Genomic DNA, 59,669 nt, shown 5'->3' with positions numbered 1-59,669 from the left:
ACTACAGTAAGTGGTAAGGTTTCCTCCTTCGGCAGGGGGTTAGACTAGAGGATCTCCAAGGTCCCTTTCAACTCTGTTCTTCTGTTTTAGGCATGCAGTATATTTAGCAAAGTGTTAACAGGGATATAGATTTGAGGGCAGAGGTGGGGAGTTAGGTTTTAGCACGTAATTCGGGGAATGGGGCACTACAAGATGAAAATATTTGTCTTTTCCAGCATTTTTTGTGTGCTTTACTGAAGAAATGTGGGTTTTGGGGGGAGTGGGGGGGGGAGGTCAAAGCCAGAGAAAGGTTTCAGGAAGCTTATCTGAAGCTGTCCCATCGTCATGCAGGGTCTGGTTTCCCAGGCCTAGCAAGAGCCAGGAGAGTTTTGCAGTCTCGCAACAGCCTGAGGATCAGGGTGGAAAGCTTCAAAAGCAGCCGCCATTTCTACAAGGAGTCGTCGGAGTATTGAAAATGGTGTCCACTTCCAGCAGGGCTGAGGATCAGGCCCAAGCACTGCAGGGTCCCGTTGGGGCAGGACCGAAGGGGAAGAGGCTTCCAGCCAGAGGGAAAGATGTTACCCAGCCACATCTGGAAGGCCGCAGGACCCCCAAGACTTAAAGTGGGGCTTGGTGGGGGCACAAGGGAGTCAAAGGAGTGGCTGAAGAAAGAGCTCACATTTGGGGAAAGCAGATGGAAAAAGGGGCTCTTTTGGGGAGGGTGACCCCAGTGGGCAGAAACCCGGCTCCATTGGCATTCAGCACTTATTTTCCCCAGGGTGGCACACTTTGATGTGAAGGACGACTGACAGCCCTGATCTTGAGTGGGGAGGGAAGTCCAACGTCTGAAATCTTCCAGTGACGCTTTTTGCCTAAAGACAAGTTCTCCCCCATGAAAGATTTCTATTTTGGGCCTCCCGGGTCAGAGAGAGAAGCAGAGAACTGCAGCTGACTCCATTTGTCTCTGCCCAAAGTCTCCCCTGGAGGATTCGGCCAAAGAGCAGAGCTGAAACTTTGAGGATAATAACAATAATAATTCACCCTCTCACCAGAGATCCTCAGCTAATTCAACTAGTTTGTTGGGCCGTTCTCTGGAGAGAAATGAAAGGGGAATAATCCCCATAGGATTCAAAATGATAGGGCAGAGCTAGAATTCAATCGGTCAGCAAGAATGGAGAGGTTGGAAAGCTCCATGCTTGAAATTGGCCCCAGAGGGAAGACACGGCACCTGTGGCTGAAGAAAAAGAAATCTGACATTTGTTGGCACAGTAGTTAAAAACCCCAGGGACGACTTAATGCCTGAACATGTCACTGAACTGGAATAGCTTCCTACTGAGTTAAAACGAAAGTTTACTTTATTTTGAAAGTTAATGTTGAAAGGCACCAATATAACTTTACCTGGACTGAGAATATTAGTTGGGATTTTAATTGTATTTTAACTGGGGTTTTATTTCAAGGTCAATATAATCTTTTTAATTGATTTTAAGTTTTGTAATTTGTTGTATTGTTTTTAAAAACCTTGTGAACCACCCTGAGTCCTATGGGAGAAGGGCGGTATATAAATCAAATAAATAAATAAATAAATAAATAAATAAATAAATAAATAAATAAATAAATAAATAAATAAATAAATAAATAAAAAGACTGATGACCAGGATAAAATAAAAAAAATAATCTGCTAGCTAAAAAATACCGGTAGTCATCAGGACTTGACATAGTTTTTTTTTTAAAAAAATCACACCTCTGTACATAGAATGAGAGAGAGAGAGAGAGAAATGAGAGAAATAAAGGATGCCTCTCACCCCATGTAAGGAAGAAAGGGAGGGAGCAGTGGGCTAATGCCTCCTTAAGTAACACCAGCTGCCTGCAATTAGTGCAGGTTCGAGTCCCACCAGGCTCAAGGTTGACTCAGCCTTCCATCCTTCCGAGGTAGATAAAATGAGGACCCAGACTGTTGGGGGCAATAAGCTGACTTTGTAATAATGCCGCTTGGGGGGTGTTTGAAAGCCCTAATAAGCAGGCATATACATAGAATGAAGGCTACTGCTAAGCACATTTGATTTGTGCTTTAAATTGTAAGCCGCCCTGAGTCTTCCGAGAAGGGCGGGATGTAAATGGGATTAAAATAAAATAAAAAAATAAAATGTTCCACTGTAGCTCCCTTCCACTCATGGGGCACTGACGGGGGAAAAGCAAAGCCCAGACTTGTCACGTTGCCCATAGAAAAGGCTCAAGAAGGAGGAGAGGAAGTGGGGGAACCCTTCGCACACCCCATTCTGGGAAGAGACTAATGTGGATTATGGACTTTGGAGTTGCATTTCAGGGGGAAATGCAGCAAACTGGGGGGGGGGGGTTGTGAAGCTCCGGTTCCTCTTCCTGTGTTTCCAGGAAAGGCTCCTGGTGGGGAGAAGCCACACCGGGCCTTTGTCTCCAAAGGGGGGATCCAGAATTGCTGGGGAGGGAAAGGTGAGGGGGGGGTCTCCCTGGAGGGATCCTCTGGGGCTCTGAGGAAGGGGCATCCTTGTGGCCCCCAAAGTCCCTCTGGCCGGCCTCTCCTGGGCAGCCACTCCCCCCCACTTGCCCAAGCCCCCCCGGAACAGAAGCTCTTCATTCCAGCCATTTCTGGGTGGGGGAGGGGGAAAGGCCCTTCCAGGACGTCCGCATCACCTCCCTCTTCATTTCTGGTAGGTTTTTCCTCTTTCTCATCAGATGAAAAACTTTCTGATTTTCTGTCCTTATTGGATATTTTCCTGCCCCCCCCCCCGCCAACTTTTGTCTTTGCTCACTCAACCTCTTCTCCTCAAGTCTGATTGGTGGCTGAGCTACCAGGCAACCATTGTCTCTTCCCTCCTGCTTGATGGCCTGCTGCTGGGTTGCCACGATGACAGGGGCAGGCCAGGACTAGAGGCAGCTGCCACTAGGCCAGGGGTAGGCAATCTCGGCTCTTTTATGACTCATGGACTTCAACTCCCAGAATTCCTGAGCCAGCTTGGCTGGCTCAGGAATTCTGGGAGTTGAAGTCCATGAGTCATAAAAGAGCCGAGGTTGCCTACCCCTGCACTAGGCGATGCAGAACACGTAGGCAAAAAAACTTTCTGAAGATAGCAATGCAAACTGATCTCCCTTGCTGTTCCAAGCTGTTTCTTAAGCCAATTTCCAAAATCCTGGCTCCAGATTGCAGTGAGGCTGGTACCCAATGTAGACTGGGGCCATGCAAAACCCAACCGATTGTTCCATACTTCTTGCTCTTTTTCATCCCTGCCGGGAACCCTAACCTGGCTGACTGGTTGCTGTGGTCCATGAGTGCTTTTCTCTTTTAGGGCCTGGCAGGGCTTTTTTTCTCATAAAACGCCCAGAACGGAGTTCCGGCACCTTTTTTGGATAGAACCTTGTAGGGTAGGCAAGGCAGGTTGTATGACATGTGTGAGTTCCGGCACCTTTTTCTTTTACAAAAAAAGCACTGGGGCCTGGTCTCTCCTCCGTGGTCCCTGTATATAAATAATAAACCTTTATTGTCAAAGTACAACATGTGTACATTGAGATTAGCTGAGCCTCTCCCCCCCTCTCTCCCCCCAACACACAATGACAACAAACCCTCCATCCTACCACACCATGTGTATCTTTCCCTCCCAGGTGTTTGCACACCTACATGGCTTCAGAGACACACACCCTCCCCCATTTTCTCCTCTGAAACTAATACAGGCCTTTTATCTTTTTACCCTCCTGTGGTATCATTATACTCCAGTGCTGCAATAAACAAATATGGCCAGGAGGCAATTCTTGTTCGCTCTTTTTGCAGGCTCTGGAAAACCCGGAAAAGGCATCCCCGATCCCTTCAGCTTAATAATAATAAAAAAGCAGCTGGCACTTTAAAAATGTTAACAAGGATAAATAAAAGAAGTTTGGAAGGATGTCCAATATTTATTTAGGGCGCCACCAGTTACAGGAAACAGCAAGGTTTCCAAGAAATGGAAAGCGAAACTTAGAAGAAATGCCTGTCTCTCGACACCAGAGGGCGCTGCCTCTGCCTCTGAAGCCCAAGCGGAGACGGAGTTTGATGTGTTATTGCAGCTCCTACAAGAGTGAATTCTAATTCTTCTTGATGCCCTCTGAGCTTGCTAATTTTCTTGTTGATGTTTCATGATCCAAATTAGGGAACATAATAAGTGCTGGCAAGGAAAGGAATGTGCTGTCAGTTTGTATTCTGGTGGCTTTCCCTGTCTGCGTTGGTGGGGGTGGCCTTCGAAATTCTTCGGTGGGGCTGTTTACTCTTGGTTTCTTTGGCAGTTTCGCGATTGGGTTGTGGTCGGAGACGGGGACGGAGACGGGGCCTAGAGAGCGGTTGGAGGTCCAGCCGATCTGAATCCGACCGATTGCGACTAAGAACCCATATTAGGTCTTATCTCACAGCGATGAGGCTCGCGAGGTCTAACTACTTCGCTGCCCTCATCGCGTCCGCAGATAATCGCCCGGCCGCCCTGTTTAGGGTGACCCGCTCCCTCCTTAATCAGGAGGTGAGTGAGGAACCCTTGCAGGGGCGTGCCAAGGAGTTTAGTCAACATCTGTCGGACAAAATCGCTCGGATTCGGACCGGTCTGGACTCCGACTGGGCAGAGTCAGACGATCAGGACACGGGTGGTCTTGTCAATGTTACCTGGGAGGAGTTCGATCCTCTAACTCTGGAGGAAGTGGACAGGATTATGGGGAGGCTGAGCTCCACCACATGTTTATTGGACCCGTGCCCTTCCTGGCTGGTTTATGCAGCCCGGGAGGGGACACGAGGCTGGTTCCAGGCGGTTATATCTGCCTCTTTGAGTGAGGGTAGTTTCCCCGCCGCCTTGAAAGAGGCGGTGGTGAGAACTCTCCTCAAGAAGCCTGCCTTGGACCCAGCTGTGTTAAATAACTTTCGTCCGGTCTCCAACCTTCGCTTTCTTGCGAAGGTTGTTGAGAGTGTGGTGGCGCATCAGCTCCCTCTGGTCCTGGATGAAGCGGATTATCTAGACCCGTACCAATCGGGCTTCAGGCCCAGGTACAGCACGGAGACGGCATTGGTCGCGCTGGTGAATGATCTCTGGAGGGCTCGGGACAGGGGATATTCCTCTGTCCTAGTCCTATTAGACCTCTCAGCGGCTTTCGATACCATCGACCATGGTATCCTGCTGCGGCGCCTAAGGGGATTGGGAGTAGGAGGCACGGTTCTTCAGTGGTTCTCCTCCTATCTCCTGGGACGCTCGCAGTCGGTGTTGGCAGGGGGGCAGAGGTCGACCACGAGGCCTCTCGTTTGTGGAGTTCCTCAGGGATCGGTCCTCTCGCCTCTCCTGTTCAACATCTACATGAAACCGCTGGGTGAGATCATTCGTGGCTTTGGAATTGGGTATCATCAGTATGCTGATGATACCCAGCTTTTCATTTCGACCCCAAACCACCCCAGTGATACCCTTGACATGATGTCCCGTTGCCTGGAGGCGGTCTGGGTCTGGATGGGGAGGAACAGGCTTCGACTCAACCCTGACAAGACTGAGTGGCTGTGCGTACCGGCATCTCGGGATATTCAGGATATCCCACCCCTCTCTATGGGGGGTGAGTTATTACCCCCTGTAGATAGGGCTCGCAACTTGGGAGTCCTCCTAGATTCACAGCTTTCACTAGAAGACCATATAGTAGCTGTGACTAGGGGGGCCTTCGCCCAGGTCCGCCTGGTGCGCCAGTTGCGGCCCTATCTAGACCGGGATGCCTTATGTCACTCATGCGCTCGTGACCTCTCGTCTTGACTACTGCAACGCTCTCTACATGGGGCTACCCTTGAAGACCACTCGGAGGCTCCAACTGGTACAGAATGCAGCCGCGAGAGTTGTATTGGGAGTTTCCCGATACTCCCATGTCACACCTTTGCTCCGCGAGCTGCATTGGCTACCAGTTGTCTTCCGGGTGAAGTTCAAGGTGTTAGTAATGATCTACAAAGTCCTTCATGGCATGGGTCCGGAATACCTTGGGGAGCACCTGCAGCCGGCGTCAACTTCCCTCCGCCCAGTACGCTCCCACAGAGAGGGCCTCCTCAGGGTGCCACCGGTCAAAGAATGCCGACTGGTGGCCCCCAGGGGGAGGGCGTTCTCTGTGGGTGCGCCAGATTTATGGAACCATCTTCCGGTCGAGCTCCGGATGGCGCCTGATCTTCGCTCCTTCCGGCGCGATCTTAAAACCCACCTTTTTGAACAAGCTGGCCTGGCCTGATGGGATGGGGTTGGGTTTTATAAATTGGTCTCAACTTTTAATCTGTACTAATTTATTACGGGCATTGCTGTTTAATTACTTTTTAATAATTTTTAATTTTTGTATCTTGTTTTTATTATGTATTGCCCTGTTCACTGCCCTGAGTCCTTCGGGAGAAGGGCGGTATACAAATTAAATTAATAATAATAATAATAATAATAATAATAATAATAATAATAATAATAATAATAATAATAATTCCTTCTCTGGGAAGCTGACTTCCCACACTTCAATAGGAACATACTAAGATGATGATTTGAAAGTGTGTGGGGGGGTTTGATACAGCATTGCTTCAGTGAGGACCTGTGAGGGCTACGCTTTGCAGCAGTGCAAGCAATTATGACCGGATGGGAAAAATGCAAACTTTCTGAAGAGAGTAATGCAAACTGATCTCCCTTGCTGTTCCAAGCTGTTTCTTAAGCCAATTTCCAAAATCCTGGCTCCAGATTGCAGTGAGGCTGGTGCCCAATGTAGACTGGGGCCATGCAAAGCCTAACCGATTGTTCCATACTTCTTGTTCTTTTTCATCCCTGCCGGGAACCCTAACCTGGCTGACTGGTTGCTGTGGTCCATGAGTGCTTTTCTCTTTTAGGGCCTGGCAGGGCTTTTTTTTACCTTTTTTGGATGGAACCTTGTAGGGTAGGCAAGGCAGGTTTTATGACATGTGTGAGTTCCGGCACCTTTTTCTTTTACAAAAAAAGCACTGGGGCCTGGTCTCTCCTCCGTGGTCCCTGTATATAAATAATAAACCTTTATTGTCAAAGTACAACATGTGTACATTGAGATTAGCTGAGCCTCTCCCCCCCTCTCTCCCCCCAACACACAATGACAACAAACCCTCCATCCTACCACACCATGTGTATCTTTCCCTCCCAGGTGTTTGCACACCTACATGGCTTCAGAGACGCACACCCTCCCCCATTTTCTCCTCTGAAACTAATACAGGCCTTTTTCTTTTATCTTTTTACCCTCCTGTGGTATCATTATACTCCAGTGCTGCAATAAACAAATATGGCCAGGAGGCAATTCTTGTTCGCTCTTTTTGCAGGCTCTGGAAAACCCGGAAAAGGCATCCCCGATCCCTTCAGCTTAATAATAATAAAAAAGCAGCTGGCACTTTAAAAATGTTAACAAGGATAAATAAAAGAAGTTTGGAAGGATGTCCAATATTTATTTAGGGCGCCACCAGTTACAGGAAACAGCAAGGTTTCCAAGAAATGGAAAGCGAAACTTAGAAGAAATGCCTGTCTCTCGACACCAGAGGGCGCTGCCTCTGCCTCTGAAGCCCAAGCGGAGACAGAGTTTGATGTGTTATTGCAGCTCCTACAAGAGTGAATTCTAATTCTTCTTGATGCCCTCTGAGCTTGCTAATTTTCTTGTTGATTTTTCATGATCCAAATTAGGGAACATAATAAGTGCTGGCAAGGAAAGGAATGTGCTGTCAGTTTGTATTCTGGTGGCTTGCCCTGTCTGCGTTGGTGGGGGTGGCCTTCGAAATTCTTCGGTGGGGCTGTTTACTCTTGCTTTCTTTGGCAGTTTCGCAATTGGGTTGTGGTTTATTTCTTGATCGTTGGACTGGTGTTCATCTTGGAGTTAATCTATGCTGATCTGGGTGCTGATTGCTCTTGGAGAGACGCTTGGGCCGTTTCCAACTCTGCCAATCCCTTCACTACACACAGGAGGAGTGATGGGACATCTGCCCCTCCACAGCCCCAAATCCCAACATTTCTAATTATGAACTGATAATCCGGTTTACATTTATTTTCTTGCTTTCAGCACCAAGGACAGAACAATGATACTAAACCAGGGGTAGGCAACCTTGGCTCTTTTATGACTCGTGGACTTCAACTCCCAAAATTCCTGAGCCACCCATGCTGGCTCAGGAATTCTGGGAGTTGAAGTCCATGAGTCATAAAAGAGCCAAGGTGGCCTACCCCTGCTAAACAATAGATCCATCAGAAATAGACCTTGGAGGTCTTCTAGTCCAACCCCCTGCTCAAGCAGGAGAGCCTATACCAGACATGTCAAACACAAGGCCCGGGGGCCAGAACCGGCCCGCGAAGTGGTTTCATGTGGCCCACAAAGCCATCCTGGAAACAGTGAGGGAATGGCCCCCACTGCCTTGGCCCTGGCCCAGAGACCCTCCTTCTGCCAGAGACCCTCAGATCTGTCCCACTCCTGCCCAGGCCCCCATAGGCACCCTTGATGGGAATGATGTAGAGCTGGCCACGTCCACCCAGTAGGCCATATGCACTCTAGCCATGCCCACCCAGTAGGCCACGCCCACCCAGGCCACACCCACCCGGCCCCCTGAGGGCAACCACAATGCTGATGCGGCCCTCAAAGAAATTGAGTTTGACACCCCTGTCCTATACCATTTCAGACAAGTGACTTATCCAGTTTCTCCTTAAAAACTTCCAGTGATGGAGCGCCTACGATTTCTGCAGCCAAGCTGTTCCACTGGTTAATTGTCCTCACTGTTAGGAAGTTTCTCCTTAATCCCAGATTGTTTGTCTCTTTAATCAGTTTCCATCCATTGTTTCTCACCCTGCCTTCCAGTGCTTTGAAAAATAAGCACCACATAGAATTCCAGTATAATTACAGAACAGGAGCTCTTTAACCCAGTGAGAGTGTCGTTTTTCTCCAGGCCTGGCAGCTGTTGACGTATTTTATATGATACATCAGTAGAATGTTTTATTTGAGCATTTACAGGTAGTCCTCAGTATATGAACTACAAATGAGCCCAGAATTTACATCACTAAGTGAGAAATTTGTGAACTGAGTTTTACGACTTCTCTTGCCACATTTGTTAAGCGAATCACTGCAGTTTTTAAATTAGTAAGACGGTTGTTAAGTGAATCTGGCTTCCCTCATGGGTTTTGCAGGTGGGGACTGTAGTCAAGAAATTAAAAGATGCTTGCTCCTCGGGAGGAAAGCCATGGCAAATCTAGACAACACACTAAAAAGCAGAGACATCACTCTGTCAACAAAAGTGCGTATAGTCAAGGCTATGGTCTTCCCAATTGCAATGTATGGCAGTGAAAGCTGGACCATAAGAAAGGCTGAGCGCCAAAGAATTGAGGCCTTTGAACTGTGGTGCTGGAGAAGACTCCTGCGAGTCCCTTGGACTGCAAGGCGATCAAACCGGTCAGTCCTAGAGGAGATCAACCCTGACTGCTCTTTAGAAGGCCAGATCCTGAAGCTAAAACTCAAATACTTTGGCCACCTAATGAGAAGGAAGGACTCACTGGAGAAGAGCCTAATGCTGGGAAAGGTTGAGGGCAATAGAAGAAGAGGACGACAGAGAATGAGGTGGCTGGATGGAGTCACTGAAGCAGTAGGCGTGAGTTAAATGGACTCCAGAAGATGGTAGAGGACAGGAAGGCCTGGAGGAACATTGTCCATAGGGTCGCGATGGGTCAGACACGACTTCGCAACTAGCAACAAAAAAATGGATAATATGTTATTTATAAGCTATATGCTATTTTACAATAGTGCGCGCGATTCTAAAAATTTGCTCTAAGTCAGTGGATATCGTTCCTCTCTATTCCGCCAGCTTACATCTCCTTTCCTAAAAATACCTTAGCTAAGTGCTTCTATATGACTATTTCTTTAGCAGAAATGAAAAATTACAACGTGTACATTTCTTGTGTACCTCACACTTCGCACGATCACTAAACAAATTGTAAGTTGAGAAGTTCCTTTATTTGTAATGCTCTAAGACAGTGGCCCCCAAACTTTTGGGCAGCAGTAACTGGTTCCGTGAAGAAAGATTTTTTTCGCGGACCAGAGGGGGCATGGTTTTGCATGCTGCCTGCATCCTGCAAATGGGGCTTTGCTTGTTTGTGTGGCCCAGTTGCTGACATGCCACGGACCCCGGGCTTTTTTTCTCATAGAACACTCAGAACGGAGTTCCGGCACCTTTTTTAGATGGAAACTTGTAGGGTAGGCAAGGTGGGTTGTATGACATGTGTGAGTTCCGACACCTTTTTCTTTTACAAAAAAAGCACTGCACGGACCGGTGCCGGTCCACAGATCGGGGGTTAGGGACCCCTGCTCTAAGCAACTACCATATGGAGCTCCAGTATAATTACACAACCGGAGCTGCTTAACTCAGTGGGGTGTCGTTTTTCTCCAGGCGTGGCAACTGTTGGGAGTATTTTATATAATACAAATAGTAGAATGTTTCATTTGAGCATTTTCACTTTTATTATGGCTCAGACACCATTGTCTCCATTTGTCTTCTTTAAAATTAGTTGGCCTTCTTACGCCCTACTAGTCACAGGGATTGAAAGCTGCTCATATAGGAAGTGAGATAAGGCCTATATTCCAAGGATAGTTTCTCCTTATAAGTACTGTATTTCTCAGAAAAATTAGAGGCCCTGGCAAGGAAGGAAGTTCCTTATATGGAATGATATTGAGGAAGGAATTGGGTAAATTGGGAAAGTGGGGGGGAATGTAAAGACCTACCTCACCTGTTGTAATGGGGGTTTCCCGATACTCCCATGTAACACCTCTACTCCGCGAGCTGCATTGGCTTCCGGTTGCCCTCCGGGTGAAATTCAAGGTGCTGGTTATCACCTATAAAGCCCTACATGGCCTGGGTCCGGGATATTTGAGGGAACACTTGCTGCCGGCATCAAACGCCCTTCGCCCAGTGCGCTCTCACAGGGAGGGTCTGCTCAGGGTTCCGCCGGTGAGAGATTGCCGGCGGGTGACACCCAGGGATAGGGCCTTCTCAGTGGGAGCGCCTGCCCTCTGGAACCAGCTGCCGGTGGAGCTGAGGACTGCCCCCGACCTCCGATCATTCCGCCGGGGCCTGAAGACCTGGCTTTTTCAGCTCTCGGGCCCAGACTGAGGAAGAATTTTTAATTTGGGGTTTTTTAACTGACTACAGGGTTAATTTAATACTTTTTAATTTGTTCTTAATTTTTGTATTTTGGATTTTAAATTCCCTGTAAACCGCCCTGAGTCCTCAGGGAATAGGGCGGTATATAAATATAACTAAATAAATAAATAAATAAACCTCAGCCTCCTAAGAAAGCAGAACTCTTGAAACAAGCATTGTCTGAAGAAGGATGTTTTATTAGGGGCTAGTGCAGGGGTAGGCAACCTTGGCTCTTTTGTGACTCATGGACTTCAACTCCCAGAATTCCGGAGCCGGCCATGCTGAAGTCCACGAGTCATAAAAGAGCCAAGGTTGCCTACCCCTGGGCTAGTGACAGCAGAGAAAACAAGCCGAGATCTGAGGAAAAACCCCTGCAAGAAGTATGTTAAAAGCAACATTCAATACTTCCCCCCACTCCACAGATGGCATGTTTTGATAACTGGCTTCTTAGGCAAGCCCTTTCATGGTCTCTCTCACTTTCGTTTCTCTTTGGCTCCAAAGGCAAACCATCTGCTAGATAAGGGTGATACATTTCTTCTCCTGGGGGAAGGGCATAGTGGGAAGACAGTGCAAAGCATCCCCAAGGTATCCCCCCTCCCAACAGAATGGCAGGCCCCAAGGAATAGGCATAGGGAAAACAATGTGTGTGTGTGTCCCCAACCCATCGCGACCCCATGGACAACTTTCCTCCAGGCCTTCCTGTCCTCTACCATCTTCTGGAGTCCATTTAAGCTCACACCTACTGCTTCAGTGACTCCATCCAGCCACCTCATTCTCTGTCGTCCCTTTCTTCTATTGCCCTTAATCTTTCCCAGCATTAGACTCTTCTCCAGTGAGTCCTCCCTTCTCATAAGCTCATTAGGTGGCCAAAGTATTTGAGTTTATTTATACACACACAGACACATACAGAGAGAGAGAGAGAGAGAGAGGGAGAGGGAGAGAGAGAAAGAGAGAGAGAGAGAGAATTAAAATACTGTAACAGCTCTCCAAAGAAACCAGCATGGCTGCATAAAGAACTCTCTGATAAACTGAAAGATAAAAAGGACAAGTGTAAGAAGTGGAAAGAGGGGCACATAACTCAGGCAGAATATCAGCAAACAGCCCATGCCTGCAGAGATGAAGTGAGGGAAGCTAAGGCTCAAAATGAACTAAGGCTTGCAACCAAAGTCAAAAATAACAAAAAAAAAGCTTCTTTCAACATATAAGGAACAAGAAAAAAGTGAAGGAAATGATTGGTCCATTAGTGGGGGAAAGTGGCAAGAAGGTGACAAGCAACAGGGAGAAAGCAGAACTATTTAATTTGTATTTTGGATCTGTCTTTACACAAACGGAAAAAACAGTCCAACCTACCAATGACGACACAGCAGTTTCTCCCCTCCCGCTTGTGGTTAAATCTAGCCTCAAGTAATCTGTTTTTTGGCTGTATGATACTAAGCACGATCACTTAAATGAGCTTCTAAAAACCTGTAGGTGGAAAATTTAGGAAGTTAATGAGAAAAAGTGCATAGAGTCATAGAATCACAAGGCTGGACCTCAGAGGTTCTCTAGTCCAACCCCTGATCAAGGTAGCAGACCTTATGCCATCTGAGTCAAATGGTTGTCCAGTCTATTTTGGAAACCCTCCAGTGATGGGGCCCCGACAACTCTGGGAGGCAAACTATTCCATTTATTAATTGTTCTCACTGTCAGAAAAATTCTCCTTGCGTCTAGGTTGGCGCTCTCTTTAACCAGCTCCCCCACCCAATGGCTTCTTATCATACTTTCTGGTGCCCTAGCAATAGATCCATCAGAATAAAGCTGGAAGGGACCTTGGAGGTCTTCTAGTCCAGCCCCCTGCTCAAGCAGGAGAGCCTATACCATTTCAGACAAGTGACGTATCCAGTCTCTTCTTAAAAACCTCCAGTGATGGAGCACCCATGATTTCTGGAGGCAAGCTGTTCCACTGGTTAATTGTCCTCACTTTTAGGAAGTTTCTCCTTAATCCCCGATTGTTTGTCTCATTTTCCATCCATCAGTTTCCATCCATCGTTTCTTCCATCCATGCTGGCTCAGGAATTCTGGGAGTTGAAGTCCACGAGTCATAAAAGATCCAAGGTTACCTACCCCTGGCCTGGAGAATAACAGAGATTCCACCTGGGTTGCATTTCTTCTGGTCAGAAACCTCAGCTGAGAAACGAAACCCAAGTCAATACAGATGTAATAACGTGAGTCATTCTGGGAAGCAGAATGCGAAACTCAAAACTGCCCTCACACTTTCTGAAGTGACTTCCTAAGTGTCTCTTCTGCCCAGTAATTTTATTGTTTTTCATGGATTTATTGCTGTCTTTTTTTTTTAATTAAATGGTGTATACTACCCAGAGTCTCCTTTATGTGAGATGAGTGGCTATACAAATACGATTAGATAAATTTAGAAAATGTTTTCTACATAAGTAAATATTTACTTAGAAAAAGAAGAGATTGGACCGCCATTTTGTATAAGGCAGGGGTAGGCACCTTGGCTCTTTTATGACTCGCAGACTTCAACTCCCAGAATTCCTGAGCCAGCATGACTCAGCTTGGAAACCTCTCCCTTTCCACTCAGCATGGCTGGCTCAGGAATTCTGGGAGTTGAAGTCCACAAGTCATACAAGAGCCAAGGTTGCCTACCCCTGGTATAAGGTTTCCTGCTAGAAAAGGGGGTCAGACTAGAAGACCCCCAAGGTACTCACCAGTCAGAAATTTGACAGAGTCATTAAGTGAAGCAGCAAATGTCATGGTTCCGACAGACAGATGAATAAAGCAGGAATCCAAGGCTTGAAAATTTCCCAAAGAATATGTTCATGAGTTACAAAGTATTGGCATGATCAAAAGTGAAACCAAGTCTCAAAATTCCACTAAAATTTCCCAGTTACAAAGTATGATGTCCCACCCACAAAATTATGTCATTGCCACGTTCCCCAATATGCAGCTGCCAAAAACGCCAACGTAGTTCTAGGTTGCATTAACAGAGGGATAGAATCAAGGTCACGAGAAATGTTAATACCACTTTACAATGCATTGGTAAGGCCACACTTGGAATACTGCATCCAGTTTTGGTCACCACAATGTAAAAAAGATGTTGAGACTCTAGAAAGAGTACAGAGAAGAGCAACAAAGATGATCAGGGGTCTGGAGGCTAAAACATAAGGAATGGTTGCTGGAATTGGGCATGTCTAGTTTAATGAAGAGAAGGATGAGGTGGGACATGACAGCAGCCTTCCAATATCTCAGGGGTTGCCCCAAAGAAGAGGGAGTCAAGCTATTCTCCAAAGCACCTGAAGGCAGGACAAGAAGCAACGAACAGAAACTAACCAAAGAGAGAAGTAAGGAGGTGTGTGTGTGTGTGTGTGTGTGTGTGTGTGTGTATGACTGTTTTATGTGTTTCCCTCTTTGTCTGTGTTAAATGGTTTCACAACCGACTGCCTGTGAGGGCTCCTAGATTGGAGTTGAAAGGCAAAAGCAGAAGCAGTAGACTCGTCCCGTATTATTTGGGTATTCCAGTATTTCAAGGGCTGCCCCAAAGCAGAGGGAGTCAAGCTATTGTCTAAAACACCTGAGGGCAGCACAAGAAGCAGCGGATGGAAACTAACCAAAGAGAGAAGTAAGGAGAAATTTCCTGGCATTTCGAACAATTAACCAGTGGAACACCTACCTCCAGAAGCTGTGAATGCTCCAACAATAGAAGTTTTTAAGAAAAAAACTGGGCAGCCTTTGTCTGAAATAATATAGGGTTTCCTGCCTGAGCAGGGGGTTGGACTAGATGACCTCCAAGGTCCCTTCCAACTTTATTATTATTATTAATCATAATCATAATATTCATTTGTCAGGCTTTCTAATACAATGCCCAGTCCCTGATTGTGGGAGCAGCAGATGACCTTGGTTCCCATGGGACAGAAGGTTATTATGACTAGTGAAGCATCTGGGCAAGCCCCACCCTCCCTCCATCCAGTGTGGCAACCTAGAATGCAGCCAGGCTCATGGTAGAGTTGACAGCAAGCAGTTTATTGAAAAATATGTTCTTGCAAGAGTGGCTGGCAAGCAAGTTGGCACCGCCAAAAAATGATTTCAGCATGATTTTATTCACTAGGCCTGAAGCCGAAGTCCCTCCCTTGCAACACCATTTGACAAGGACCACAAGGTTTACACCCTAGCCAAAACGCCTAACTCCCCCATGTGAATCCCCCACCCGTGTTTACCTTCCTCCCCACCCTTTGCCTAGTTCCCCATTTGGTTTGGCCCTTTCTACGTTTCTCTGTTAGCTGTGGGTGAAGGTTTGCCTGGCTCACAGCTTCCGTTTTGTTGAAACGTACCTGCGTAGGCATAGGCAGTTAATGTCGTTATTATGTGCAAGGACTTGTGGTTAAAAACAGTCAGCTAGTTTTTAAATCCTCATTTCTGAACCTCCCACAGGGGATCCTTTAGACTGATTCCTTGCAAGGGAGAATGCAATTCCCAACCCCTTTTGGTGTCCCCCCCCCCAAAAAAAAACTTTTAGAGAGTGCTAAAAATGAACAGCGCCACTTCCAATCGTTATGAAAAGAAAAGCATTCAAACAAAAATTAGCTGTGCAATAGTCAAAAAACATGCGTCAAAATCATTGTCGTGCAATTTTGGAAGAATTAAACCCACCCTTCTGGGTAGCACTCAGCGGTGATATGTTCTTTGTCAATAGGGTTTTATCCCTTTTTTTACAAAAAGGACCGGGCTACGTAGCATCACATAGATTGTCTTGGTCCATCTCAAAGAGATAAGCAGGGGTGTCATGACAGGAGAAACTGGCCTGCCAACTAGACTGAGTCATATTTGGAAATTTATCATAAGGCGGAAGTGGAAATTCCTTTCTGTCTGCTGATAAGTCTCCTTGAATTATCAGAAAATTGAATCAGAAAGATTCAGAGGAAATGCTTATGATTCATGACCTTTTAAGTTTCTTTTTCAATTCTTATTCACCTTTTCTCTTGTTCTCTTTCTCTCTTCCTCTCTCCCTGTCCCTCCCTCTCAAATATAATATTAATAGTAGTACTAATAATCATAATAATAAAGATGGAAGGAACCTTGGAGGGCATCTAGTCCAACCCCCTGCTCAGGCAGGAAACCCTATACCATTTCAGACAAATGGCTGTCCAGTCTCTTCTTAAAAAACTTCCAGTGTTGGAGCATTCACCGCTTCTGAAGGCAGGTTGTTCCACTGATGATGATGATGATGATGATGATAATAATAATAATAATAATAATAATAATAATAATAATAATAATAAGAAGAAGAAGAAGAAGAAGAAGAAGAAGAAGTAGTTGGAAGGGACCTTGGAGGTCATCTAGTCCAACCCCCTGCTCAAGCAGGAAACCCTATACCATTTCAGACAAATGGCTGTCCAGTCTTTCTTAAAAATTTCCAGTGTTGGAGCATTCACCACTTCTGGAGGCAGCTTGTTCCACTGGCTAATTCTCCTCACTGTCGGGAAATTCCTCCTTAGTTCCAGGTTGCTTCTCTCCTTGACTAGTTTCCATCCGTTGCTTCTTGTCCTGCCTTCGGGTGCTTTGGAGAATAGCTTGACTCCCTCTTCTTTGGGGCAGCCCCTGAGATGAAATTCAATGGTGGAAAAAAGTAAGGTTCTACATTTAGGCAAGAAAAACCAAACGCACAGGTACAGTATAGGTGGTACCTTGCTCGATCGTAGCAACTGTGACAGGAACGCGGACTCCTAGTGGACTATCAGTTAAATAGGAGCCAGCCATTTGTTGCAACTGCCAAAAATGCCAACAAAATGCTAGGCTGCATTAACAGAGGGATAGAATCAAAATCACATGAAGTGTTAATACCACTTTACAACACCTGGGTAAGGCCGCACTCAGAATACTGCATCCAGTTTTGGTCACCACGATGTAAAAAAAATGTCGAGACTCTAGAAAGGGTACAGAGAAGAGCAACAAAGATGATCAGGGGACTGGGGGCTAAATCATAGAAGGAACGGTTGCTGGAATTGGAAATGTCTAGTTTAATAAAGAGAAGGATGAGGGGTGACATGATGGCAGTGTTCCAATATCTTAGGGGCTGCCACAAAGAAGAGGGAGCCAAGCTATTCTCCAAAGCACCTGAAAGCAGGACAAGATGCAACGGATGGAAACTAGTCAAGGAGAGAAGCAACCTAGAACTAAGGAGAAACTTCCTGACAGTTAGAACAATTAACCGGTGGAACAACCTGCCTCCAGAAGCGGTGAATGCTCCAACACTGGAGCTTTTTAAGAGGAGATGGGACAACCATTTGTCTGAAATGGTATAGGGTTTCCTGCCTGAGCAGGGGGTTGGACTAGATGACCTCCAAGGTCCCTTCCAACTCTGCTCTCGTGTTCTGTCAATGATTTGTTGGAGACAAAGTGCCCATCATCATTCCTGGCACTCCTGGGACTGCCTGCCGTATTTAAGCCCCCGAACGATCAGTCTTTATTACCAGCGTTCAGTTGAAGAATCCAGATTTTTTTTTTTTTAAGAGTCGATCCTTGTCTGGTTTTGGAAGGGAGTCATTTTGTCCTCATTCCATTCCTTTTTTTTTTCCCCAGGGAATTTTGTCTGAGCTTAGTTGCAGTTTTGCTTTCCTTTCCATTGTGTACTTTGGTTTCTGCTTCTCCAGTCGGCTTATTCCACTTCCACTTTTGCACTTTATATAACATCCAGGTTTATTTATTATGAAACTTAAAAAAGAATGGACTGGGGAAGAGAAGAGAATAATAGAATGGAACGGAACGGAGCAGAATAGAATAAAAATAAATTCATTATTGATCAAGTGTGATTAGACATACAAGGAATTTGTATGACCTAAAAACCTGGTTATTTAATTTATCTGGCTTGGACTGAGGGGTTTTAACTTTTTAATTTTTTTTTAACTTTTTGGGCTATTAACTGTTATTTAATTTTATTTTAATTGTATTTTAATTTTTATATTGTCTTTTAACTTTGCCCTGTAAACCGCCCTGAGTCCTTTGGGAATAGGGCGGTATAGAAAACTAATTCAATAAATAAATAAAATAAATTTATCTCCATTGCAGAAGCTCTCGACGTATATAGATAGTAACGGAATCATCATCATCATCATCATCATCATAATGGGGGGAGGGGAGTAAAGAAGACAATAAGGATGATAAGTGATAGACATACTACATAGACATGAGACAGCACTGTGAAAATTAGGTAACAACAACAATAATTAGAAGGGACCTTGGAGGTCATCTAGTCCAACCCCCTGCTCAGGCAGGAAACCCTATACCATTTCAGGCAAATGGCTGTCCAGTCTCTTCTTAAAAAGCTCCAGTGTTGGAGCATTCACCACTTCTGGAGGCAGGTGGTTCCACTGGTTAATTGTTCTAACTGTCAGGAAGTTTCTCCTTAGTTCTAGGTTGCTTCTCTCCTTGACTAGTTTCCATCCTTTGCTGCTTGTCCTGCTCTCAGGTGCTTTGGAGAATAGCTTGGCTCCCTCTTCTTTGTGGAAGCCCCTGAGATATTGGAACACTGCTATCATGTCACCCTTCGTCCTTCTCTTCGTTAAACTACACATACCCAATTCCAGCCACCGTTCCCTGTATGTTTTAGCCCTCAGTCATCCAATCCTCATTGTTGCTCTTCTCTGTACTCTTTCTAGAGTCTTGACATCTTTTTTACATCGTGGTGATCAAAACTGGATGCAGTATTCCAAGTGTGGCCTTACCGAGGCATTGTAAAGTGGTATTAACACTTCACGTGATCTCTTGATTCTATCCCTCTGTTAATGCAGCCTAGCACTGTGTTGGCTTTTTTGGCAGCTGCAGCACGCGGCTGGATCTCAGTGCAACCCAACGATTCACATTCTGACTCAATGCTGAGTCAAAAGGGTTGAGAGATCATCTGCTGAGAAATAAGGAAAAGCTTTGGGGAGAACAACCCACTCATATGTGCTCTGGAGATTCTCAGTCACCCACGTCGTGACTCTCCGTCCCAGAGGTGCTTTTTTTCAAGAGGTGACTGGGCTTTCTTGTTTTCCATTTGAAAGTCCAGAAAATCCACTTGGCTCTCGAAAAAGGACCTTTGGGACAAACCATTCAAATGAAACAGGGGGCAACACCCACGAGGGGGAACTGAAGGGAGGCAGGTTCTAAAAAAGACCGCATTGTCGCAGAGAAGAGCTGAATAGGATAGCTGAGTCTCCTTAAAAAGACACCTTGCTAGCTACACACACACACACACACACAGACACAGACACACACACACACACCGATAATGTGGTCAACCCCACTGATTGGGGTGACACGAAGAAAGCACACGGATGGGGGAAAAGAGGGGAGAGGACCTTGGTACAGCTAGTCCTCAACTTACAACCGTTCATTTAATGACCAAAGTTACAACGGCACTGGAAAAAAAAAGTGACTTACGACCGTTTTTCGCCCTTACAACTGTTGCAGCCTCCCCGTGGTCAGGTGATCAAAATTCAGACACTTGGCAACTGACTCATATTTACGACCTTCTGACACGCAGAGTCAATGGGGAAAGCCACTTAACAACCATCTTGCGAACTTAACAACTGCAGCGATGCTTTCAACAACTGGGGCAGGGAAGGTGGTAAAATGGAACAAAACTCACTTAAGAAACATTGCGCTTAAGAAAGAAAAAAAATTGGGCTGAATTGAGGTCGTAAGTTGAGGACTGCCTGTATCTGATATGGGGAACCTTTGGGGGGAGACTTTGGGCTCCCCCTAGATTCACCCAGGAGCGTCCACCGCAGCTCAGAGACAAAAGTTGTGGAACATTCAGAAGAGAGTGGACAGCCATTTGTCTGAAATGGAATCCTGCCTGAGCAGGGGGCTGGACTAGAAGACCTCCAAGGTCCCTTCCACCTCAGTTATTCTGTTATTCTGATCAGATTTCACAATTCATCTAAAGATGCACTTAATTAATTAATACTATCTGAGTACATAGCAAAGGAGGCATCACACATTTATTCATTTCCAAAACAGCTTGAAAAGGATTTTCAGTGATTGGACTGGAAGACCTCCAAGGTCCCTTTCAACTCTATTCTATTCTATTCTATTCTATTCTATTCTATTCTATTCTATTCTATTCTATTCTATTCTATTCTATTCTATTCTATTCTATTCTATTCTATTCTATTCTATTCTATTCTATTCTATTCTATTCTATTCTATTCTATTCTATTCTATTCTATTCTTCATTCCACTATTCTATTCTATTCTATTCTTCCATGGGGAAGAAATGGAGGTAGTGACAGATTTTATTTTCCTGGGCTCTAAGATCACTGCAGATGGGGACTGTAGCCAAGAAATTAAAAGACGCTTGCTCCTCGGGAAGAAAGCCATGGCAAATCTAGACAGCACACTAAAAAGCAGAGACATCACCCTGCCAACAAAAGTGCGTATAGTCAAGGCTATGGTCTTCCCAGTTGCAATGTATGGCAGTGAAAGCTGGACCATAAGAAAGGCTGAGCGTCAAAGAATTGAGGCCTCTGAACTATGGTGCTGGAGAAGACTCCTGCGAGTTCCTTGGACTGCAAGGTGATCAAACCGGTCAGTCCTAGAGGAGATCAACCCTGACTGCTCTTTAAAAGGCCAGATCCTGAAGCTGAAACTCAAATACTTTGGCCGCCTAATGAGAAGGAAGGACTCACTGGAGAAGAGACTAATGCTGGGAAAGGTTGAGGGCAAGAGAAGAAGGGGACGACAGAGAATGAGGTGGCTGGATGGAGTCACTGAAGGAGTAGGCGTGAGCTTAAATGGACTCCAGAAGATGGTAGAGGACAGGAAGGCCTGGAGGAACATTGTCCATAGGGTCGCGATGGGTCGGACCCGACTTCGCAACTAACAACAACAACAACATTCTATTCTATTCTATTCTATTCTATTCTATTCTATTCTATTCTATTCTATTCTATTCTATTCTATTCTATTCTATTCTATTCTATTCTATTCTATTCTATTCTTAATAATAATAATAATAATAACAACAATGTTGGAAGGGACCTTGGAGGTCATCTAGTCCAACCCCCTGCTCAGGCAGGAAATCCTATACAATTTCAGACGTGACTTATCCAATCTCTTCTTTTAAAACTTCCAGTGTTGGAGCATTCCTGCTTCTGGAGGCAGATTGTTCTACTGATTAAATGTTCTGTCAGGAAATTTCTTAGTTCTATTCTATTCTATTCTATTCTATTCTATTCTATTCTATTCTATTCTATTCTATTCTATTCTATTCTATTCTATTCTATTCTATTCTATTCTATTCTATTCTATTCTAGCTGAGCATTCTTTTTTGTCTAAACCACTTACAAAAATCTTGTAAGGGCCCCAGCCAGGACCTTCAGGGGGAGGTCCTTCTCTGTGGGTGCCCCGGCTTTGTGGAACCAACTGCCGGTGGAGCTCCGGACGGCATCAGACCTCCGAACTTTCCGTCGTGGTCTGAAGACCCATTTGTTTGAATTGGCCGGTCTGGCCTGATGGGGGAGCTGGGTTTTAAATTGTTATTTTAGATTGCATTATTGTTTTTAATTGGGCACTGATTTAATCTTTGTTTTAACTTTTGTATAGTATTGTATTTGTATTTATATGCCCTGTGAACCGCCCTGAGTCCCCAGGGAGAAGGGCGGTATATAAATTAAATAAAACATAAACATAAACATAATTCCCTCCACATAGACCGGGCCTTTGGTACAGGTGTTCAACCAATTGCAACTCCATTCATCCAGCTGGTGAATGGTTCAAAAGGAAAAGGTAAACTGCACAAAACAAGGATGCATGGAGTATCCGGTGCGTTGTGCACGCCACCTGAGGTGAGCAGGGGGTCTGTTCCCGGGGTGGTTGAAGTTGGGCAGAGCTGGGGATTTTAAGCTAGCATTTAATCTTTGGAAAAATAATTTAATTAATTAAAATTCAATTTAACATTTTAAAGATGGCTTTTATTGCCCCCCCAAAAACACCCAACAAAAAAGTTTGGAGCTTTGGAAAAATGAATGCCTTTACTGTATAATAATAAGAAATAAGGGGTTGGAGGATTTCCCCCCCCCACTCCCCCTGTATGAAATACACATGTTTAAGGTGCCGGCCGAGTCTTTGGACATTTTCTGTGCAGAAGAAAATTCATTTGGAGTCTCCAGCTTTCTCTCGGGTGCTGTTTTCCCCCTTTTGGTGCCATCTAGCCCAGGGGGTCTTCAAACGTGGCCCTTTTATGACTTGTGGACTTCAACTCCCAGAATTCCTCAGGCAGGCAGGCTGGCTGAGGAATTCTGGGAGCTGAAGTCCACAAGTCATAAAATGGGGCAAGTTTGAAGACACCCCCCCCCTGATTCTAGCCAGTTTTTCTGATTCCTGGTGACTGCCCCAACTGCCGTTTATTATTATTATTATTATTATTATTATTATTATTATTATTATTATTATTATTATTATTATTATTATTATTATTTCTATTATTATTGTTGTTGTTTTGTTGTTAATAATAATAATAATAATAATAATAATAATAATAATAATAATAATAAGAAGAAGAAGAAGAAGAAGAAGAAGAAGAAGAAGAAGAAGAAGAAGTTGGAAGGGACCTTGGAGGTCATCTAGTCCAACCCCCTGCTCAGGCAGGAAACCCTATACCATTTCGGGCAAATGGCTGTCCAGTCTCTTCTTAAAAACCTCCAGTGTTGGAGCATTATTATTATTATTATTATTATTATTATTATTATTATTATTAATAATAATAATAATAATAATAATAATAATAATAAGTTGGAAGGGACCTTGGAGGTCATCTAGTCCAACCCCCTGCTCAGGCAGGAAACCCTATACCATTTCAGGCAAATGGCTGTCCAGTCTCTTCTTAAAAACCTCCAGTGTTGGAGCATTATTAATTATTATTATTATTATTATTATTATTATTATTATTATTATTATTATTATTATTATTAGTTTTGTTGTTGTTGTTTTTATTATTGTTGTTCTTTCTCTTCTTCTTCTTCTTCTTCTTCTTCTTCTTCTTCTTATTATTATTATTATTATTATTATTATTATTATTATTATTATTATTATTATTATTAACAACCAGGCGGGTTCAGAACTGGTTTGCCATTGGCTCCTCCTTGGGGCTGAGAGAGAAGGGCTGGCCTTGGGGGCTCTGCGCCAGGCGCTGTACAGACGCCCCAAATGAGACAGCCTCCCCCACATTTTTTTGCTTCTGCCCCTTCCCCCCCCTTTCTTTGCGGCAGCCCTTCAAATACTCTCATTTCCTGCTGCATGGTAAATGGTACAAATGTATACATTCAAATTAGGAGGCAACGTAGGCGAAGCCAGCGAATATTTATCCGTTAATTGCACCTGCTCGGTTGTCTGTTTTGAGTTCTGGGTGCCACTTCCTCCCCCCACCCCCCACCCACCCCCAATTTCTTCCTTTGCATCTTTTCCCCCTCGCCCCAATTCCCAACTTTGCAAAGCCCTTCGCTTTCCCCCCTGCTCCCCCCACCCCCAATTTCTTCCTTTGCATCTTTTGCCCCCCCTGCCCCAATTCCCAACTTTGCAAAGCCCTTCGGTTCCCCCCCTCTTCCCCCCACCCCCAATTTCTTCCTTTGCATCTTTTCCCCCTGCCCCCCCTGCCCCAATTCCCAACTTTGCAAAGCCCTTCGCTTTCCTCCCTCCTCCACCCCCACCCCCAATTTCTTCCTTTGCATCTTCCCCCCCCAATTCCCAACTTTGCAAAGCCCTTCGGTTCCCCCCCCACTCCCCCCCACCCCCAATTTCTTCTTTTGCATCTTTTGCCCCCCCCCCGCCCCAATTCCCAACTTTGCAAAGCCCTTCGCTTTCCCCCCTCCTCCCCCACCCCAATTTCTTCCTTTGCATCTTTCCCCCCCACCCCAATTCCCAACTTTGCAAAGCCCTTCGGTTCCCCCCCCACTCCCCCCACCCCCAATTTCTTCTTTTGCATCTTTTGCCCCCCCCGCCCCAATTCCCAACTTTGCAAAGCCCTTCGGTTTCCCCCCCTCCTCCCCCCACCCCCAATTTCTTCCTTTGCATCTTTCCCCCCCCCCCCCCGCGCTCCCCCGCCCCAATTCCCAACTTTGCAAAGCCCTTCGGTTCCCCCCCCCACTCCCCCCCACCCCCAATTTCTTCTTTTGCATCTTTTGCCCCCCCCCGCCCCAATTCCCAACTTTGCAAAGCCCTTCGGTTTCCCCCCCTGCTCCCCCCACCCCCAATTTCTTCCTTTGCATCTTTCCCCCCCGCGCCCCCCCGCCCCAATTCCCAACTTTGCAAAGCCCTTCGGTTCCCCCCCCACTCCCCCCACCCCCAATTTCTTCTTTTGCATCTTTTGCCCCCCCCCCGCCCCAATTCCCAACTTTGCAAAGCCCTTCGGTTTCCCCCCCTGCTCCCCCCACCCCCAATTTCTTCTTTTGCATCTTTCCCCCCCCCGCCCCAATTCCCAACTTTGCAAAGCCCTTGGTTTCCCCCCCTGCTCCCCCCACCCCCAATTTCTTCCTTTGCATCTTTTCCCCCCTCGCCCCCCCGCCTCGCCCCCGCCCCAATTCCCAACTTTGCAAAGCCCTTCGCTTTCCCCCCTCCTCCCCCACCCCAATTTCTTCCTTTGCATCTTTCCCCCCCACCCCAATTCCCAACTTTGCAAAGCCCTTCGTTTTCCCCCCTCCTCCCCCACCCCCAATTTCTTCCTTTGCATCTTTTCCCCCCTCGCCCCCCCCGCCCCAATTCCCAACTTTGCAAAGCCTTTCGGTTTCCCCCCTCCTCCTCCCCCCACCCTTTTGACAGCCAGGCTATTTTCTTTTCCAGCCACACAGCTGATTCCTGATAACTCTAGGGGGAGGGGGGCGGAGCAAAGCCAGGCTATTTAGGGACTGAGTTCCTCCCCACCCCGTTTCTCTCTCTGGAACGAAAGAGAAGCGTGGGAACGCGATGAGGCTCCTCCCGGCGTCCGTGTGGCTGCTGGCGGCCCTGATGCTGGGGGGCTCCTCCGGTAAGCGCTTTCTGGAGTGCCATGGGGGTGGTGGTGTTTGCAGACCCTTGTTTTGCTGGCCGGAATTTATTCAGGAAATCTTCCCCCCCCCTTCGGGCTATAGGCCACATGATCAGGAAGATTTTCATGTGCTTGAGCAACATGGTGGAACTAAGGTAACATACGACATACGACCGACAATCTTTGCTGGCCTGGCGAGTTTCTAGTGGTTTTGGAACTGTTGGTGAGACCGTTAAAACGGCGTTGGCGCTGTTTGAATTTGTTCTGCCAGCAGCAAGCACTGACCGCTGGCCCAGTGATGGATTGTATTGCAAATCAGGGCTGTTTCCAGAGGAGGCAGAGAGGACCTGGAGCTTATGGAGCGAAGGAACTGGATCAGGCTGTCGGCAGGCCCAGAGGAAGAGAGAGAGAGGCTTTTGGAGGAGTTGGTGGCGGCGGCAGCAGCGTGCTCCAGGGGTGAAAAGAAGCAAGGCCCCTTTAAGGAAAAGGTGGAAGAGTCAGGATCAGAAAAAGGAAAGAGGGCGAGGTTGTCAGAATACAAGCGAATTTGAGGGCTAATCCACATGGAGCCCCATTTCCATCTGTCCTGTGTGCCATCGTTCACTCCCTGGAGACTAAAATGGACAATGTGAAATTTCAGCGGGCCACGAACAAGAAGTATCTATCGGGAGGCGGTGACCCTTTGAGAGCTGTATGCAACGAAATTTCATTTTGATGTATGCCGATTGGTGTACATTCAAAGTGACAATAAAGTTATCATCATCCTCAATTGCACCAGCGGGTTCGCCTTGCCGTGGGAACGCAGGTGGAGAACCCGCAGCGCGGGTCTTCAAACGTGGCCCTTTTCATGGACTTTGCGGACTTCAGCTCCCAGAATTCCTCAGCCTGCGTGCACGGGCTGAGGAATTCTGGGAGCTGAAGTCCGTGAGTCATTAAAAGGGCCGAGTTTGAAGACCCCCTGATCTAGAAGGTGAATTTAAAGAGAAAGAAAGGGAGGTGAAAGAATCCAGGGTTTGGCTAGGGCACAGCCCGGGTCTTCAAACGTGGCCCTTTTAATGACTTTGCGGACTTCAACTCCCAGAATTCCTCAGCCACCACGTGCGGGCTGAGGAATTCTGGGAGTTGAAGTCCACGAGTCATAAAAGGGCCAAGTTTGAAGACCCCTGATCTACAAGGTGAATTTAAAGAGAAAGAAAGGGAGGTGAAAGAATCCAGGGTTTGGCTAGGGCACAGCCCGGGTCTTCAAACGTGGCCCTTTTAATGACTTTGTGGACTTCAGCTCCCAGAATTTCTCAGCCAGCACGTGCGGGCTGAGGAATTCTGGGAGTTGAAGTCCACAAGTCATAAAAGGTCCTGGCTGTGGAATTCTGTACAAACCAGAATTCCCCCCCCCCCTCTTTCTTTGTTCTTCTCAGTTCAAAGGTTCTTTCCCTGGTCTTTGATGATGGCCCCCAGGCAGGCTGAATAAACAATCTTGCATCTAATGGATAAAGGTAAAGGTAAAGGTTGCCCCGCACATGCATGCTAGTCGTTTCCGACTCTAGGGGCCGGTGCTCATCTCCGTTTCAAAGCCAAAGAGCCAGCGCTTGTCCGAGGACGTCTCCGTGGTCATGTGGCCGGCATGACTAGAGCACGGAACGCTGTTTGTGCTGCCACCACGTGGCTGGGTGGAGAAATCACAATGTCGGCAGTCAGACATAGTTTAAACTCGTAGAAACACCTTTTATATAGAAATACCTTTATTGCAATTCAGAGGACGTTGTACAGCATTTCCAAGATATTCCCGAGGTGTCTCCAAGGTTAGAAGATGATAATGGTCCCAGGGTCTGCATGTTGGGACCCCATGTTTTCTGCTAATGAAGCATGGCTCACTAGGCAAGAGGGAGGAGGAAGTCCATCCCAGAAAGGGGAGGGGAAAGGAAATACATCATATGGTAGGAGGGTCTGACTGCCCACATTGTGATTTCTCCACCCAGCCACGTGGTGGCAACACACTGTTACCTTCCCACCGTAGTGGTCCCTATTTTTCTACTTGCATTTTTACGTGCTTTCGAACTGCTAGGTTGGCAGAAACTGGGACAAATAACAGGCGCTCACTCTGTTACGCGGCACTCGGGATTCGACCCACCAAACTGCTGACCTTCTGATCGACAAGCTCAGCGTCCTAACCCACTGAGCCACCGTGTCCCTTGAGGCACTGTGTCCCTATCTAATGGATAGGGATGGCCAATTAACATCTTCTCTTCCCCTCCTTGGGAATGGCAGAATCCAATAAGGGGGTGAGATTTAGGTTTGCACAGATAGGGACTTAGGAATAGAATATAAATGGATTCTGACACCCTGCTTAAGAGTATAGAATTGACAACACATTAACTGCTGCCACCTTGTGGAGGGAAAGGGGAACTCTAGTTTTGCTGTCATAGCTAGGAATTGTGCACTGGAAACACAAAAGGGGATGCAGCTAGGCAGAAATGCCTCCCACCCCGCTTCCTCAGGACTCAACTCATTCTTTCCCCCAAAGGGACATTCTGAGGGTTTTTCTTAATATGGTACAGAACGTACACAAAGACTGCATTTGATTTTCTTCCCCACTGTTTTATTGTACAAAATTAAACTCTGTGATGAACAGTTGTGGGGAATTGAGTATGTCTAGTCTAATGAAGCAGGGACGCGGTGGCTCAGTGGGTTAGGACGCTGAGCTTGTCGATCAGAAGATTGGCAGTTTGGTGGGTTGAATCCCGAGTGCCGCGTAACAGAGTGAGCGCCTGTTATTCGTCCCAGCTTCTGCCAACCTAGCAGTTCGAAAGCACATATAAATGCAAGTAGAAAAATAGGGACCACTCCGGTGGGAAGGTAACAGGTGGGAAGGTAACAGCGTTCCGTATGCCTTTGACATCTAGTGATGCCGGCCACATGACCACGGAGATGTCCTCGGACAAGCGCTGGCTCTTCGGCTTTGAAACGGAGATGAGCACCGGCCCCTAGAGTCAGAAATGACTAGCACGCATATGCGGGGGAATCTTTACCTTTTTAGTCTAATGAAGAGAAGCACTAACTTGACAGCCATCTTCTAACATAGAAGGGACCGTCACAGAGAAGAGGGGGTCGACCTCTCTTTATAAAGCCTTAGTAAGGCCGTACCTAGAATGCTGCATCCATTATAAAAAAAAAAGATGTTGAGACTCTCGAAAGAGTGCAGAGAAGAGCAACAAAGATGATTCAGGGACTGGAGACTAAAACATATAAAGAACAGTTTCAGGAATTGGGTGTGTCTAATTTAATGAAAAGAAGGACCAGGGGAGACATAATAGCAGTCTTCCAATATTTGAGGGGCTCTCAGAGAGAGGAAGGGGGACAACCAATTTTCCAAAGCACCTGAAGGCCAGACAAGGAATAACCGGATGGAAACTGAGCAAGGAGAGAAGCAACCTGGAATTAAGGAGAAACTTCCTGACTGTGAGGACAATTAACCAGTGGAACAGCTTTGCCTTCAGAAGTTGTGGGTGCTTCGTCACTGGAAGCTTTCAAGAAGAGATTGGACAATCCTTTGTCTGAAATGATATAGGGTCTCCTGCTTGACCAAGGGGTTGGATTAGATGACCTCTCTTCCCATTCTACTATTCTATTCTGCACCGTAACATTTTACATTGGCCAGAGGTGCTTTACAGCCATAAAGCACCATTTTTGAGGATAATTTCAAACAGTCACTAAACACCCGTTTGAAGTTGTAGATTACCTGCATTTGGGAAAGGTGGGCTAAAGCATTGTATACAGTGTTTTTCTATGCTGTGGTGTGTCCAGTCCTTGGAAAACAGAGAATCTTCACACACAGGCAGTATGATTTCTTTGCAGGCCTACAGGCAATTCTAATTTCTAATTCTAATTTTAATTTCTAATTCTAAATATTCTAATTCTAATTCTAATGATGATCTCTATAGCAATGGCATTTAGGCTTATATGTTGCCCCATAGCACTGTACAGCAGTCTCTGGGCAGTTTACAATGTCAGCATTTTGCCCCCAACAATCTGGGTCCTCATTTTACCAACCTTGGAAGAATGGAAGGCTGAGTCAAACTTTGAGCCCCATCAGGATCAAATTCGGGGCTGTGGGCAGAGTTTGCCTGCAGTACTGCACTCTAACCACTGCACTATCATGGGTCAATGATGTTACCTACTCTGGCTAATGAAACATCTGCAGAAAAACAACCAAGCTCAGAGAGCACCAAGAACCTCTCTCTGACTAGACTTGGCTTAGCTCGTCTTTACCATTAACCAAAATCTGCATTTCTCAGATTTAGAGATAGAATGGCAAAGCTGTCCATTCGAAGCACAAAGTTAATGGTCCTCTGGTTTGAGGGCCACCGTGTGAAGATTGGAGGAATGTCCAGGGCTGACGGTCCCATTTCTCATATTCCCTTATTTAGGCTCTTTCAAGCACTCTCTGCAATATCAGTACATGGTGGTATCCCATCCCAGTGAGGGGCTGCCCACGTTCGTCACGGTGGGCTATCTGGATGGCCAGGCCATCACTTACTATGACAGTGAGAAAAAGAAGAAGGTGCCGAAGGTGTCCTGGATGGAGCAGGTGGAGAAAGAGGATGCCAGCTACTGGAAGGATGGAAGCGCCATCTTGCAGGCCACACAGGATGTGTTCCAAGTAGACCTGAGGAATGTTCAAAACCGCTACGAGCAGAAAGAAGGTGAGCCAAGGTAGAATCAGCCATTGGGGCCTCTGGTTTATAATGGTTGATAAATCGTGTATGAAGAAGTAACCGGTCTGCAAGAAACCGAATTCATCACTCAGGTTTTTCTCCTTCAATTAGAATAGAACAGGGGTGGACAACTATGGCCTCTTTATGACCTGTGGGCTTGAACTCCCAGAATTCCGACTGGCTCAGTTATTCTGGGAGTTGGACGTCCACAGGGGTTATGACCCAGGCGGTTAAGGCAAGGCAGCCCTTTATTTCAACTAATGTTCCAGCAAAATGGCCCTCCAACAACCGGTAGGGCTCCACCCCACACTACCCTGAATGCAGCCATCCTCAGCCCCCCGTACAACAGCCCCTACAGTACAAAGAAAGCCCACAGAGTAGGAGCACGCTCACGGGACAAGGTCCAGGATTCCAAGTCCAATCCACCAGGCAGGGTCCAGTCACAAGACCAGGACAGTCCTCACCTTAGCTCTTTTATCACACGTGGACTTCAACTCCCAGAATTCCTGAGCCAGCCACGCTGAGGAGAAAGGGAGAGGTTTCCAAGCTGAGCCATGCTGGCTCAGGAATTCTGGGAGTTGAGGTCCACCAGTCATAAAAGAGCCAAGGTTGCCTACCCCTGTTCTAGTCCAACCCTCTATACCAGGGGTAGGCAACCTCGGCTCTTTTATGACTCATGGACTTCAACTCCCAGAATTCCTGAGCCGGCCATGCTGAGGGAAAGGGAGAGGTTTCCAAGCTGAGCCAGGCTGGCTCAGGAATTCTGGGAGTTGAAGTCCATGAGTCATAAAAGAGCCAAGGTGGCCTACCCCTATTCTAGTCCAACCCTCTATACCAGGGGTAAGCAACCTCGGCTCTTTTATGACTTGTGGATTTCAACTCCCAGAATTCCTGAGCCAGCCATGCTGAGGGGAAAGGGAAAGGTTTCCAAGCTGAGCCATGCTGGCTCAGGAATTCTGGGAGTTGAAGTCCATGAGTCATAAAAGAGCCAAGGTTGCCTACCCCTGGCCTAACGTGTGGACGCTTTACAGAAAGCCATCCAGTCCCAGAGGGTGGAAAGTCTTGACTGTCAAAAACTATTAAGCAACGGAATCGCTTATTCCCTGAAGTTGTGGTTGTCTACCTTTGGTGGACAAAATCTCTTTAGTGGAGGTTTCTGGGGAGGGGCTACTCGGGCCCTTCCTTACCTCTTTGGTGATTACCTTCCTTACCCCTTTTTTCCTCAGGGTTTCACACTTGGCAGGCCACTTATGGCTGTGAGCTCAGAGGAAACCACAGCAAATATGGTTATTCACAATACGGCTACGACGGGAGGACCTTCCTCACCTTCGATAAAGAGACAGTGAGCTGGGTGGCTTCTGAGCCCCAGGCCCAGATCACCAAGAGGAATTGGGATGCTAATGTGCAGTGGTCCCAGAGAAATAAAGTCTACCTGGAGACAGAATGCATTGAGTGGCTGGAGAAGTACCTGTCATATGGGAGGAAGGAGATGCGGTTGAGGGCAGGTGCGTATCGTGGGGGAGGAGAAATCCAGTGCTGAGATGAGGTGTTTCTGTTTCTCAACCTTCGCAATCTGAAGGTGTATGGACTTCAACTCCCAGAATTCCCCAGCCACACGACTTCAAGTGGCCAAGCTTGAGAAACGTTGCCCTAAGTCAGGGGTCCCAGTTGCTGGGCCCCGGCCCACTATTGGGCTGTGACCCGTTTGGAAACATGCCGCGCGAGCGGTGTGAGCGTGTGCATGTGCAGCTCGACTTGCATGAGTGGCAGCCACTCACACTCCTGCGTGAAGCCCCACTTGTGCAAGCGGCAGGCGCTCACACTTGTGCGCGAATCCCCATTTGCGTGGGCGGCTGGCACTGGCGCGAGTGCGTGAAGCTCCGCTTGTGCGAGTGGCAGGCGCTCACACTTGCGCAAATCCCCACTTGCGCGGGCGGCTGGCACTTGCGCGAGTGTGTGAAGCTCCACTTGTCCATACGGCAGGCGCTGACACTTATGTGCAAATCCCCATTTGCACAAGTGGCTGGCACAAGTGGAGCTTCACAAGTGCCATCTGCCTGCGCAAATGGGGATTTGCACATAAGTGTGAACACCTGCCACTCGCACAAGTGGAGCTTCACGCACTCGCACCAGTGCCAGCCACCCACGCAAATGGGGATTCACGCACAAGTATGAGCGCCTGCCGCTCGCACAAGTGGAGTTTCACGCAGGAGTGTGAGTGGCTGCCACTCATGCACGATATTACGACACCTAGGAGCTTCCCTTGAGTCTCCTCTCCTTCAAAGGCAGAAACCGTGGCAGAGAGGAGGCATCTTTTCAAGGTGAGTCTGGCGTGGCAGGAAGGGGCGGGGAAACAGGTACCTTAGTGGGTCCAGGAGGCCTTGGGGGCCTGTTTTATCACTAGGTCCCCCATGGCCTTCCCCACCCTGAGATACCGCATGTGTACTTAACCAACTGTGCATTCGATTAGCGCAGACATGTCAAACACAAGGCCCGGGGGCCGGATCTGGCCCGCGAAGTGGTTTCATGCGGCCCACGAAGCCATCCTGGAAACAGTGAGGGAACGGCCCCCACTGCCTTGGCCCTGGCCCAGAGACCCTCCTTCTGCCAGAGACCCTCAGATCTGTCCCACTCCAGCCCAGGCCCCCATAGGCACCCTTGATGCGAATGATGTAGAGCTGGCCACACCCAACCAGTAGGCTATACGCACTCTAGCCACACCCACCCAGTAGGCCACGCCCACCCTGGCCATATCCATACCCCCTGGCCATACCGACTTGCTTAGGTTGGTATCATGTAGCAATGCTGATGCGGCCCTCAATGAAATTGAGTTTGACACCCCTGGATTAGCGAATGAGTGGGCGAAAGGAGGGAGTGATCTCGTTCAAGGTACGAGATTCACTCCTACGAGTCTTCGAGTTACAAATGGAATGGGCAGGCTCCATTTCATTCGTAACTCGAAGACTACCTGTAGTGCAAATGACTGTGGAGCCTACATCCTTCCCTTCCCCACCATCCAGTCAGAGCTGAAGAAGCTTCTTGGATGAGAAGGGAAACGTCTTCAGAGAAAAGCAAAGTCCCGTTGCCTCTTGGGGGAAAAAAAAAGCACCTTTGGGTTGCAGGCCTAGTTACAAACAAAATCTGCTAAGTCGCTCACTTGCCCTCTCTTTCCTTTCCCAGACAGGCCCCAACCTCTCACAATCCCACTTCTACGCAACTTTTAGATTTTTCCTAAATCGCAGGGTATCACTGTGTAGCGCTTCAGTTCGCCACTCTTGGAAAAAGACCCAAATCAAACATAAAATTTATTCAGCTGATATGGAAATTCAGTGTTAATTCCAGCAATGCCATTTCTGCAGAGCCCCCAGTGGTGACGGTGAGCAGCAAGACAGAAGTGGAGGATGGGATGGAGACGCACGTCTGCCGCCTGCATGGCTTCTACCCCAGGGAGATCGATGCCTCCTGGAGGAGGGACGGGGAGGTCTGGCTGTCAGACACCTTCCGTGGCTCCGTGGCCCCCAACGCGGATGGGACCTTCCACTACTGGCTCAGCATCCAGATCGATCCGAAAGAGAGGGGCCGCTATCGGTGCCACGTGGAGCACGACAGCCTGGAGGAGCCTCTGGACGTGGCCCTGGAGGGTGAGAGGCTGCAGGGAGGGAAAAGCAGGCTGGAGGATTCTGGGAGAGAAATCTGACCCCAGTTGTGTTCAGATGTGATCATACTTGAGTTTTAAACCACTGGACTTTTCTGTTTTGAGGTTGGTGGAGCTGTAGGGAAGAGTCCATAGAATTGGCTTCAGGTGATTTAAAATAGGGTTCCCCAATCCCCTGGTCCATGGACCAGTACAGGTCTGTGGCTGTTATTAACCAGGCCACATAAGTGAGCGAAGCTTCATCCATGCACGCACACAAACAGGTAGTGCCCCAAACCATTCCCCCACCACTGCCACTGATCTGTGAAGAAATTGTTTTCCCCAAAGCTAGTCCTTCCTATCAAAAAGATTGGGGGCTGCTGATTTAAAGGAAATCAGCACAACCAGCCAATCAGCACAACCGGCCAAGCAGCATGGGTGTCCCAAGGTGGCAGCTGAGTAGCACAGCCATCGACATCCCAGTGCTCCTAATTACTACGCAGCACCCCACGGATGTGTCAGGCTCTAGAGGGGCATCCTGGAGGCTGGAAAGCGACGACAGGCACACAGCTGATTGGTGCAAATCACCAGTCAGCTGGACCACAGGCCCAATCACCATGGCGCACCAAGTGATGGGATGGCTGAGCGACTCAGTTGCGGGCACTCCGGGCTCAACTGGAGGCCTGGGATCAGCGGCAACTGGCTGGGGTCATCCTTGGAGGCGGCTCCAAGTGGCCAGGGTACTCGGATGGTTGCCGTGGTGGAACTTAATCCAGCGGATGACTGCTGTATAGGAGACCCGCCGGAAATTATGGGGGAAGGGGCGGCCCAGGGAAAGGGGGCTATAAAGAGAGGAGGTGTGTGATTTGAAGGAGAGACCATAGAGGAGAAGAAGGGGGGAGAGAGAGAAAGAATAAAGCAAATGGAAGAGGAGGAGGAGGAGCTGGAGAGAGCAGGGAGAGAGGAGGAAGCATTGATCAACTTGCCCTGTTGCCACCCTGCCTCCTGATCCCTGATTGGTGGGACTGTGTGGGCGGTGATAGAGGCCAGAGAGGGAGAGAGAGAGATCAAGAACGAAGCTGATCCAGAGAGAGAGCAAAGCTGATTTAAGTTTAAGTTTAAGTTTATTAAATTTTTATACCGCCCTTCTCCCGAAGGACTCAGGGCGGTGAACAGGGCATATAATAAAAATACAAAAGTTAAAAAAGAATTAAATTATTGCCCAAGATAAAACAGTAAAAATATACAAATATTAAAACCCTAAGTTAACTCCCCATCAGGCCAGGCCAGCTTGTTCAAATAAATGGGTCTTTAACCCGTGCCGGAAGGAGCGGAGATCCGGTGCCATCCGGAGCTCAACCGGCAGTTGATTCCACAGAGCCGGGGCACCCACAGAGAAGGCCCTCCACCTGGGGGCCACCAGCCGGCATTCTCTGACCGGAGGCACCCTGAGGAGGCCCTCTCTGTGGGAACGCACAGGGCGGAGGGGAGTCGATTTAGAGAGAAAGCGCGAAGCCGACCCAGAGAGAAAGGGCGATAGAGTCATCCAGTGACCAGAGCAGGTGCCAGATGCACCAGGAGGCTGCAGAGGAGAGCTGATCCAGGCGAGAGAGCGATCCAGTGACCAGAGAGTATGCCAGACACATCCGAAGGAAGCAGAGGCAAGTTGACCCACCAGAGGACAGCTTAGGTGAATTGAGCTGAGTGAGTGGAAGTGCCTGAGTGAGCCATCAGAGCGAGAGACCCTGAGGTGGTAGATCAGTGAGAGAGGAAAAGCAAGTTACCTGGGAGAAAGGGACAGAAGGAACAAGACTTTTGCGGCCCTTTTGGGGGATAGTGCTACAAGGAGGGGGGGCTTATCTGGGATCTCCTTCTAGCTTTTCTCCATGGGGGGAGATGATCCTATCCAGGGACATGAGCCAAGTGAGCAAAATGGACTCCACCACCATCACTAAGTGGTGTGAGGAATAGAACAGTGAGATAGAGTGTAGCAATTGACATCTTTGGAGATACTTGACCGGAAGAGTGCATTCTACAGGCAGTGAGGGCCCGTGCCCCAGATCAGAGGATATACCTGGTAGACACAAAGGTGGACCGGGACTCTTCCCACTCTTACGTGCTATCGGAATGGAAGAGAAGGATCCCGGAGTGCTTTGGAGCTAAGAGCTTTCAATTGATTGAGGACATCAGGACAAGGATGATACACCCGTCCGCACGGGCCCCACCTTTAGCGAAGACATTGAGCACCCAAGAGGAGACACGCACCTTGGTTACCATAGGGGCAGCAGGGGCAGGTTCTGCCCAGGCGATGAGAAACCTGACACCCATCCAAACCCAGACAGGCAGCCACTGTGCAGAGTCCCGGTACAAGAAACTGCATATCTTTGGGGAGATACAACCAGTGCCAGAGGGGAAGAAGAATACGAAGCCTGGATGGAACAGGTGAAGAAAGGGATGTATCAGACACCCCAAAGAAGCAGAGAGTCAGAGTCTGAAGGGTCCTGCTGCAGAAGCCATTAGAAACTTGACATTCACCCAAAGGCATTTCACAGTGCGTGATTATCTCTGTTTACTGCAGGATGAGTTCGGGCCTGCCGAAACAGTTTCTGGTCTGCTGCTTTGGTTTGAGCAAATGTGCCAGAAGAGAAGTGAAAGGCAATCTGAGTGCATCAGACACTTAAACAGGTTGCTATGCAAGATTGTGGAGAGGAAGAGGATGGAGCCAGCTGAAGTGGAATGGGCCAGAATGAATCCGCTAAAGTCCTTGGCTGAGGGGAACACCTAGGAGTATCATGAGCTCATAAGGAGACTCGGCAACAGAAGTGGTGGAGGAAATCAAAGAGGCCACAGCTGATTCGCCACCAGAAGGGTCCCCAGGCATCGGAGTAAGGAGAATTGGAGATGACTATGCCCGGCTCACTGCTATGGAAGACCCAAATATCACATCTAATGGAGACGATGGCCTTGTAGATGGCAAGAGGTGGTTCACCCTTGAATGGAGGCCCGGCTGGGCTGGCTAATGGGGAGATAGGCTTTTCCACCTCAGCTGAGAAGCAGGCGAGGCCAGCAATCTGTTATAAATGTGGGGGTGCAAGTCACTACAGACGTACTTGTACAAAGCTGCCCAAACCATGAAGTTCAACCTAGTCAAGAAACTACAGAGGGGCCCACTGAAGGAGCCAACTGAGAATCTGACCTCCAGAAGAAAGAACGTTGGGGTGAATGTAATCTGAGAGGTGGTCTCCATGAAGGCCTTGCGGCGTGCTCGAGGAAGGATCTTGGTTGGAGTCTGGAATGTTACCAGCTTCCCCTGTGAGGTTGAAGGACTGTTGTTCAGACGAGTGAGTACCATATTTGTATTACCCGATATAGGGGAAGAGATTGAGGATGAAGTTTCAATAGATTGGTTCTACCTGAAGAACACACAGCTTGTCCCAGAGTGGCTGGAGAAGGATAGAGACCAGCTTTGGAGGTGGCAACACATGTTCTTGAAGGACAAATTCAGGCTGCCCCTGAAGAGTATACAGAAGCTCCAGTTGGTACAAACTGCAGCAGTCCACGATATCTGCACATGTGACACATCTCCCGTAGGAGCTGCATTGGCTGCCGATTTGCTTCCAGGTGCAATTCAAGGTGCTGGTGGCCACCTTTAAAGCCACCTTTCATGGCTTGGGACCAGGTTAACTGAGGGACCGTCTCTTGACGGTCACATCTACCCGGCCTACCGCTTCCATGTCTCCGTTGCTAGGCCACTGGTCCCACCCACCCCCGCCACAGTCTCAATGGAAGCAGGGTGTTTGGCGCCTTGAGAGCAGAGGGCGGGGCTGGAAAAACCCCGGATGGGTGGGGGAGTATGCGCGCACTCTTCTCGAGTTTCTCTCTGAACGCTCGTGCTTCCACATCGCCAGACCACGGGTGAAGGCGCACATGGGCTCGCCTCAGGAGAGGTGTTGCCCATGCGGGAGGTGGGAGAGTTTTGTCGTCGTGGACATGGAAGCAGTAGGCTGGCCAAGGCAAAGGCGCGAGGCAGGTGGGTGTTTTAACGTGCCTGTTTTTGTTGCTTTGGCTGCCAACGCTCTGTTGGCATGACATGCTGAAAGTTTAGTAAGTTAACCCAGTTTTGCACATTTTTTACGATGCAGAACTAATCAACTAATCCTGGAAGATGGGTGTGCCCAGTGGGTTTTAAAAAAAAACTAGCTCAGGGCTTCCTCTGAATCCCAAAAGTAACTGCAGCAGAGAGAGGAGCTGGGGTGGGATCGGCGCTGGCTGGGAGGCTGTGCCGCAGCTCGGAGGGCAGCTGGCTGGAAGAAAGAGGGAAAAGGCAGGGAGAAGGTGATTGGAAGTGATTGGAAAGGAAGGGGAGGAGTTTGGGTGGTGGCACGAAGGAGAAAAGGGGGAAAAATGGAGGGAGAGCGAGAAAGGTTGGTTGGTTTTTTTCTTCTGCTTCTGTGGAGAAAGCCAGACAGAGTAGGGAAGGGGAAAGAGAGGTTTCTGTGGGGCAAGTCTGGAAGAGAGGAAAGGGGAAAGAGAGAGGTTCCAGTGGGGCAAGGCCAGAGGGAGAAGAGGAGACAGAACAAGGGATGTTCCTGTGAGCTACTGAGAGAGACTGACCGCCTTTATCGCACGTGAGCTGCCTGCCTAGAGACTGAAACATCATCTCATGTGAGCTGCTGCTGACAGAGATTGGCCATCATCACCTCACGTGAGTTGCTGCTGATAGAGACTGACCATCATTACCTCACGTGAGTTGCTGCTGATAGAGACTGACCATCATTACCTCACGTGAGTTGCTGCTGATAGAGACTGACCACCATTATCTCACGTGAGCTGCCTGCGAGAGATTGACCACCGCCACCTCATGTAAGCTGCTGCTGACAGAGACGGACCGTCCTCACCTCACAGGAGTTGCTGCTGACAGAGACTGAGCACCACCGCACCACGGGTCTCAGCCAAGCAGAGGTGTCCAAGTAAGGGGACCCCTTGGACCGGCAGCCAGACCGAGAGAGGGCCAGGAGAACCCGGATTTCAGCGGTCCTTTCGGGCGTAACGCTGCATAACATTAAGTCAATAAGCTGCAATTAAGAATGTTGTGCAAATGTAGCCAGCATCTCTAATGAAGACAGTGTTTTGACGTTACGCTCGCCACCCAAGTAGCAGCGCTAGGCAGCCGAGTCCCGCCAAACGTTGGTGGGAATCGGCTGCAGACTTGTACGAATAGCGCTGTAAATGCATACAACAGCAAAAATGACATCAATTCTTCAAAAGCCTGCCAAATGCAAACTTTTACCTTTCCAAAAAAAAGTAGTTTGTACCATTGAAAGCTCCGTTATTGTGTTTTCGGGAGGTGGAGTGAATGGGGGATTTTTACTTTTGGCCTCGTTTTGCTTTATTAAAGAGAACGCTCCCCCAACGCAACACCCCTCGCATGGCCAGAAGCCTTGCGCCATCGCCGTGCTCTGCCAGCCCCTCTCTTTCCCTTCCTTTGAAACAAAGACTGCCCCCCCCCGAAACCTCCCGTTTCTGCCTTCCGAATTAAAATGAGAGAAAGCCATGTTTGTTTGTGTTTTTTTCTTTTGTGGTCTTTACATATTTAAACTGCAGCTAGAATGAAGTGGAGAAGACAACCATCGCGAGACTCTCTTCCGTTTTAACCAGGGGTCTTCAAACTTGGCTCTTTGATGACTTGCGGACTTCAACTCCCAGAATTCCTCACCCAGTGTGCCTGGCTGAAGAATTCTGGGAGTTGAAGTCCACAAGTCATCAAAGGGCCAAGTTTGAAGAGCCCTGGTTTTAACTTTTTTTTTTTTCCTTGTTGGTTTTTGGAGTTTTCGTCCTGTTTTTGTGAGAGCAATCTGTGTTTAAAAGGCTCTTTTGGTTGGGGACATTTGTTGAATGTATGTTGGCCCTACCATTTCAATTACCAGACACTTTGGCCCTGATGTGAGGTGAACTGAGCAAGGATCAGAGATATCATCAAGAAAGCAAGTGGGAAGTTGGGATTGGAGAGCTGACTTTGTCCTTTCTCTATTGAAGAAAGTCTGAGCCCAACGCTCTCTTCAAACTCCCCTTTTCATATTTCTAAGCGTATGAATTGTCTGAGCTCAAACTAGGAAGGAAGGGAAGTGAATACAGTGCTCAGTCACTGTGATTGGTGAGGAGGCGGCAGAGGAAGAGGGTTTAAGCAAGCTTAGCAACCGGAGCGGGGATTCCACCCCCCAAACAAACAAAAATTCTTCATGTGTCACCTAAAAGCGGGACAGGAGAGACCAAAACCTGCTGCGATCACCCAGCAGATGGGGGGGGGGAATAAAAACCAAACAGCGGGGGGGGGGGCGCTGCCAATCCTCAACAGAAATGTTCATGACAACGAAAGCCAGGAACAAGGGGAAGAGCGCAGGCAGGCGGGCGTCTTGCTCAGCTGATGACTTGGGGGAGGGAGGGAGCTACACCTTTGTCTGCAACCAGCCCTGGCCACGCTCACCCAGTCTGCCATGACCACTGTAGCCACGCCCACCCAGTGTGCCACGCCCACCCGGCACCCGGCGATACATAAGTGGGTTTTGGGTTGCAGTTTGGGCACTCGGTCTCTAAAAGGTCCGCCGTCACTGCCTGTTGTGACTCAGGGTCAGCCTGTGGGTTCGGCACCCGGCTCAGATGTTTCGGATGACTCAGATGAGGGGGAGGAGGTGTGTGTGGGTGACGAACCGGCTGATGATGGCTTGCAGGCTTGGCAGAGCTCCCAGCCGGGGCCCTCTTCTCAACTGCGTGAGCCCGATAGTGCGGAGGATGATGACCCACAGCTGGCCCTGTTCAAGGACGCCCGATGCAGGAGGCAGTCGAGCAGGACCAAGCAGAGAAAGGCTGCGGGTCTCCTCGGGAGGAGGCAGAGGGAGGCCACGCCCTGAACTCTAAATAAAAGGAGTGTTTGGGGAAGGGCTGGTTGCTGAAAGCAACTCTTCCGCTTGAGGATTCAAGTTCCAGTGTTTTTGTTTCTTGTTCTGTTAATTGACTAATAAATCTTGGCAGACGCTTTTCAGCCTTGGACGCTCTCCAGTCTCTACTGTCTGAATAGGGGTTTGCCTTATTACAAGGCCGGTAGTTGGCTGGTTCAGAACACTGCCCTACGCCATTTCAGACAAACGTTTGTCCAATCTCTTCTTAAGAACTTCATTCATTCCTTTCTTCTCCTTCAGGGGGACAGGCTCATTTTATTGATGTATTTATTTCCATCCTGCCTTTATTACTTTCACAAATAACGCAAGGTAGTGAACATATCCAACACCACCTTCCTCCTCCTCCTATTTTTTTTCCCCACAACAACAACCCTGTGAGGTAAGTTGGGCTGAGAGAGAGGGCCTAGTCCAAGGTCACCCATCCGGTTTTCAGGGCTAAGGCAGGTCTAGAGGGTCTAGGACAGGGGGGTCTTCAAACTTGGCCCTTTTATGACTTGTGGACTTCAACTCCCAGAATTCCTCAGTCAGCGTGCCTGGCTGAGGAATCCTGGGAGTTGAAGTCCACAAGTCATAAAAGGGCCAGGTTTGAAGACCCCTGCTTGTGGACTTCAACTCTTAGAATTCCTCAGCCAGCGTGCCTGGCTGAGGAATCCTGGGAGTTGAAGTCCACAAGTCATAAAAGGACCAAGTTTGAAGACCCTTGGTCTAGGACAGGGGTCGGCAACCTTGGCTCTTTTATGACTCGCGGACTTCAATTCCCAGAATTCCTGAGCCAGCACAGCTGGCTCAGGAATTCTGGGAGTTGAAGTCCGCGAGTCATAAAAGAGCCAAGGTTGCCGACCCCTGGTCTAGGACAACTCTCCACGGCCAATTCACTCCGGGACAATTCGTCACAGCCAACTCACTGTGGGAGAACTTGCCGCGGGACAAAAAATTACATAACATAGGAGAAGTGATGAAACAGAATCGCCAAAGAAAGGATGCAAAAGGAGGGACAACGTGGAAATGTGAATGACAAACATGAAAACAATTTTTCTTAAAATTTTAAATAATTAAATAAAATTGTTGAATTACCCTGCGATGAATTTTAGTCCCATGACTGCAAGCTGCTGCTTATGAGCTAAACAGTTAAAGGGGAACGTCAGCTGCCTTCATGCTGGGCTGATGTGAGAAGAAAACAGTGTCATGAGGACATGTCCTCTAACAATGGTTAGCAAGGAGCCTTCATGCTACCATTAGAGGGACATGAAGATGAGCCCCTTACACTTATTAACTTCGGGAATTTCCAGTCCTTTGGCTTCATTAGGCCCCTCCCTCCCAATTGGGATGATTGTTTGGGATTCTCCTTCAATTATCTGCTCTTTCTCCCAATTCAGTTCCAGAATCCAACCTGGGGCTCATCATCGGCTGCGTTGTGGCTGGTCTTGTCGTGTGTGGGATTGTCTCGCTGGGTGTGATTGTTCGGATTGTATTCAGTAAGTATCCTTTCTTGGTGATGGGGAGAGTCCTCCCAGCTCTCTTCCTTTGGGGGGCTTTTTCCAAGCTTCCTTCTGTTTTCTTGCCTTCAGAGGTGCTCCATCACCTCTTTTAAGAAGGGACTGACTGGACAACCATTTTTTTTAAAAAAAATCCCATTTATATCCCGCCCTTTCTCCGAAGACTCAGGGCGGCTTACAATCTAAGAAGCAGAAATCAATGTACTTAGCAATAGCCTTCATTCTATGTATATGCCTGCTTATTAGGGCTTTCGCGCCCCCCCCCCCCGCGGCATTTTACAAAGTCAGCTTATTGCCCCCAACAATCTGGGTCCTCATTTTACCTACCTCGGAAGGATGGAAGGCTGAGTCAACCTTGAGCCTGGTGGGACTCGAACCTGCACTAATTGCAGGCAGCTGGTGTTACTTAAGGAGGCATTAGCCCACTGCTCCACCAAGGCTCTTGTCTAAATGGTATAGGAAGATCTCCTGCTTGAGCAGGGAGTTGGACTAATTGACCTCCAGGGTCCCTTCTAACTCTTGTTATTCTGTTGTTTGATATTCCCAGCCATCTTTGGGCGTATCTCAGATCTCGGGCCCCTTGTCAGGGCTTCAGTCTCAACTCCGCTGAGTTTGAGGTTCCAAGAATCTTCCTCTGGGTCTGCCTTTTTCAAAAGCTTTAGTGAAAGGGCAGCTGAGAAGGATTTCAGTGAAAATTCACTGCTTCTACTTCTCCTACTTCTCCTCAGAGGCAGCAGGACTCTCTTGGGGAAAATCAAGTGGTGTGTTTGTAACCTGTAGTTTTTTCTGTGTCTGTTAATCAGAAGGAGTGGTTGTGACTCAACCAGCTGTGAAGACCTCTCTCGGGACTCTTCCCCTACAAAGGGAGAGATTGGATGATCTCTGGTGGAGTCTTTTTTTTTCTCACTGATTTTTTTTCTCCCTTGCAGTGAAACGTCAGCATGACTACAAAGCAGCATCAAGTGAGTGTTGTTGTTTTTTTCCCCTCTTTACGTGTTAGCTCCAACTCAGAGCAGGGATCAGAGGGAGCATCAGAGGAGGCGTGTGAATGTGTTTGTGTGAATCCAAAACTCCATTAGTAGGCTCATGGAGTTTTTTTTTTCTTTTGTGGTCTTTACATACTTAAGGGACGCGGTGGCTCAGTGGGTTAGGACGCTGAGCTTGTCGATCAGAAGGTCGGCAGTTTGGCGGGTCGAATCCCGAGTGCCGCGTAACAGAGTGAGCGCATTACTCGTCCCAGCTTCTGCCAACCTAGCAGTTCGAAAGCATGTAAAAATGCAAGTAGAAAAATAGGGACCACTACGGTGGGAAGGTAACAGCGTTCCGTGTGCCTTTGGCATCTAGTCATGCCGGCCACATGACCACGGAGACATCCTCGGACAAGTGCTGGCTCCTTGGCTTTGAAATGGAGATGAGCACCGGCCCCTAGAATTGGAAACGACTAGCACGCATGTGCGGGGGAACCTTTACCTTTAACTTTACATACTTAAACTGCAGCGAGAAGGGAGTGGGGAAGAAAACCATCGTGAGACACTCTTCCGTTTTAACTTTTTTTCCTTGTCGCTTTTTGGAGTTTTCGTCCTGCTTTCATGAGAGGGCAGCCTTTGGGAGGGGATGTAGCTGCCCCCTTCCCGCCCCCCCTCCAAGCCATCAGCTGAGCAAGACGCCTGCCTGCCTGCGCCGAGGCTTTCATTGTCGTGAGCATTTCTGTTGAGGATTGGGGGGGGGCTGGTTGGTTTTTATTCCCTCCCAACCGTCTGCTGGGTGATTGCAGCAGGTTTTGGTCTCTTCTGTCGTGCTTTTATATTTATATTTATTTATATTTTATTTGATTTCTATACCGCCCTTCTCCCGAGGGACTCAGGGCGGTTCACAGGGCATATATAAATAAATATAAATAACAGTACAAAAATTAAAAGGAAATTAAACCAATGCCCAATTAAAATACAACAATAATAGAATAATAAAAAACCAATTAAAAAACCCATATTCCCCCATCAGGCCAGACCAGCTAATTCAAATAAGTGGGTCTTCAGCCCGCGGCGGAAGGATCGAAGGTCCGATGCCATCCGGAGCTCAACCGGCAGTTGGTTCCATAATGCCGGAGCACCCACAGAGAAGGCCCTCCCCCTGGGGGCCACCAGTCGACATTCCCTGACCGGAGGCACCCTGAGGAGGCCCTCTCTGTGGGCACGCACAGGGCGGAGGGGAGTTGACGCCGGCAGCAGGTGGTCCTTGAGGTATCCCGGACCCATGCCATGTAAGGACTTAAAGATCATGACCAAGACCTTGAACCTCACCCGGAAGACAATTGGTAACCAATGCAGCTCGCGGAGCAAAGGTGTAACATGGGAGTACCGGGAAACTCCCAAGACAACTCTCGCGACCGCATTCTGTACCAGTTGGAGCCTCCGAGTGGTCTTCAAGGGAAGCCCCATGTAGAGAGCATTACAGTAGTCTAGGCGAGGGGTCACGAGCGCATGAGTGACCGTACACAAGGCATCCCGGTCCAGATAGGGCCGCAACTGGCGCACCAGGCGAACCTGGGCGAAAGCCCCCCTAGTCACGGCCACTATATGATTTTAGGTGACCCACAAACCATGTTTGTTTTGGGGGGAGTTCCCCACTCCGGTTGTTAGCCTTGCTTAAACCGTCTTCCTCCACCTCCTCCTCACCGGAGCCCCCCTTTGTCTGCAACCAGACCCTGCCCCTGCCTCGCCCCACCTGCCCTGCCCCCTCCCTCGCCTCCCCTCACCCTGCAGGATGAGCCCCCTGCCCACTGCCCCACCTGCCAGAGACCCCCTGGATCTCCCCCAATCCTGCCTGGCCCCCACAGGCATCCCTCCCCAGGAGTGACATTGAGGTGGCCACGCCCACCCAGTCTACCATGACCACTGTAGCCATGTCCCACCCTGTGGTCCACGCCCACCCGACACCCAATGGAGGATTGCTTACAACTGTTCACAAATCCTCCTTCAAACATTTTCCATTTTTAAGCTCCATGAGAGTTAATTCATCTCATTAAGATGAGCCAAAGGAAATCCTCCTCCCATTCCTATAACAGGCCAATCTTCCACAACCTTCCTCAAGGCTCATGAAAAATCTTTCACCATCTCATTGAATTGTCCTTACACTTCAGAGCAATTTACTACTAGAGTTTCAGGGCACGTCTGAACCCATAACCTGTTAAGAAATTGCATAGCAGCTGTCCAAATGAAGTTGGAGACGCTAACACAAATTTGTACTTTTATATGTCCTATATCTATATCTATATCTATTTATCTATATCTATATCTATATATCTAGATAGATATAAATATATAGATATAGATATAAAGGTAAAGGTAAAGGTGCCCCCGCACATGCGTGCTAGTCGTTTCCGACTTTAGGGGCCGGTGCTCATCTCTGTTTCAAAGCCGAAGAGCCAGCGCTTGTCCGAGGACGTCTCTGTGGTCATGTGGCCGGCATGACTAGACACCAAAGGTGCATGGAACGCTGTTACCTTCCCACCGTAGTGGTCCCTATTTTTCTACTTGCATTTTTACGTGCTTTCGAACTGCTAGGTTGGCAGAAGCTGGGACGAGTAACAGGTGCTCACTCTGTTATGCGGCACTCAGGATTCGACCCACCAAACTGCCGACCTTCTGATCGACAAGCTCAGCGTCCTAACCCACTGAGCCACCGCGTCCCTTTATGTAAAGATATAGATATAGATACAGTAAATATAGATAGATAGATAGATATAGAGATATAGATATCTACACACATAGATACATATATCCCATACATATATATGTATATACACATAAATATTAATGTAGGTGTTGGCGTATTCGGGTCTTTTCCTGTGTAGGATTGAGGGTGTCTTGGCGACGTTTCAAGAAATTGCATAGCAGCTGTCCAAATGAAGTTGGAGACACTAACACAAATTTGTAGTCCTATATGTCCTATATCTATATCTATATCTATCTATCTATCTATATCTATATCTACATATCTATATCTATATCTATATCTATATCTATCTATCTATCTATCTATCTATCTATCTATCTATCTATCTATCTATATCTGATATCTATATATCAGAAAACAAATATATAGATATAGATATAGATACAGTAAATATAGATAGATAGATAGATATAGAGATATAGATATCTACACACATAGATACATATATCCCATACATATATATGTATATACACATAAATATTAATGTAGGTCTTGGCGTATTCGGGTCTTTTCCCGTGTAGGATTGAGGGTGTCTTGGCGACGTTTTGACAAGGTCCGCACAAGCACGAAACTGAAGACACCAGCCTGAAGATGACGAGTGGGACCTCGTCGAAACATCGCCAAGACACCCTCAATCCTACACAGGAAAAGACCCGAATACGCCAAGACCTACATACCTATACCCGTGAAAATCTACGAAAATAAAATATTAATCTGTCCATATACATATTCAGCATTATTTCTTGCGTCTCTTAGCTAAAGCAGCTTGATTTAAACCTTTTGAATGTATTTGAGGGTGTGTGTGTGTGAGTGTGTGTGTGTTTGTGAGAGGGGGGGGGGTCAGGAAGATTAGAGTTTTTTCATTTCCTCCTATCAGCCAAGAGACTGACCTTCCCACTTTTCTTTTATTTCTAGCATGTTACACAGAATCCGACAGTTCAGACAGGGGTAAGTCAGAGGGAGGCCCCCTGAAAGAACAAGAGACATTCTGCTTCCTTTGTTGTTGTTGTTAGTTGCGAAGTCGTGTCCGACCCATCGCGACCCTATGGACAATGTTCCTCCAGGCCTTCCTGTCCTCTACCATCTTCTGGAGTCCATTTAAGCTCACGCCTACTTCTTCAGTGACTCCATCCAGCCACCTCATTCTCTGTCGTCCCCTTCTTCTATTGCCCTCAATCTTTCCCAGCATTAGGCTCTTCTCCAGTGAGTCCTTCCTTCTCATTAGGTGGCCAAAGTATTTGAGTTTTAGCTTCAGGATCTGGCCTTCTAAAGAGCAGTCAGGGTTGATCTCCTCTAGGACTGACCGGTTTGATCGCCTTGCAGTCCAAGGGACTTGCAGGAGTCTTCTCCAGCACCATAGTTCAAAGGCATCAATTCTTTGGCGCTCAGCCTTTCGTATGGTCCAGCTTTCACTGCCATACATTGCAACTGGGAAGACCATAGCCTTGACTATACGCACTTTTGTTGACAGGGTGATGTCTCTGCTTTTTAGTGTGCTGTCTAGATTTGCCATGGCTTTCCTCCCCAGGAGCAAGCGTCTTTTAATTTCTTGGCTACAGTCCCCATCTGCAGTGATCTTGGAGCCCAGGAAAATAAAATCTGTCACTACCTCCATTTCTTCCCCATCTATTTGCCAGGAATTGAGAGGGCTGGATGCCATGATCTTGGTTTTCTTAATGTTTAGTTTCAACCCAAGTTTTGCACTCTCCTTCTTCACTCGCAACAAGAGGCTCTTTAGTTCCTCTTCACTTTCTGCCATTAGAGTGGTATCATCTGCATATCTTAGGTTGTTGATGTTTCTTCCGGCAATCTTAATTCCAACTTTTGATTTATCTAGCCCTGCCTTTCTCATGATGTGCTCTGCATATAAGTTAAATAGGCAAGGCGACAGTATACTGTACAGCCTTGCCGGACTCCTTTCCCAATTTTGAACCAACCAGTGGTTTCGTGTCCAGTTCTCACTGTTGCTTCTTGGCCCGCATATAGGTTTCTCAAGAGACAAATAAGATGGTCTGGTATGCCCATCTCTTTAAGGACTTGCCACAGTTTGTTATGATCCACACAATCAAAGGCTTTAGCATAGTCCATGAAGCAGAAGTAGATGTTTTTCTGGAACTCTCTAGCTTTCTCCATGATCCAGCGTATGTTAGCAATTTGATTTCTAGTTCCTCTGCCTCTTCGAAATCCTGCCTGTACTTCTGGTAGTTCTCGATCCACATACTGCTGGAGTCTAGCTTGTAGAATTTTAAGCATAACTTTACTAGCATGAGAAATGAGTGCAATGGTGCGATAGTTTGAACATTCTTTGGCACTGCCTTTCTTTGGAATTGGAATGTAAACTGATCTTTTCCAGTCCTGTGGCCACTGTTGAGTTTTCCAAATTTGCTGGCAAATTGAGTGTAGCACTTTTACTGCATCGTCTTTTAAGATTTTGAATAGCTCAGCTGGAATACTGTCACCTCCACTAGCTTTGTTGTTGCTCAGCTTTTCTAAGGCCCACTTCACTTCACATTCTAGGATGTCTGGCTCGAGGTCAGTGACCACCTCATCGTGATTATCAGGGACGTTAAGCTCATTCTTGTATAGTTCTTCTGTGTAATTTTGCCACCTCTTCTTAATCTCTTCTGCCTCTGTTAGGTCCCTGCCATTTTGGTCCTTTATCATGCCCATTTTTGCATGAAACGTTCCCTTCATCTCTCCAATTTTCTTGAAAAGATCTCTGGTCCTCCCTATTCTATTGTTTTCTTCTATTTCTTTCAATTGTTCATTTAAGAAGGCATTCTTATCTCTTCTAGCTATTCTTTGGAATTCTGCATTTAATTGGGCATATCTTTCTTTTTCTCCCTTGCCTTTCGCTTCCCTCCTTTCCTCAGCTATTTGCAAAGCTTCCTCAGACAGCCATTTTGCTTTCTTGCATTTCTTTTTCTTTGGGATGGTTTTGGTTGCTACCTGTTGTACAATGTTGCGAACCTCTGTCCATAGTTCTTCAGGCACTCTGTCTATCAGATCTAATTCTTTAAATCTATTTGTCACCTCTACTGTATATTCAACAGGGATATGATTTAATTCGTACCTGACTGGCCTAGCGTTTTTCCCTACTTTCTTTAATTTAAGCCTAAACTTTGCAACAAGAAGCTCATGGTCTGAGGCACAGTCAGCTCCTGGTCTTGTTTTTACTGACTGTATAGAGCTTCTCCATCTTTGGCTGCAGAGCATATAGTCAATCTGATTTCTGTGTTGACCGTCTGGTGATGTCCATGTGTAAAGCCGTCTCTTGGGTTGTTGGAAAAGAGTGTTTGCTATGACCATCGTATTCTCTTGACAAAATTCTATCAGCCTGTGCCCTGCTTCATTTTGTACTCCAAGGCCAAACTTGCCTGTTACTCCAGTTATCTTTTGGCTTCCTACTTTAGCATTCCAATCTCCCATGATGATAAGGACATCATTTTTGGGTGTTAGTTCTATAAGGTGCTGTAGGGCTTCATAGAACCGGTCAATTTCATCCTCTTCAGCACTGGTGGTTGGGGCATAGACTTGGACTACTGTGATATTGAATGGTTTGCCTTGGATTCGAACTGAGATCATTCTGTCATTTTGAGGGTTGTATCCCAGTATTGCTTTTCCTACTTTTTTATTGACTATGAAGGCTACTCCATTTCTTCTGAGGGATTCTTGCCCGCAGTAGTATACCTGATGGTCATCTGAATTAAATTCACCCATTCCTGTCCATTTTAGTTCGCTGATACCTAAGATGTCAATGTCTAGTCTTGTCATCTCTTGTTTGACCACGTCCAGCTTTCCTTGATTCATGGATCTTACATTCCAGGTTCCTATGGAGAAAGAATCTTTACAGCATCGGACTTTCCTTTCACCACCAGACATATCCACAGCTGAGCGTCCTTTCGGCTTTGGCCCAGTCGCTTCATTCTTTCTGGCGCTACTAGTACTAGCCCTCTGCTCTTCCCCAGTAGCATATTGGACGCCTTCCGACCTGAGGGGCTCATCTTCCAGCGTCATATCGTTTTGCCTTTTGGTACTGTCCATAGGGTTTTCATGGCAAAGATACTGGAGTGGTTTGCCATTTCCTTCTCCAGTGGATCACGTTTTGTCAGAACTCTCTGCTATGACCTGTCCGTCTTGGGTGGCCCTGCACGGCATAGCTCATAGCTTCATTGAATTACGCAAGCCCCTTCGCCACGACAAGGCAGTAATCCATGAAGGGGATTCTGCTTCCTAGCAAGACCTTTTGGCGGGGAGGGGGGAGATTGAAAAGAGAGAGCCCCCCCCCAAAAAAATAAATTCAGAGGGTTTCCTAATACATCCTCCATGTGTTCCTTCTATAAGTGGTTCTGGTGAAACCAGATTTATTTGGACAGGACTGGAACAAAAGATTTATAAATCAGTTTTGGTCACCACGATGTAAAAAAGATGTTGAGACTCTAGAAAGAGTGCAGAAAAGAGCAACAAATATGGTTAGGGGGCCTGGAATCTAAAACATTTACGGAAGGATTGCTGGAATTGAGCATGTCTAGTTTAATGAAGAGAAGGATGAGGGGTGACATGATAGCAGTGTTCCAGTATCTCAGGGGCTGCCACAAAGAAGAGGAAATCAAGCTATTCTCCAAAGCGCCAGAAGGCAGGACAAGAAGCAACGGATGGAAACTAGTCAAGGAGAGAAGCAACCTAGAACTAAGGAGAAACCTCTTGACAGTGAGAACAATTAACCAGTGGAACAACCTGCCTCCAGAAGCTGTGAATGCTCCAACATTGGAAGTTTGTAAGAAGAAACTGGACAGCCATTTTTCTGAAATGGTATAGGGTTTCCTGCCTGAGCAGGGGGTTGGACTAGATGACCTCCAAGGTCCCTTCCAACTTCTTCTTCTTCTTCTTCTTCTTCTTCTTCTTCTTCTTCTTCTTCTTCTTCTTCTTCTTCTTCTTCTTCTTCTTCTTCTTCTTCTTCTTCTTCTTCTTCTTCTTCTTCTTAACCGCCCTGAGTCCTCAGGGAAAGGGCGGTATACAAATGTAATAAAATAAAAATAAAAATAAATAAATATTATTATTATTATTATTATTATTATTATTATTATTATTATTATTATTAGTAGTAGTAGTAGTAGTAGTAGTAGTAGTGCTTTTTTGTAAAAAAAAAAAAGGTGCCAGAACTTCACCATCCGTTGCTTCTTGTCCTGCCTTCAGGCGCTTTGGAGAATAGCTTGACTCCCTCTTCTTTGGGGCAGCCCCTGAGATATCGGAACACTGCTATCATGTCCCCCCTCGTCCTTCTCTTCGTTAAACTACACGTACCCAATTCCAGCAACCGTTCCCTATATGTTTTAGCCTCCAGTCCCCCAATCATCTTTGTTGCTCTTCTCTGTACCCTTTCCCCAGTGGTTAGAGCAGACATGTCAAACACAAGGCCCGGGGGCCAGATCCGGCCCGTGAAGTGGTTTCATGCGGCCCGCGAAGCCATTCTGGAAACAGTGAGGGAACGGCCCCCACTGCCTTGGCCCTGGCCCAGAGACCCTCAGATCTGTCCCACTCCTGCCCAGGCCCCCATAGGCACCCTTGATGAGAACGATGTAGAGCTGGCCATGCCCACCCAGTAGGCCATACGCACTTTAGCCACGCCCACCCAGTAGGCCACACCCACCCAGGCCACACCCACCCGGCCCCCTGAGGGCAACCACAGTGCTGATGCGGCCCTCAATGAAATTGAGTTTGATACCCCTGGGTTAGAGACCATTCTGGTGGCAGAAGCCTGGTCTCCTTTGAGAGATTCCTGAAACTGCAGAGGTCGAATGGTGAAGAGAGAGAGGACCAGGCAGAGACTCACTCTCTGTTTTTCTCTCCAATGCAGGGAGCAACCAGGCCATTTAGCAGCCCGCCCCCCCCGCCCGCCCCCGCAGGTGAGTGGACTGGTGGGGGCTGTCTGGGGGAAGGAGAGGAAATGGGGGCTTTGAGGTTGAATGACCAACGAGTGGTGAAGATACTTTGGGGAAATTTCTCTTCTCTCTATTATTCATCTCAAACACTGAAGGGTGAAGGGGTTTGGGGGCTCTGGGAAGGGGTCTGCCTGCCCCCCCCCCGAACTTTTATTCTACAAAGCCAGACTCCCAGGATCTGACTGGATGAGGAGGCTCAGAGAACAACAGAGGGGAGATTGGAGCGTCCCCAGTGTAAGTGGGAGGGAGGGAGGGGAAAAACAAAAGACTTCTTGAAGGTCCCACAGTCATGGATGGAGGTGGGGAGGGCTTCTCTCCCATCCTAGCCTGACTGAGAATACCACCCTCCAGATGCTAAAGGAAGATCTGGGCTTTCCGGAGGCTGTGAATCTATTTGCACTTGGTCTCTGGGGCAAAACGAAGAGGGCGAGGGGAGACATGACAGCAGCCTTCCAGTATCTCAGGGGCTGCCCCAGAGAAGAGGGAGTCAAGCTATTCTCCAAAGCCCCTGAAAGCAGGACAAGAAGCAACGGATGGAAACTAGTCAAGGAGAGAAGCAACCTAGAACTAAGGAGAAACTTCCTGACAGTTAGAACAATTAACCAGTGGAACAACCTGCCTCCAGAAGCGGTGAATGCTCCAACACTGGAAGTTTTTAAGAAGAGATTGGCCAGCCACTTGTCTGAAATGGTATAGGGTTTCCTGCCTGAGCAGGGGGTTGGACTAGATGACCTCCAAGGTCCCTTCCAACTTATTATTATTATTATTATTATTATTATTATTATTATTAGTAGTAGTAGTAGTAGTAGTAGTAGTAGTAGTAGTAGTAGTAGTGCTTTTTTGTAAAAAAAAAAAAGGTGCCAGAACTCACATACTTCATACAACCCACTTTGCCTACCCTACAAGGTTCCATTCAAAAAAGATGCCGGAACTCCGTTCTGAGCGTTCTATGACAAAAAAAGCCCTGATGATGATGATGATGATTTTATTGTTATTACTACTTTTGCTATTGCAATTGAGATGGAGTCTTAAATTGGTAGGGTCACTCCTCACATTTTTCCACCTATTATAATTAAAAGATTGATGGGAAAATTGTGGTTTCCCCCCCCAAAGGACAATTGTCCATTTAGAATGAACATTAACATTAATTAGCATTAATTTACATCAGCATGTGAATAGTATAGGAGAAAAGGCTCCTCACTGAAAAAGGACAAATGGGAAAATCCTGATATTTTCCTTCAATTCTGATCATTTTGTTCTCGCTTTTTTCTTGCTCCCCCTTTTTCTCTGTACAAAATCCAGCACTTCACTTGATTTCTCACCTTCTCTCTCTTCCTTGATTTCTAACCAAGTTACAGAATTCCCTTTTCTTCGCGCTGGTTTGTTCCTGCAAAGGAGAAAGGGGAGAAACCTCTCTCCCTGTTGGATTTCCACCCTCCTCCATTCAGGCAGAGAAGGTAGCCTAAGAGCCTGCAGGGTGCCCCCCTTTGGAGCAAAGAGCCCCTTGCTCCTAGGGCAGGGAAATAGGTAAACCGCTGGCAATGCCAAGATAATAATAATAATAATAATAATAATAATAATAATAATAATAATAATAATAATAATAATAATAATGACGAAGAAGAAGAAGAAGAAGAAGAAGAAGAAGAAGAAGAAGAAGAAGAAGAAGAAGAAGAAGAAGAAGAAGAAGAAGTTGGAAGGGACCTTGGAGGTCATCTAGTCCAACCCCCTGCTCAGGCAGGAAACCCTATACCATTTCAGGCAAATGGCTGTCTAGTCTCTTCTTAAAAACCTCCAGTGTTGGAGCATTCACCACCTCTGGAGGCAGGTTGTTCCACTGGTTAGTTGTTCTAACTGTCAGGAAGTTTCTCCTTAGTTCTAGGTTGCTTCTCTCCTTGACTAGTTTCCATCCGTTGCTTCTTGTCCTGCCTTCAGGCGCTTTGGAGAATAGCTTGACTCCCTCTTCTTTGGGGCAGCCCCTGAGATATCGGAACACTGCTATCATGTCCCCCCTCGTCCTTCTCTTCGTTAAACTAGACGTACCCAATTCCAGCAACCGTTCCCTATATGTTTTAGCCTCCAGTCCCCCAATCATCTTTGTTGCTCTTCTCTGTACCCTTTCCCCAGTGGTTAGAGACCATTCTGGTGGCACAAGCCTGGTCTCCTTTGAGAGATTCCTGAAACTGCAGAGGTCGAATGGTGAAGAGAGAGAGGACCAGGCAGAGACTCACTCTCTGTTTTTCTCTCCAATGCAGGGAGCAACCAGGCCATTTAGCAGCCCGCCCCCCCCCGCCCGCCCCCGCAGGTGAGTGGACTGGTGGGGGCTGTCTGGGGGAAGGAGAGGAAATGGGGGCTTTGAGGTTGAATGACCAACGAGTGGTGAAGATACTTTGGGGAAATTTCTCTTCTCTCTATTATTCATCTCAAACACTGAAGGGTGAAGGGGTTTGGGGGCTCTAGGAAGGGGTCTGCCTGCCCCCCCCCGAACTTTTATTCTACAAAGCCAGACTCCCAGGATCTGACTGGATGAGGAGGCACAGAGAACAACAGAGGGGAGATTGGAGCGTCCCCAGTGTAAGCGGGAGGGAGGGGGAAAATAAAGGACTTCTTGAAGGTCCCGCAGTCATGGATGGAGGTGGGGAGGGCTTCTCTCCCATCCTAGCCTGACTGAGAATACCACCCTCCAGATGCTAAAGGAAGATCTGGGCTTTCCGGAGGCTGTGAATCTATTTGCACTTGGTCTCTGGTCTCTGGGGCAAAATTGTGTAGTTTTAACGAAGAGAAGGGAGAGGGGAGACATGACAGCAGCCTTCCAGTATCTCAGGGGCTGCCCCAAAGAAGAGGGAGTCAAGCTATTCTCCAAAGCCCCTGAAAGCAGGACAAGAAGCAACGGATGGAAACTAGTCAAGGAGAGAAGCAACCTAGAACTAAGGAGAAACTCCCTGACAGTGAGAACAATTAACCAGTGGAACAACCTGCCTCCAGAAGTTGTGAATGCTCCATTGGAAGTTTTAAAGAAGAGATTGGACAACCATTTGTCTGAAATGGTGTAGGGTATATGGCATGGGGTTGGACTAGAAGACCTCCAAGGTCCCTTCCAACTTCTTCTTCTTCTTCTTCTTCTTCTTCTTCTTCTTCTTCTTCTTCTTCTTCTTCTTCTTCTTCTTCTTCTTCTTCTTCTTCTTCTTCTTCTTCTTCATCATCATCATCATCATCATCATCATTATTATTATTATTATTATTATTATTATTATTATTATTATTATTAAATTGACTTGAACTGGATTTGTGTACTTATATGTGGGGCAGGTTCTCACCCACCTTAGGAGCCCTTCCCAGACCTGCCCCTTCCCTCTTGTTAACTCTGGAAATCCCACCCAGCTGATCCCCCCCTCCTTGAGGCTGCTGCTTCTGCTCTTTCCTTGGGCCGATCTTTGCTGATCCCTCAGCCTGGAGGGTTGGATTCCTCCTCTGGGCTCCCTCCCAGTCTGACCCTGACTACTTTTTCCCTCCTCTTTGCAGCCGGAGTAGACAGTCCCAGCGTAAGGAGAAAAGAAAGGACTCCTCCCTCAAGATGGCATGCTGAACCGTCAGGGATTCTTTTTCTCCCTCTGATAAAAGCTGATTTTGACACCAAAGCCCCCTGGGAGAAGCGCGGCCAGGAAGTCCCCTTTCCTGGGTTGGCCCCGTCCAAGGTGCACGCGGCCAGGGAGCCGCGCGGGGCAGCCCCGGGATCCTTCCTGGGAGCGGCCCGCTGGAGCCTCCGCTGAGCAGGCCAGCCTTCCTGCAAGCCACGGCCCCAAGGAAGCACAGCAGAGGAAGGTGTCGACGTTCTTCCTTTGACAACAGATGAAGCAGCAGCTATTTTATCTTTCTGTTAAAAGTGTGTCTCACTTTTAGAGTTAAAGTTAGATGAAGCCAGCAGCCAGCCGTGTGCTGCAGCTGCCAAAAAAGCCAACACAGTGCTAGGCTGCATTAACAGAGGGATAGAATCAAGATCAAGTGAAGTACTAATACCACTTTACAATGCCTTGGTAAGGCCACACCTGGAATACTGCATCCAGTTTTGGTCACCACGATGTAAAAAAGATGTTGAGACTCTAGAAAGAGTACAGAGAAGAGCAACAAAGATGATTGGGGGACTGGAGGCTAAAACATATCGGGAACGGTTGCTGGAATTGGGTATGTGTAGTTTAATGAAGAGAAGAGTGAAGGGTGACAGGATAGCAGTGTTCCAATATCTCAGGGGCTGCCACAAAGAAGAGGGAGTCAAGCTATTCTCCAAAGCACCTGAAAGCAGGACAAGAAGCAACGGATGGAAACTAGTCAAGGAGAGAAGCAACCTAGAACTAAGGAGAAACTTCCTGACAGTTAGAACAATTAACCAGTGGAACAACCTGCCTCCAGAAGTGGTGAATGCTTGTGTTGTGATTCAGGGTCAGCCTGTGGGTTCGGCAGTTGGGTCGGACGACTCAGAGGAGGAGGAGAGGTGTGTTGAAGAGCTTGCTGAGGGGATTGGACAGCTTGATGAGAGCCCCCAGCAAGGCCCCTCTCATCTGGTCACGATGCAGACCCAGCTGTGTGAGCCTGACAGCGTGGATGAAGATGACCCACAGCTGGCCCTGTTCAAGGACGCCCGACGCAGGAGGCAGTCAATCAGGAGTAAACAGGAAGGCAATGGGGCACCTTGGAAGGAGGCAGAGAGAGGCCACGCCCTGAACTGTATTTAAGGGGAATGTGTGGGAGGGCTGGTTTGCTGAAGGCAAACGCTTGGATAGTCCCTGTTTCTTAAAGCTCCTGTTTCTTGGTTCGTGTCTTGTTTGTTTTTGTAGCAATAAATTTGGCAGGCGTAATTCCAGCCTCTTGCCTTCTTTTAAAAGGGGTTGTCCCTGCCTTTTCTGCAGGGCCGGTAGCAGGCTGGTACAGAACAGCTCCAACACTGGAAGTTTTTAAGAAGAGACTGGACACTCATTTGTCTGAAATGGTATAAGGTTTCCTGCCTGAGCAGGGAGTTGGACTAGATGACCTCCAAGGTCCCTTCCAACTTATTATTATTATTATTATTATTATTATTATTATTATTATTATTATTATTATTATTAGAAGGGAGGGGGGAAGGAAGAATGCATGGGGAATTAGTTAGACATAATAAACAGTAGCGGAGCATCTTCAAGGTTGAATGCAATAGGCGATAAGAAAGAACTGGGGGTGAAGCTAAGGAGCGAGAACTTACCCTTCAAACTAGTCATGCCATTTGGACTGCAAGGGGGCCCAGCCGTATTTATGCAGTTGATTAATGAGGTCCTACATGATAATTTCCTGTCAACAAAAGTGCGTATAGACAAGGCTATGGTCTTCCCAGTTGCAATGTATGGCAGTGAAAGTTGGACCATAAGAAAGGCCGAGCGCCAAAGAATTGAGGCCTTTGAGCTGTGGTGCCGGAGAAGACTCCTGCGAGTCCCTTGGACTGCGAGCCAATCAAACCGGTCAGTCCTAGAGGAGATCAACCCTGACTGCTCTTTAGAAGGCCAGATCCTGAAGTTGAAACTCAAATCCTTTGGCCACCTAATGAGAAGGAAGGACTCACTGGAGAAGAGCCGAATGCTGGGAAAGGTTGAGGGCAAGAGAAGGGGACGACAGAGAATGAGGTGGCTGGATGAAGTCACTGAAGCAGTAGGCATGAGCTTAAATGGACAGATGGTAGAGGACAGGAAGGCCTTGTTCTGAACCAGCCCTCTTCTCGCACCCCTAATCAAAAGAAGAGTCTGGAAAGCGTCCAAGACCAAAAGGCTTCTGCCAAGTTTTAATTACACTGTTACAAAAATACAAGAGCTTGACTTCTCAAACGAAAAAGTTGCTTTCAGCAACCAGCCCCTCCCCAAACACTTCTTTTATAGAGAGCTCAGGGCGTGGTCTCCCTGTGCCTCCTCCCGAGGAGTCCCATAGCCTTTCTTTGTTTGTCCCTGCTCGTCTGCCTCCTGCGTTGGGCGTCCTTGAACAGGGCCAGCTGTGGGTCATCATCCTCCGCACTCTCGGGCTCACACAGCTGAGAAGAGGTTCCCGGCTGAGGACTCTGCAAAGCCTCCAAATCATCATCAGCCGGTTCGTTTCCCTCCTCCCCCACATCTGAGTCCTCCGATACATCGGACCCGGCTGTCGGACCCACAGGCTGGCCCTGAGTCACAACAGGCCTGGAGGAACATTGTCCATAGGGTCACAATGGGTCGGACACGACTTCGCAGCTAACAACAACAACAACAACATGATAATTTATCCAAAGGGGTTCTGGCGTATCTTGATGACATCCTGATATACAGTACGAACATGACTGACTACATAAGACTGGTGAGAGAAGTGTTAAAGAAACTGTTGAATGCCAAACTTTATTTCAAATTGTCAAAAGTGTGAATTTCACCATACCCGATTAGATTATCTTGGCTATAGAATGTCCAGTGAGGGAATTGAAATGGACCCAGCCAAAGTGAAAGCTATAATTGAATGGCAACCCCCCAAAGACTCGCAAACAGCTCCAGAACTTCCTAGGGTTTGCCAACTTCTACCGTCAATTCATGCCCTCTTTTTCCGAGATTGCTCTACCACTTACAGAACTACTCAAAACGGGTAAGGGAAGGGGAAAACCACGTCCTCGCTAACCGTTACCATGGACTATGAGCTGCCAAACAGCTTTTGAGAATTTAAAAATTTGCTGCTGAGCCGGTTCTAAAGCACCGCCTGTCGAGGGGAGCCCTTCGTAATTCAAGCTGATGTGTACATCGTTCTTCCCATAGCTCTCCCCAGCGCTGTCGAGAGATGCCCATTTCTGGCCACATTGCTACCATTCTCGTTAATTTGCATCTGCCCGAAGGAAGAGAACGATGCTTTTCTCCCTCTTCCAAAGGAAGGGAGAAAAACCTTTATCGCCACCACGTCACCCTTCCTTTGGACGAAGTAATCTCCTTGCAGTGCAAAACTGTGGGGGCTCCGTCTTTTGCAAAGGGCAGCGTGCACACCCCACAAGCAAAGGAGGAGAGCAGCCAAGTAACCTGCTAGTCCAAACTACAAATACTGCTTCCTGGGATGGGGTGGGAGGGACGGAGAGGAAACGTCTGGAACTCATGCAAGAACTTTTCCTCCAAGTTGCAAAGGAAAAGCAGAAACAGCCTAGCCGTGTAGGTCAAGCTTCTCTCTCTCTCTCTCTCTCTCTCTCTCTCTCTCTCTCTCTCTCTCTCTCCCTCTCTCTCTCCCTCTCTCTCTCTCTCTCTCTCTCTGTCTCCCTCCCTCCCTCCCTCCCCCCCCTCCGGCACTTGCAGCAGGGAGACTGGCGGCTTTTCCACTACATGACCTCCAAGGTCCCTTCCAACTTTATTATTATTATTATAACTGTGGAATGAAAATGATTAGTAAATATTATTTTTATATTATTATATAACGCACAATAGTATCTTCAATAAGTGTCTTCTTTAAAGTCTGTTCTAAGATGCCTACGTTAAAATAAATATATTTTGATTAAAAAAATAAAAACCGCATCGTTAATGGACTATATTGGATCATCCAAGTTTGACAAACAATCATTATACCGAATGTAGCATTCGCTCTCTTTTATTTCTTTCCAGATTGCCATTAATGGATTTTCATGATGTGAAAAAATGAATAGCCAGGCAGCTTCTCCACTACACATACCGCAAGAATGCCAAAATTGCTTGCTGAAAATAAATGCTTTTCTTTTCTTTTCTCACTAGAGTTGTTGCCTGTTTTGGGGTGTTTGGAAATAGCAGGGATTTTAACCTCCTTGTTGCTCAGAGACCTCAGCTTCGCTTTGAGTGTGCGGAAGAGGAAAACTCAAGGCAACACTTTGAAGGAACAAGAATTGAGGTGGCTCCTATGTGCTCCTTGGGGAGGAGGCAGCCATTTTGTTCCTGGGTCCAGATCTTTCTCACCAGCTGATTTTCTGTAAAATGGCCACTTGGTCTGGGCTTGGTGGTGGCAGCAACAGAGGCAGCTTTTCCCTCAGATCCACCTTTGCCTCAGGCTGTTGGCCGAGTGACCCCAGTATTTCTC

At 47.5% G+C, this 59,669-nt stretch overlaps 1 protein-coding gene across 6 annotated transcripts; it reads left to right on the top strand.

The window, feature by feature from the left end:
- Positions 1-25,055: 25,055 nt before the first annotated feature.
- LOC310635921 (major histocompatibility complex class I-related gene protein-like) lies at positions 25,056-59,343 on the top strand. 6 transcript variants are annotated; one of them, XR_014491555.1, is made up of 10 exons: positions 25,056-25,136; positions 29,561-29,836; positions 31,075-31,353; positions 33,208-33,489; positions 41,815-41,913; positions 42,864-42,896; positions 46,585-46,617; positions 51,527-51,575; positions 53,867-53,916; positions 59,225-59,343. XR_014491555.1 is itself a non-coding variant. In XM_083355306.1 (9 exons), exons 1-8 carry the CDS (start codon positions 25,076-25,078, stop codon positions 51,544-51,546), a joined length of 1,083 nt encoding a protein of 360 aa, XP_083211432.1. In that variant the 5' UTR covers positions 25,056-25,075; the 3' UTR covers positions 51,547-51,587; positions 55,147-55,221. The 6 variants fall into 6 exon arrangements, 2 of the variants coding, with proteins under 2 accessions (XP_083211432.1, XP_083211433.1); XR_014491556.1 differs by lacking the exon at positions 59,225-59,343 and adding an exon at positions 55,134-55,256; XM_083355306.1 differs by lacking the exons at positions 53,867-53,916; positions 59,225-59,343 and adding an exon at positions 55,147-55,221 and having other exon boundaries at positions 51,527-51,587.
- The last annotated feature ends 326 nt before the right edge of the window (positions 59,344-59,669 follow it).

This window comes from Vipera ursinii (genome assembly GCF_947247035.1).
Source record: "Vipera ursinii genome assembly, chromosome: 2".
Lineage (NCBI taxonomy): Eukaryota > Metazoa > Chordata > Lepidosauria > Squamata > Viperidae > Vipera > Vipera ursinii.
Note: the sequence above shows the minus strand (reverse complement) of the source record. Positions and strands in the feature narration are given on the sequence as shown.

Bases quoted from the DNA above. Each gene is read 5' to 3' on its own strand.
- LOC310635921 (XM_083355306.1), top strand. From the start codon at position 25,076: ATGAGGCTCCTCCCGGCGTCCGTGTGGCTGCTGGCGGCCCTGATGCTG. The intron at 25,137-29,560 runs GTAAGCGCTTTC...TCCCTTATTTAG, and splicing joins GATGCTGGGGGGCTCCTCCG to GCTCTTTCAAGCACTCTCTG. The intron at 41,914-42,863 runs GTAAGTATCCTT...TCTCCCTTGCAG, and splicing joins GATTGTTCGGATTGTATTCA to TGAAACGTCAGCATGACTAC.